We start from the raw sequence: 72,089 nt of genomic DNA, 5'->3' as shown, positions 1-72,089 counted from the left end.
TTCCCCTGGAGAGGAGGCTGGAGAGCTCTGCTCTGTGCATCTGTGGGTTTGGTTTGAGCCACCTCTTGGTACTTTGGGGATGGGTTGTTACACAAGTGGCTAGCAAGATGTCCCAAAACAGTCTAGTGTCTGCTTCTCTCCACCTGGGTCTCTGGGAGCAAATGAGTTACCAAATCACGGTCCCAGCCCACTATGACACTCTGACAGCCTGCTGGAGCACAGAAACACCACTCACACATGATACAGCACATCCCAATTCTGCAGTGCCAACAGGCGATGGCTGCATCTTGCCCAGAGGGATGGGTTCAGAAGGAAAAAGGGCTCCAGTGCATCTTCAGCCACAGTATTTCGGACCACCAGGATGAGATGTCCTCTTTAAGATGTGATGCCAAGGATGCAAAATGGATTTTAAAAAATGCAAGGCTAATCAAGGCTGCGGCACATAAATATGCATCACTTAAGAACAAAGCGTGGACCACAGCCTTCATAAGGGTTCTCTCTAAGTTGTCGGCTGATGTCTCTCCAGTCCCATTACTTCTTATTTCTCCACCAACACTACCCCATTCTCTCTCTCCTCCTTCCTAATCTAGCTTTTCTTCATGAATAAAACATTACAAGAAGCCCTTTACATCCTAAAGCATTTTGTGCTGTCTGCCTACACAAGATATTCCAGTTTCTGCAACAACAACTGCAGTTTGTAGTATTCAGCCTTCCAGGATGACTCAAAAGGCACTCTGAAAAAGATGGCAGAAGATATCTTCCTCACAACAGAAGTAAATGGTTAAGAGAGAGCTCGCTGCCCTGTCTTGGAGAAAAGTCATGTACTCTCAGTACCCGCATACCAGTCTGAAACCAGTGCTAACTGGAATTGAAATATTTTGCCTTGTAAATTACACTTCATCGTGCACATTTTTACAGAGTTGATTTAGTCTGTAGTTGCAATATGAGGCTACTGGGCATATGAAGATTCAAGGCTCTGCTGCACAGCACAGAGGTTTTCCATTCCTTTATAGCACACGGAAGAGAGCTGCAAATTCATAGCCAAGCACTGCAGGGCCTGATTTCCTGATGACCTCCCCAAAGGACAACAACAGCACAAATTGGGCAGAACCAGGGCAGAGGGAAAGCAATTCACACTAGTTGTTTTGCTGCTACATCAAACACGAGAGGTTTGGAACAAGAGGCTCTCTAACTCTACTCATAACACTTTGGTGTCGTACAGCACCATTTGAGAAACTCACGTTGACTTTCCGACATTTCAAGTTATTGCATAATCACATTTGGGGGGTTGTGAGCTCCCATAGACATTCATATGGCCTGGAAGGTTTCACGCAGCAGAAGAAACAAATGAAAATGCAGAAAGAGAGAAAGAGGCAGAACACAGAAGCTGTGTTGTTCTCAGCAGTCACATCACAGAAGTGCTAATTATCATAATTTGATGTTGTCCAGATTGTAGCACTCTGACAAGTTAATGAATATTAGCATAGTGACAAATTGGTTTTGTTTTTAATTAGGCCACACAGCGTTCTTCTTTTCAGTGGAATAATTTTAGAGTATTTCAGAATGTTTGGTTGCTTTTGCTGTGGATTTTGTTTTGTTGTTTTCTTTTTTTCATTTGAGGCAAATGAGTACTTTGAGAGAACTTTCCCATTTTTCATCTGTCTATTTAAAAGCACACGCAGTTAATTTTTGCTAACCAGTCCTGCTGTTCACAATCATGCCTAAATCACTCAAATCACATTATTCTTTGCATGTCTCCATTCTCCATAGCTCCAGATTGTGCAAAATGTGGTTTTAAGAGTCAAGGAGGTGCTCAGACATGAAAGCGTAATTTCTGTATTTCCAGACTGCAAAAACATGCTGATGAATGAACAGCCTCACAGCTGCAGGAATAGATGGTGTTTTTCTCCCTGATTGCCTCTGCTAGCATCCTCACAGAGGACTTAGGCAGTCTTTTTTTTGGAATTACTGAAACGCTTTGCATCTAGAGCCGTACGAGCATTGATGCTCTGTTGTTACCAGATGCTTACACAGTGGAAATTCTAATTACAGGATTGAATGTAGTCTAGATGATGATAATCTGTGAAATCAATAAATTATAACTATTGTAACCCAGTCATTGCTGGCACCACAAAGTTTTTAAAATGATTTTGATTCAGAGCAGAAAGTTAACTCCTGCCTCGCAGAAACAACAAGTAATATTACGTCAGAAAAGGACATATAGACAGATTTATAATATATTCAAAGGCTAACATATAATGTTCTTCATTTAGACATAGTTCAAGCATTTTTTCTTTCCATGTTGGCCTTCTCCAAGAAGAAATGACAAAAAAAAACAGTAGGAGACAAACAGCTAAAAATGTTGGAGAACAGACCCAACTCATTAATTACAACCGTTTTGATCAAGGTGCATAAGGTGCTGAGTGCTCCTTATAGCAGGAGTGAAGGAAAGCTAGAAGTCATCCAGAACTCAACTCTGCTGGATAGTTTCTACTCAAAGCAGTGACTGGTGTAGAATCATTGAACCAGTAAGGTTGGAAAAGGCCTTTAAGATTATCAAATCTAACCACCAAAGTGACCTACCAACTCCCATCATTAAACCACATCTTTCAGTGTCGTGTTCACGTGGCCCTTAAACAATTCCAGAGATGCCACTACTTTCCTGGGCGGCTCATTCCATTCTTTGACCAACCTTTCTCTGAAGAACGTTTTCTTAACATCCAGTCTAAGTTTTCTTTAATGAAACTCAACACTACGATCTCTGCTGACTGGAAATGATTGTATACTATGGCTGTGTTCGAGGGAAATAAAATTAATGCAGTCCAAATTCTAACATACATGAAGTTCTTTCATCTTCTCATAGCAAACGAAAACACGAATCCTCTCCCCCATTAGTGAGGAAAAGATTTTATATTTGATCTCATTAGATTTTTCCACTGTAGCTGATAAGTACTTTTTATTAAACTTCTGAATTAATTACCTTGAAAGAAATAATTGCACCACCATCATCTGTGTTTAATATTAGCAAATAAGGGGAAGTAAGAGGGAGGAAAAAAATCACCTAGATCACAGAGATTAGATGGATGGATTGGTCTTCAAATTAACAAGCTGGGAGCTAACAGTCATTAAATACAAGACCAAATAATTCTCCTGCATTTTTTTTATATGATGATGGTGGATCCATGTACCAAAATCTCAATGGACATTTGGATTCCCACAGGCACAGGCAAGAGCTTGTCACTGCCCCACGCTGATGCCCTGAATGCCTGCCTTTGCCTCTAAGAACTGACACCAGCACAAGCTTTATAACATTCTGATTCTCTCTCAGGCTTTCTATCTATTGCTTGGAGCAGCAAAACATAGGACAATTATCCCTCTGATGTGTTGCTGAATCGATTTTTCCACATGGGTATTTAATTCCTGATCATGAACATGAACTAGAAGAACATAGTATATCTAGAAGCATCAGCATTAAACTCCATTCAATTCCATTGGCTCACAATTTTATAAATAGATGAGTGCTTAGAACTACTGTCAATATCATAAATATTTAATTTACATATTGCCAACAGCTAGAAGAAACAAATTAAGATGAGATTTAACACATTAACAATAATCAGATACAACTGAATCTTCCCAGTATAAAACAATAATTTAGTTTAGCAGAGCAAGCCTGCATATCTGATGTGCCTTGTTGCTGTAGGAGCTGGAGCACTTCTTCAGAGCCTTGCAGAGCTGCAGTGTCACAGCCAGAGAATCCATTGCTGCATTCAGCCCTAATTGCACAATTTTGCTCCTGGACCCTGGTTTTAATTTAAGCCACTGGGGCACTTACCCAGAATTGCTCCTGGACCTCACAGTGATGGAGAAAACAGTGCAAAGGGAGATTACTAAATGCCTTGAGAGCTTTTCCTAAAACAAGATCATTACCATTCTTTTGGAACATTTTTTTTGTAATTGTCTATGAAAGGTAGATGGAAGATGGAAAGATCACCATGCTTTTTAATTCCTGTAATACAAAATTAGACTTTGCCCTATGGGTTTTAGTTGCAGCATTGTCTATATTCTCCAGGATTCCACATTTTAAAAAAAACACAGTTCAGAAAGGTGTATGTAATCTATGTTTTCCTTCAGTGTCTATGACCTTTAAAAATATTCAGGTGAGTGTTTGACTTAACATTTCAACAGCAAATATTTTAATGTGCTGAGGACTGCTATCAAAGTTCACAAAACTGTTTGCATAACTGAAAGAAGCAGCTAAAAAAAATGTAAAAGAAAAAAAAAAGCCATAGACTCCTTCCAGATATAGAATAACCTGAAGCCAGCAAGTTTTATCATATACTCTGACACTGTATGCATCTGAATACACTCAGCTCCAGACCAGCATTTGTCAACAGTTCAGCCCAAAATTCACATATATAACCAGGAAAACTTCCACTATTTTAGTGGAATTGGAACAAGTCTTTCCCACTTATTTTGGTATTTTCCTGAAAACGTTGCAAAGCAGAATCAGATTTTACAGAAAGAACAGACCTCTCACAAGAAAAGTACTTGAAGACACCAAAAGAAAATAGAGGTTACACCACCACCATCCCTGGCTCTTGCCCTCAGACTAGAGTACATTTATCATGCTGACCCTAGTTGTCAAAATGCAAGTGGGAGATTACACAAGATTAACAGAGAAGGTGTCTGGTGGTCTATCTATCCACAAGTGAACATCAAGATACTAGATTTATTTTCAGAGTTCATGGGTCTTTGGTATTCACGGACATGGGAAAACAAGCTGGTGTGCTAGCAAGGCAGTTCTCCTTCCCCATGGGATGCTCTGAATTTACCCAAGTATTTTCTTTACAATGACATAATCTTTGTAGTTACAGCTAGGCAGAGGAGGCTTTCTTCCTTGCAGGCAGCAGTATTTTCAAGCCCATAACATCCAGCTGGCATATACATATTCACTGAATATTTAACTCTGTGGGGTTTTAGTTTTTTCAGGTTTTTCAGGAGCAGAGGAGGGGAATTTGCTTTTTTGTTATTGTTATTTTGTTTTTCAATTCCTATATCACTATTATTTTTCTGTAGAGTGCACAGATTATTATTAAGACAAACTGCTTTAAAAATGCAGTCAGCACAGAGTGCTTTTTTCCATTTCATTTCCACTTCCTTTAGCCACCATCCTTACCAGTGGGGTTCTTGCTGATACAAGCAATCCTTTACATGCACTGAAGCTGTACTTGTGGCAAAGCTCCAAGATGAATCTATCAACTTTAACTTTAGAAAAGAAAAATAAAAATCTGTGCTTACAAGATGTTCACAGAATACAAATTCTTCTTGATGTACAATGTGATGGGTTTGCTTGTATATTAGACACTGCCAAGCCTGTGGATGCTCAGTCCAAACACCCCACATCTCCAGTCTATTCAGGCTCACACAGGGCCTGTGAGCTGCTTGCTGAGGCATGTGCAGCATGCCAACACTGAACGTGTCTGCCTCAAGTGTCAGATGGCCGCACCTGCATCTTCAGTGCTGCTGGCCATAGGACCTGAGAAAGCTCCAGGTCTCAGACAGACCCAGAGAGAATGAACTCTTTTCAGTCACCCACACAATGAAAACCAAGACCATTCATTCAGAAAAAAGAATGACAGAATCATAGAATATCCCAAGTTGGAAGGGACCCATAAGGATCATTGAGTCCAACTCCTGGTTCCATATAACTACCCAAAATTCAAACCCTGTGTTTGAGAGAGTTGTTCAAACACTCCTGGACCTCCAGCAGTTCAGGGCCGTGCCCACTGCCCTGGGCAGCCTGTTCCATGCCCACTACCCTCTGGTGCAGACCCCTTCCCTAACACCAGCTGCCCTCCCCTGATGCAGCTCCATGCCGTTCCCTCGGCCCTGTTGCTGTCACACAGAGCAGAGCTCAACTCTGCTCCTCCACTCCCTGTGAGGAGCTGCAGCCACCATGAAGGCTCCCCTCAGCTCCTCTGCTCTGTGCTGAGCAAACCCAGGGACCGCAGCCTGTCCTCATACACACTGCCCTTCAGACCCTTCACCATCTTCCTTGGACACTCTCTAATAGTTTCATGCCCTTGTACTGTGGTGCCCAAAAAGCACCCAAGATGAGGTCTACTCAGTGCAGAGAAGAGCAAGACAGTCACTTCCATCACTTGACTAGCAAAGCTAAAAGTGTATGAAGAGAATGGTCTATACTAAATCATCTCCACTTGGGGATTTGTTTCTCCCTTTGCCTAGAATAATATATATATATTATTAAACAAAATCACAAGATTCTTCCTGTTTACCACTTCTTTTGAGCGAAAAAGTTGATCTTTTTCCCTAGGTATAGTGGCAAAACACTGCTTTTATTTCTCTAGATGGGCAACTGCTGTTTTTATGACTGTTGTTTGTCTTTTTCTGATGTTACGTTATTTAAAAGTTCAGTTACAGACAGTGGCACTCAGGCTTCATATTTTAAAAATCAATAAAACAAAAGGCCTTCAAAATATTACTTGGCATTGGGCAGGATTGTTTTACCATGACTGTACTGGATTTCACTTTTATAGCAGCCAACACTACTGACACAGTTTATGCTCATAGACATTTGCAGTTAAGAGTGAGCTTCAAGAACATAATGCTAATGAAATATTGGCAATTATAGTGCAAATCATTCAGTGTCCTGTTCTGCTTTGAATATATATTTTGGAAAATTCAGAAGCAACAACACAGAATGCAAGGAAAATGAGATAGAATCCAATTCATCCTTGGACAGATGCTCCCCTAACCTGCTCTCTAGGAAAACCAACAGACAACTTAAGACCAGTTTTTGTTGAAGGACTGAATGAAGCTCTCCTTCTTTACATGAAATACTGCCATTCTAGTTAGAGATTTCAACTAGTAGTATCTCTGAAGACCTAAAAACCAGTAAACTTATATGTTTTGAAAGATGTTATGGTTCTTCACAAAGATTTACTCAATGAACAACACAGCTGTGTTTTCACTCAGTTCAGGAAGAAGATTTCTGAGCTACAAGGGAAAATACCTCACATCTCTGCTTTCATCCTCACAAAAGGGTAGCAAATGTGTAATTTCTTTCCAACTGAACGCTAACAGGTCAAAGATAAAACAGCAAAAATTGTTCTCTGGAAGACTGGTTGGAATGACCGTAGTTTTTCACACTCTGAGAAATAATATTGTCTCCTCGCCATGCTTATTTGGCTTTGTGGAGCCTCCATGTCAATGTCTGTCCTGAATACAATGCTGCGAATATAAAGATGGTCTCCTAAGGGGAACAAAAGGTCTGTGTTTACATGGCACTAACAATTCTGGAGATAAACAAAAATAAACCCTTCTACAGTTACAATTTCTTAGTGCAAAAGGTGGTTAGACTGGAGTACCCTGGCATGGTATGCTACAAATGTGAAGAGTTGGGTTCAAAAGGGCACTGAATGAATCTGTGCAAAATAAATTAAATCTGGAAATTACTAGAGAAAGATTTTGTCCTAAACAAAATAAAACACCCTCAGGTTCCAGAGGTCCATGAACTTTGCTGGATTCCACCACCACATTTCAAGAAATTATCAGGACTATATTGCGCTCCCATTGTGCCTGCTATTCTGGAGCTGCCTGCTCTTTCTGTACCAAATGAACTTTTGACCTCAGCAAGTACAGAGCTTCTCCTGGTGCCACAGACAATCTCCCTGTGTTGCTATTCCAGTAACCTGCTACTACACTGGGAAGGCTACTCAATATGGAAAGAGCATTATGGGAGTAAAATGAGTCACTAAGGGAGCCATAAGCCCACAGTTTAGTTATTACACCATAAATTGTCCAAGCAGGCGAGTCAAGTTCCACTGATAAAAAGCTTCACTTCCCAGAAAATACAAAACAACTCCTGCAACATATTTTTCCAAGGTATGCTACTACGAGGAGCCCCCAGATAAATTATACCCCAAATTATTCACAGCACAGTAATTTTCCAACAGCTATTTCCCAAAAGAATGGGCTTGAAATACCCACAGAGCTATTCAGCGAGTTACAAACATTTATTGATTTAGCTTTTCAACAGACTAAAGTGTTATCTAGGTTGTTATCTAGCTTGAAGGTTCATATTCCCTCCTCAAGTCCTGACAGAGAAGTAAAGGATTGCTGCCAAACTAGTTTATTGTTATGCTCTTTCCTGCATGGCCATCGATACCACAAAGCCTCATATGTCATCGTTCTGCTCAGAGATTGATTTTACCCCATGCTTTGCCACAGACGTGGTGAATTTGGCAGGTACCTTTCTGATGGAAACAGTTTTCCTTCAGATTAGTATTAAAACACTCTCTTCATCCTAATCCAATATATATATATATATATATATATATATATTTGTAACCAGTGTTCTTCCTGCAAACTGCATACTTAAGATTTTTATGTGACAGAGGCAATCATGATATCGAGAGGTACAATCCATTGATGCACCAGATCATTTCCCATACAATTCATCCTATCAACTCCAGCTGATCAGCTCCTTGTGTTTTGGAAGTCTCAGTAACAAGAAATTATCTTCATAACAAAAGCTATTTTCATGTACATCTGCTCTACATGACATAAGTCAGACATGAACAGATCTCAATGGCAATATATTACTTCCTCTGTACATGGACAGTTCCAAAATGAGCAGATAGTGGGAAAACTTTCTCTGAAACAATTACATATTTACCAAGATGATTTTGACATGCTTGCTGCCCATTGTACTCGAGTAGGCATTGCACAGTGCATATACAAAAAGCTGTTATCCAAGTCTGGTGTTTACCCACTATCTATTTATTAAGCAAAATAATTATGATGCAATCATTACTGTATTTATTTCACCTTGAACCTTTTACCAACCACTGATATATTGTTGAGCTGAGAAAACTGAAATCTCTTCAAATCTCAATTTTCCTTTTTTCTTTAAAAAAAAAAAAAAAAAAAAAAGTCAGTTTTTTTAGCATGCCTTCTTTTCATCTTTTAAATAATTGGCACTGGCTCAATCACAAGCACACCTTTCATCATTTAAAAAGCCTGCAAGTATCACTGTACTCTCTTACTACTGCATAGATGAAGAGCAGCCCTGCAAGCATTCGTTAAACCTATCCTTTGAAGTACTGTATTTCTGATGTCATGGACATTTCTTCTAACCTGACCACATGAAAGAGATTATATGCTTTTCACTCTCTCTCATTTGCACCTAACTTGGAGCCTGAGTGAAACAAGGAAAAGAGAAATTATGCCTCTAAATTTTAAAATACATGGGTTTGGATTGTTGTCCTCTCTGTAAAACCGGCTTCTTGCTGCTTCTTGATCAGAGCCAGTAACTGCACGCATTAAGAGAGAACCTTATTTTATCTAAGCAACAAGAAGGCACAGGCAGCACACAACTAATTCGCATGCCACTACCAGACCCCAGGAATCTACTTTGCTCTCACTTCACTCCTAACCACCACTCCTTTGGCACAGCATGCCCTATACAAACATCTGAGTATTTGTACATATATTTTTCAGGTCCCTGAATCTCTAAGTGAGAGTTAAGGGTGCAAAGAAAGAGAGAAAGGAAAACCCACAGAACTATAGGATCAGTGAGCCTAAGCTCTACGCCTGGGAAGATCATAAAACAGATCCTCCTGGAAGCTACATTAAGTGCACAATAAGGTGATCCAAAACAGTCATCATAGCTTCATCAAAGACAGATCATATCTGACCAATCTGGTGGCTTTCTATAGTAGAGAAACTGCTTCAATCAACAAGGGAGGACTTATCAATGTCATCTACATAAATTTCTGTTAGGTCTTTGATATGGTTCCACAAACATCCTTATCGCTGATTTGGAAAGATATGGATTTGAAGGATGGATAATTCAGTGGATAAGGAAAAGGCTGTATGAACACAGCAAGAAAGTTGTGGTCAGTGTCTCTATGCCCAAGTGGAGGCCAGTCACGATTGGTGTCTTCCAGACATCCATACTGAGACCAATGCTCTTCAACACCTTTATCAGTATGATCAAGCATACTCTCAGCAAGTTTGCAGACACCTTGATACAATGGAAAGGACTTGAAAAGTAGGTCTATGAGAACACATTGAGGTTTAACAAAGCCAAGTGCAAGGTCAGGACAATCCCAGAATCCCAGATACTTGTAGAGACTAGGAGAAGAATTAATTGAGTGCAGCCCTGCAGAGAAGTATCTGGGAGTTCTGGTGGAGTAAAAGCTTGGCATAAGCCAGCCAACAGTAGAAGGCTAGAAGGCCAACAGTATCCTGATCCGCATCTAAAGAGAGTGAGGGAACAGACTGTCCCCCTCTGTTCTGTCCTCATAGTACTTCAGATGAGGCAGTGTGTCCAGACCTGGGGCCCCCAGCACAAGAAAGATGCAGAGCTGTTGAAGCTGGTCCAGAGGAGGCCACAAGAATGATCAGAGGACTGGAGCATCTATCTTAAAATGAAAGTCTGAGGGAGCTGGGCTCATTCAGTCTGAAGAAGAGAAGGCTCCAGGGGAACATTATAGCTGCCTTCCAGTACTTAAAGAGGGATTATAAAGACGACTGAGAATAACTTTTTAAAAAGACAGATAATGATAGGCCAAATGAACACGGTTTTAAACTAAAAGAGAAAAAATTTGAAACAGATGTTTAGAGGAAATTCTTCCGAGGACTGTGAGGCAGTGGTACAGGAAACCCAAAGAAGCTGTGGATGTCCCATCCCTGGAGGCGTTTAAGACCATGTTGAATAGGACTTTGGGCAGCCTGATATAGTGGATGGCATCCCTTTGCTCTCCATTTTTAAGGTTTCTTCAGACACAAGCCATACTATAGTTTCAGGGCTAAGTGCAATCTTCATGCAAACAGGGGATGTATCATTAAATGCTGCATTGCTACAGACATGCACAAAAGTATGAGATGCATTTCCTATTACTCCCCTTTGATGAGCTGTTGGTCAAGCAGATGAGGATATGCTCTGGAAACACTTTTTGCACACGTTCTGTTGTCCATTCAGTCATCAAGCCTTTATCCAAGCATTTCTGGCAGGCTTGCCATTGGCCAAGACTCAAGGTTTACAGCACTGACCCCCCTATCAGGCACTGCTTTGTGCTGACACAGAAAGAGCTCATGCTGTAATACAGAGCATCATGTAAGTATTTCTGCTATAACAACTTAAAACGGTTACAGATTCCTAGTGTATCTTGCTTCTCACCTTTGAGAACTCTTCTGTATTCTTAGAGTTTCACTATGCCTTCATTATTACAGTCTTTATATAAATGTCTCAGTTGATTTTTTAATCAAAATAACTCTGTTGACTTCAATCTGTTTTGACCTCCATGCTTTTTGCTGAATGCTACATATCAAGAACACATGCCTTCTGTACACAGCAGTCCATAGCCAGCAAGTGAAGAACATGTACTCTCAAATGGAGAATCAGAATCATCAAGGTTGGAAAAGACCTTCAAGACCATCCAGTCCAACCATCTACCTATCACCAATAGTACTCACTAAACCATGTCCCTCAGCACAAGAGAGAACAGTAGAGAGCTGCGCTTTGGGCAACTATAATCTGAAGGTGTCTTTCATGACAGGAATGAAAATATAGCAAAGGATTGGAAACCTGTGCTCTTGCTTTAAATAAACTTTAAATCACACTAAGTATGTGTGAGTATTGCACAAAGTATTGCACAAAGCATGGATGGTAAAATACTAGTTTGGTGGTGGTTTTTTTTCTTGTGCTTTTTCTTTTTTGCCAAATAATCTTAATAGTGATGTTTGTTCCTTCCATGGTTGCATTCACACATCAACATACTTCATTTTTAAAAGTCATATTGCAAACCACCTTTCAAAATTTACATGCTGGATACTTAAATTTTCCATTAAATGCTTTTTGTTTCTACCTTTAAATAGAAAAACAAAACAAAGAGAGAGGAAACAATAGACTAAAGTAATTAGTTTGGATAAGCAGTTTATTCACTGTTTTTTCTCTATCCTTTATGGATATGGATTTAATCCTATCATGATTAAATCAAGAAAAAGAGCCATTGTTATTCTTTCATTTCAAAAAATGAAATGCATGCAAGCCAAGTAGGTAGAGTGCATATCAGCACCCTTTTCTGTTTTATTTGAAGACGACTACTAAAGCAGTAGTCTTCCATCAAATCTCTGCCACCTTGCAACTATTTCCAGACATCTTTAATCCAGGGCATCTTTAATATCTAAATGCTATAGACTGATTGTCAATTACAAGTTTTTATTTCAACTAACTCCATAGGAAAACCAAGCTTGAGAAGAACATAATTCAGGAAATAAAATTATGGAGCCTATTACAATAAAAGATTGCTTTCTCATAAATAACTGATCCACTTTCTTCTCTTATTTCAGTCAACCTTTACAGAAAGGGAAGCACCAGGCTTACAGCACCCATTCATATTAACAAATGATTTTATAAAAAAAAAAAAAAAAGGAGCAATAAAACATGAATACACGTGTTTCAAAAGGATTGAAACGCCAACAAATAACAAAGCACTTGAAATCAATATTGTGCTGTAATAGTGATTATAGGGGAAGACACTTCAACAGAGACCCATAGGAAACCTCTGGGTTCGGGTTTTGTTTGTTTGTTTTTATAAAGGACCTAGATAAAAAGAATTAAAAATAAGCAGATTGTATGGCTCAGTATACATATATGTATACGGGGGCAAATGCAAATGAAGATACCACTACAGATATGGCAGAGCATTCAATTCCTCTTCTGACCTGAGCTCTTACATGCAATTGTCTGCCTCTGAATGGCTGTTCCTCAGACAGTGAAAAACACCTGCTGTTTCCATAGATGTTAATTTTTCTATGGCCTAACAGCAGCTCTGCTCCAGCAGCTCTTGCAGAAGATCAGAGGATTTAAGATGTACAGCTACTCATTTTCCTGGGCAGCCATAACTTTTTGTTTTTTGAAAGCCTGTTGCAAATATACCCCAGAAGGATGGTTTAAACCAGGCATAGTGAAGCTGGCAGAAATATATATATGTTTTTTTCTCTTATCTATGCAATTCAGCTCATGAAATGATAGAAATTCCTGAATCAGAAATACAACTAAGAAGCCAAGACAATGTAACCTACAGAGTCAGTTTATAGGCCCAAGACCTCCTCCTCTATAGAGGAGTAGCATTTGGCACCTCTGGCCTTTTTTACATTCCCTGTTGGGTTTGCCTCAGGTCATGAAGGTTCCCAGCAAAGCTCACAAATTAAGCATCGGGTCCTTCTGCCAGAATAGGGCAGTATTTGCTGTTTCTTAACATAATATATGAAAAGAGCTTGCAGATCTGCAAAGAATGCTTGTCAAGGACCTCTCATAACGGATTATCATCTTGTAACCAGAAGGGCTGCAGAGCTGATGCCTCATCCCAGAAGGAGCTGTCAGCTATTCACAGGTAAAAGTGTGACATAAGAAAAATTATTGTGCTTTTCCCTCCTGATGCTGAGATCTGCCTCCCGCCTACCAAATCCTTGCAACTTCTGGCAGTTCTGTTTATGCTGCAGTTTAAGAATTAGGTTGTGTAATAAATTACTGTCTTGGATGTAATCACATTTATTTTGTTTGCTTCCAAGAATAAGAAAACAATACTGCACATATTCAAGATATAATTATATGTAAAAGTACTTAGCATTTAAACTACCAAGGCTCTGCAGCTAGTACAGCACATACAGGATGATGGGCCCTATTTCAGGCCAACAAGTGCAATGTTGCTAGCATGCAAGCAGCATAGCAAAAAGGGCAACAGCCCTCACTGGGGCAGGGAGAAACTACTGTGATCTAAATAATTTGCAAAAGATTGCATTTCATATCTGCACTCAAAGTAGAGATAAAAATAGGCCATTGTGTCTGGAGCTGACATTTCAGATAATGCTTAGGTTAAGATAAGTTTCCCAGTCCTCTTCATTTATTACTGCAACCCAAGAGTCAAATCCTTCTCTCCATCCACTGGTCTACAGTTCTTCCCCCAGTTATATATCTTGTGGAGCGTAACAGCTCTACAATAGAAACATTTTGACTTATATAATTACAACAGCTCATCAAGCTCACTAATGGCATCAGTTAATCACATAACTGCTGCCAATAACAACACAGAAAGGAACAAAACCCAGTTCTAAACAGAAAATTAAGTCAAATTAAAGAACAAAAAACTACCAATGGAATCATAATGTGCTCATGGGCATTTTTATGAGCAAACTTCATCTCAAATTCAATAACTTCTGTATCTATCCACTGAATACCACTTCTATTCAAGTGGATGAAATGTTACAGTAAAGTTCAGAGAGAAAAATAAACCACAACATTAAAAATCAAGACAATATTATATTAGCTCTTCTGTGTGCACAAGAGCTATTTCCTATCCAGGTGTTAAGTGGATTAACTTATATTGCCCTATAAGATGAAATCAGGTTTGCCTGGTGGGATTAAATTTCCATTCTATTTACTATATTTCAGAGTTCCCATTAACTCTGAAGCATTTAAGCTATTTGAGAAACTTAGGTCTAAATAGAAAAATCAGCAAGCCTTAAAATAGTGGTTTGATTGCTCAGGTTGTGAATGTTGATGTTCAAACATTTCAGCTGCTTAATTAGAAAGACTAGTTTGAAACCAAGTATCCGTAACCACAAGGGTACTGGGACCACCAGCCTGGCCTTCTTAGAAAACTACCCCATCTCCTTTGCTACAGGAGCTTTAATTTGTACGGATAATTCACTGAGATAGATATAACCCCCACTTTCTGTTCCTCAAGCAAGTATTCAGACTACCCTGACTTCTAGTCTCTGCCTCAATATTTAGTGCCCTGTATATGGTAGAGAGCAATGCATCAAGAGATGATGTGTTTGCAATATCAGCTCCTCTGATCTAAAAGCTTTCAAAGACGGTGACTATAGTTTCTGACCTTCTTCTGATCTCTTCAGCCTTCTGTTAATTTTCCTGGAGGAACTCACGTTGGCATTGTTATTTCAACAGTTATTATTTTAAGATAAGCATACAGGAAAGTCGGTATCATGCTCAGAGTAGTTACCTATACCATTATATTTAAGCAATTTAGTTATGGCAAACAAATTAATCTCATGATCCAAACACATTCCAGTAAATATTTTATACTACATTAACAGTCAACTTATTAAACTTCAGAAACATTTCAGGGCAGTTCAGCTCAGGAAGAAGACAGCAAAGCTTCTGGGTCAGGTCTTGCTACATAGCTGTGTGCATGCAAGAAAAATCCTTCATGTCAGGAAAACATATTGCCATACTTTTAAGTCTCGCCAAGCACAAACAGGAATTAACCTCTTAGCTCCAGTACCAGAAAAAAATCAGAACTTCATTCTCTCTGCTAGCAAAACTAGCAGTACAAACACGTACAAAATATATCCTACTCTTGCATTCAGTAACCTTCTGAAGCATGACAAGCTTTTGCAGGATTATACCAGTTTTTCTCATCAGGAACACAGATGGTGCTCATTTACTGTAATCAAGAATTGAGTTACAGAGGACTGTGTTCTGTGCTGTCAGGCTGCAAAGACCAAACAGAAGGAACAACTGAGATGGGGGAGGGCAAACAGAACTCACTGTTGCACAGCTGTTATACTTAATGTGAAATGAGTCAGCATAGGAAAGGCAGTGACATCAAGGGCTGTATGATTAATAAGTAAGGTAGCACAAAACTATCTCAACTTTAAGCCTACTTAGTGCTATCTACAACTTTGTATGCATTGAATAAGTTGTGAGACCACTGCAAAGGTACCAATGAAACAAGAATACCTGTGTGATGTCAGCAAAACATCACAGGAGTTGCACCAGAAACAAACTATTCAAAGAAGGAAAATAAATTTGGTGGGAAAAAACTGAGACTGCAGAAATGACTTTTCTCTTCAAGAAGAGAGCATTACCATAGAAATAGAATTTTGCAATCATAAATAACCATCCTAAGTCACTTAGGTAAGAGTGAAGTGAGAACTAACATATTTGACATTTTCCTTCAAATACAAGACAAAAACAAATTCAGGTATTTACATATGGAAAGTATATTGTCATACTTTGGGGCGGTTCATTCTGTGTGAAATACAAGTCCAAACAGAAGACTCAGTCATAAGATAATGATGAAGTGCCACATTTACAAAAGCTATTTTGCTCCTCTACAAAAGAATGCAAAAGGTAGTTGTGTGTAACAGCCTAACTCTTTTTTTCCTTTTTTATTCTTGTGTCACAGAACTGCAGCCTTCCCCAGAAAGCTACAAATCTGACCCAAAAACAAACACAGTGCACCAGTTGGTAACTAAGGCTCTGGTTACTCACCCACTTAGTAGTTGCATGCATGCTTCTCAATCACAGGCTTATTATTTGTGTGAGGAGGTATCAGCTCCATTACAGATAACACATACAGCCTATGTGTCTTTAAAAACCTCCCCATAATACACGAGTTTCATGCCAGTGCTTTCTGAAGTCTCTCATACATCAGATTTATGGTGCGTTTAAGTGGGTTTTTTTTTGGTTGGTTTTTGGTTTATTGTTGGTTGGTTTTTTGTTTTTTTTTTCTATTGTGACTTGAGGAAGAAAACAGACTTGACAATACATTTAAGTCCCACTGGAAAGAGAAGCTCTTGGTGTTTCTAGGTGATTTTGCTTGAAATGATCTTAAGAGCTGACTAGTGGGAGCAGTTACTGTTAAAGAAGGGTAAGCAGGTATACAAAAATATCATCACAAAAATAAATTACAGTATCCTTGCTGCTACTATCTGCATCTACAAATTCAAAGACTCATAGCTCTTCATGGAAACCCATTAAGCCCTGGGAAAAATACATGAGGAAACTCAGGAATGTCTTTGTCTCACAGAGCTGCATCATCATTGCAGACACAAAGGTCTAGCCTTAATCTCACATCTCAGGAGAAATCACTACAAGGATCTGCCCTTGGGAACAAGAGATCACGGAATTATGCTTTATAAGGGATGAAATCAGGAGTAGTTCTTACGCTGTGGGCAGTGCAGCAAGACACAGCTGGTGCCTCAGAGGCCCAAGGTGCACTGGCATAGTGCTCACTGTGGTAAGCCTGGGGATCCCTAGCAGTGCCACACACTGCTCATGGTGCCCCATCAAAGAGCTGGGCCCTACTGATGAGCTCTCTGCTATTGAACAGAAAGTAGTCACTGCTTGATACCTTGTCCAAGAGTGGTGGCTTGATGACCCGCTAACTAGGAACCTGCCTCCACTAACTGGATTAAAACCAGCTATTTTCATAACAGAAAATGACATGTTCATGTTCATTCAAACATGTTCATGTCAGAACACAAATTAATTTTGTATGGCCTTTTTGGCTTATTTTTAAATCCTATTCTGCAACAGCGGTTATTCCATAACTTTTCTAAGCATTGGATTAATTAAGAAGTGTCATTAAGTTACACTAGACAGGAGGTCCCAATAATACTGTAACCTTCATCTTTTCTTCCTTGTGCAAAACAAATCTACGCTGAGAAAAACATCATCTGTCCCCTTAGTATTTACCAGACACATTCCCGTTCTGCCATTTCAACATTTTTGGGAAAAGGACACATTTTTTTCCATTGTAATGTTTGCTGTAAGCAAATTCCCAAATGCCTAGAGAAGTTTAATAATGACAGTGAGGGTGGTGAGGCACTGGAACAGGTTATCTGGTGTTGTATCTGACACCCTGTCCCTAGAAACTTTCAAGGCAAGATTTGATAAGGCCCTGGGCAACTTGATCCAGCTGTGGATGTTCCTGTTCATTGCAGGGGAGCTAGACTAGATGGCTCTCAGTGGTCCCTTTCAACTCTAAGAATTCTATGATTCTTTGATCCCACTGTAAATGCCTAAACTTTCTTTGGCAGTTACTGAATCCAAAGTATCATAGCTAGGAGATACTGAAATACACAGATTGCTACACAGTTGGGCAGTGTAGTTCACAAAATACCCAGAAGGAGAAAAGTCAGTGCAAAAGGCTTTAACCTTTGATCATCAGTAAGAAGTCTCTCTGAAAGTGAAACAAATTGTTATACTTGGCGTTTCAAGTATATAAGGTGTCAGTTAAATTAGTTGAAGTCTGATACCAGGAATTCAACCAGCACGTCAGGGCCTCAGAAAGATGGTTTTGTACCTACAGAGCCCATCCAGTACATCCTGCCCCACAGGATATGTATATGAGATGATGTTCTCTCAGTGCACAGGCAAAAAGACAGGAGTACTATTATCAAGTCATGAGCAAGCCTCAGAGATCTGGTTCTATTCCTGCCCCAGGCAATTCAGATAGGAAATAACTTGTCATTTTATGAAGAGACAGGCATGTTTCATCTGCAATTTCTAACAGCTTCTCAAAATAGGAAAAGATGAAAAATAGTTCTGAAGGAAGAAGAAACAACTCTCACCCCCAGAAAAGTTGTATGAAACTACAACAGAAAAAAACATGACTTCTGGCTTGACTGGTGTTTTTGCTTTGGGGAGGGAACAGGTCATGCAGTCATGTGGAAAAAAAGAAAAAGGAGGCTGTATATCTAAGTACAGAAGGAAGTAAATTGGCAGAAATTAGGTATACTCAGAACAGACCATGTAAACCCCTCTATTTCTTTTCCAGCCTCCTAGAAAACAAAAAGCCTAAGTGGGACAGCAAGCAATTCTTCAACATCTTAGGAGTCAGCGTTTGCCTCAAGACAGGGTACAGAAGTATGGTGAAATGCCTTTAGAAGAACATGAGCACTACAGTGATGCCTCAGCATATATTCTCAAGGGAGCTTGTTGGTTGTACTCTTTCCAAAGGAAAGCAAGAAGCAATTTTATCTACAGAGGTGGGAAAAAAGTCACTGATATAAATTCTTTACAACTTATGCCAAACAATTTGTAAATAGTTGCAGTGCAGCTTCAGCAGTCATCCTCAATATACTGATCTCTTCTGGAATCTACTAACCTGATGAATATTCCCAGTTCAATTATTACTGTAGGATCCAGGTCAGGCACAAAGCAGAAGCAAATAGCTTGAGATGGCACACCATAGGAATTTCAAATGAAATTCAGCCTGAGACACTGAGCAAAATAGATGGCACAGAACAGTTTATTTTAACTAAGATTTAACTTTTTTTTCATATGTTATTAATAGCCCCTACATAAGCGGTAGCAGAGGTCATTTCAGAATGTTACTTGAGAGCTGGTTTACATTTCACTGTTACCAACATATGACCGAAAGGAAACTGATGAGAAACAAAACACAAGGAATATTTTTAATAACTTCATTTCATAATTGTTTCATAATTTGAGAATACATTACATAATTCTACTTGGCTGTGGAACCCAACACACATCAATTAGTTTTCAAGTACCATGCTGGTTATGCCATGGATTCTGCACCTTGTAAGCCACAACCACAAAGAACACAAAATACTTCTTTTACAAGCACTGCATGAAAAAAGATCTTCAAGAACACAGTCTTCAGAAACAAATGTCATAAAATGATGATTACCATGCCATCTTGGGGCAGGAAAGAGAGAGAAATGTATTAAAAACCTACTGGTTTCAAGTATCTTATGTATTTATCATAACTGGTGGTGTAGGATTAGACCATAAGAACAAATTAGCTTTTTTAGCCCAAATCATGATTTGTTGTATCTGCCTAGACTGCAACACTTAGCAATAAAAGAGCTAAAATTCAAGCTACTCTACTCCATTACTGTAAAAAAAAAAAAATAAAAACAGTTCTTTATATCTTCAAAATGCACAATAGAAATGAAATTGCTTTGCTATTTCCTATTAAACAAGCTGCCAACTTTAAATGTTTTTGCTTTCTTGCCAGGTTGACACGAAAAATGTTACTTTAGACAGAAAGAGTAATTTTCCAAATGAGAAATGAGCAGGCCTTACACTTCAAAAATAAAGGGAAAGAGAGAAGGATAGTGATGGCATCTGAGGCTGCACTGAAGATGATCCAGTAAAGATGACTGTAGACAGCAGGTCTACCTAATTGTTTTAAACAGCCTCTCAATTAAGAGCTTTTCTGTACAAAGCACTGGGTGGCTGGGAACTGTAGCTGCATTTGGAAACAGAATTCACAGAATCACAGAATCACAGAACTGTAGGGGTTGGAAGGGACCTCCTGAGATCATCGAGTCCAACCCCCCTGCCAAAGCAGGTTCCCTACACCAGGTCGCGCAGGTAGGCATCCAGGCAGGTCTTGAACATCTCCAGAGAAGGAGACTCCACCACCTCCCTGGGCAGCCTGTTCCAGTGCTCCGTCACCCTCACTGTAAAGAAGTTCTTGCGCATGTTTGTGCGGAACTTCCTATGCTCCAGTTTCTGTCCATTTCCTCTTGTCCTGTCTCCTCTCACCACTGAAAACAGTCCGGCCTCGCCATTCTGCCCCCCACACCTTAGATATTTATAGACCTGGATCAGGTCCCCTCTCAGTCTCCTTTTCTCAAGGCTGAACAGACCCAGTTCACTCAGCCTTTCCTCATAGGAGAGATGCTCCAGGCCCTTCACCATCTTTGTGGCCCTCCGCTGGACTCTTTCCAAGAGATCCCTGTCTTTTTCGTACTGGGGAGCCCAGAACTGGACGCAGTACTCCAGATGAGGTCTTACCAGGGCAGAGTAGAGGGGGAGGATCACCTCCCTCGACCTGCTGGACACGCTCTTTTTAATGCACCCCAGTAAGCCATTGGCTTTTTTGGCTACAAGGGCACACTGCTGGCTCATGGCCAACCTGTCGTCCACCAGGACACCCAGGTCCCTTTCCGCAGAGCTCCCCTCCAGCAGCTCATCCCCCAACCTGTACTGGTGCATGGAATTATTCCTCCCCAGATGCAAGACTCTACACTTGCTTTTGTTAAACCTCATCTGGTTTTTTTCTGCCCAGCTCTCCAGCCTATCCAGGTCTTGCTGAATGGCAACACAGCCTTCAGGCGTGTCAGCCAATCCTCCCAACTTCGTATCATCGGCAAACTTGCTGAGGGTGGCCATTATCCCCTCATCAAGGTCATTGATGAAGATGTTGAACAAGACCGGACCCAGCACAGACCCCTGAGGAACACCGCTAGTTACAGGCCTCCAACCGGACTCTGCACCACCAACAACGACCCTCTGTGCTCTGCCAGTCAGCCAGTTCTCAACCCACCTCACTGTCCACTCATCTATCCCACACTTCCTCAGCTTTGTTATAAGGACATCATGGGGGACAGTATCAAATGCCTTGCTGAAATCAAGGTAGACTACATCCACTGCTCTCCCCCTATCCACCCAGCCAGAGACAACATCATAGAAGGCTACCAGGTTGGTCAAGCATGACCTCCCCCTTGTGAACCCATGCTGACTACTCCTGATAACCTCCTCTTCTTCCAGTTGTCTGGAGATGACATCCAGTACAAGCTGTTCCATCACCTTTCCAGGGACAGAGGTGAGGCTGACTGGCCTATAATTGCCTGGGTCTTCCTTCTTGCCTTTTTTGAAGACTGGGGTGACGTTGGCTATCTTCCAGTCTTCAGGCACCTTCCCCGTCTTCCAAGACTTCTCAAAGATGACCGAAAGCGGTTCAGCAATCACCTCTGCCAGCTCCTTCAGCACCCGTGGATGAATCCCATCGGGTTCCATGGATTTCTGAACATTGATGTTGCCTAGGCGCTCCCGGACCACCTCTTCCCTGACAGAAGGGTGGTCTTCCATTCCCCAGATCCTCTCACTAATCTCCAGGGTCTCAGATTCCCGAGGGGGAGCTTTTTCACTGAAGACAGAAGCAAAGAAGGCATTCAGTATCTCCGCCTTCTCAGCATCCCCCGGTTTCATACACTTTATGTATTAATTATACACTTAATTCATACACTAATTTGATAGAACAGCCAACTTAGCATTTGCAAGTTAAATAAAAGTGAGAAAAAAAAAGTCTTTATATGACCAAAAAGACATCAGATAAAGTAACAACCTTGCCATGCTTCCAGAACAAGGAAGAAAGAGGCAGAAAGAAAAGATAATGGCTAAAACAAAAATCCAAATGAAGACTACATAAGATAAAGGCAAGGCAGAAGATCAGCTCCATTCCATTCTAAGAGACTGGGATGTCTGTCATGCAACTGTATATAACTGATGCATGATTTCTCATGCAATGAACCAGGTAATAGAAAATTTAGACTGTGTGTTGATGACATGGACACAAGATGGTGAACAGAGTATGAAAAGGATCTCAGGGCTTTGATGATCCACCACTTATCCTCGATACAGAGCTGCACCTCACAACTCTTATCAAAGCTGGCAACTACTATATCCAGCTAGGAAACAATAAAAAGGAAGATTCAAGTAATCTTCAGCCAAGCTCCTTCCATCTCCAGGAAGGGCACAGAGGCATAACAGGACCCACAGGCTGTTATCAACAAGTTACAACACCTAGTCAACACAAGACCGCCAAAGTTTGCTCCAGCTCAGCTTTGGCCCAAGATAAAGGCTATTCAGATGGACTAATTAAGGCAGGGAAATGGAAATCTCCACAGAAATGGAATACAAAGAATTTATCCTATAAAAGGAATTCATCACTTTAAGACATCAGTATTTCAGCTTCTTAATTATCAGCTAATGTTGATTATGATGTAAAGCTTTGTGATTAGACATCCTACTTATTCCTTTTTTAACCTTCCTCACATGGCCTTTTGAAATGCCTCCAATCATTTTTTGGTAATTATTTAAAGTATTGAAGAAAAATTTAGAAATAGTAAATTAACCAACCTGTTAACCTACTCTGTAATTCTCCATCAAGTGTTAAAGCTTGAATTGAAAGCAGTTCAAAGATCAAACAGACAAAAAAAAAAATCAAACAGCAGTGGATTCATACATGCGTATCTGGATAGGAAAGAAACATTTGATTCACACGTGCTAGCTGGAGAAGTCAAATCCAAAGCAGCTCTCTGAGATTAAAGCATCGTATGATCTCTTAGGCAAAAAAAAAAATGTTGCAACATTGAAACATCTTAAAAGTGAAAAGAACGTTTTCAGAAAATTATTTTTGCATTTAGTATTCAAGTCAGATATTTTTTACCTATCTAACCAATCACTAAAGTATCTTGCCCTGCATTTGTGTACAACCACAATCAAACTATTAGCTGTGAACCCCATGCAGGCAAACTACATGAATTGTATATTAGCCATCTAAACAAAACAGGAACGTCATATTTTGCACCACTTTCTTAAAGCACACTGACTTCAGTTCTGCATCTTTAGTACCTTCTCCTGCAAGAAAAGATTCTAAAAACGTAACAGTTCTGTAGTATTTGAATCAATATGCTTTAACTTGCATTGCCACAACCACCAATGAGGCTTCTTCAACAATGTGATGGTTGAGCCAGTTGTGCAGGGCTTTATTAAAATAGCTGATGACTGCATTAAAAAAGTTTTGTAGTTTTTAAGCTTTGTCTCTACACAGAATCCAGCCAAGGAAAAGTAGCTGAAGAGCCTTTAAAAAAAAAAAAAAAAAAAAAAAAAACCAAACACTTATCGCAGAATCACAAAATGGCCAGGGTCGGAAGGGACCTCAAGAACCATGAATCTCCAACCCCCCTGCCACAGGCAGGGCCAACAACCTCCCCATTTAATACCAGACCAGGCTGCCCAGGGCCCCATCCAACCTGCCCTTGAACACCTCCAGGGACGGGGCATCCACAGCCTCTCTGGGCAGCCTGTTCCAGCACCTCACCACTCTCACTGTAAAGAACTTCCCCCTGACATCCAGCCTAAATCTTACCTCCCTCAACTTAAAACCATTTCCCCTTGTCTTGCAATTATCAACCCTTTCAAAAAGGTGATTCCCCTCCTGTTTGTCAAGGACACCAAGATGACTCATGAAAAATGGAATAGCTCTTTGATACAGATTTAGTTTTCCCTCAAAGAGACTAATTGTGCTCATCTAGGAAAATCTGTGATATTACCAGGTTAGAAAAATGTGGTGCCAGTGCCAACATTTATATGAAGAGCTTTTAAAAGCGCTCTTCAATAAAGAGTAAGTTCCCAGAGCACTGAAATTTTCTTGGATACAACCAAAGAACAGAAACAACTAACCATTATTCTATTTCTACTGTTGTGCTCCTTATCATAGAGTAACTTAGCTTTCAAGCAACAGTAAGGCTAAGCAGCAGGTCACAAAAAACATCCTTAAATAAAGATACTAACTGTTTCTAGCACCTTCAGTATAGTTTTACAGATGCAATATTCATACCTTAAGGAAAGAAGCTGTAGATCTATTAGATCACAACTCAAACTGGTGATTGAGCACCTGGTGAAGGTGAACTAAGCATAGGCAAATTGCTTGGAACTGTGTTCCTCAGGTGACCAGAAAGGGTAGACCCAGGATGGAACCACCCTGGGTTCATATAGGCTCATTTAAGGGACAGCCACTAGAAAGAGGATGTTTCCTGGACCTAAGTTGCTTCCTGAGAAGGAGTGCTGTGCAACCAGAGGGCCCCTTCACTGGTTGGGTGAGTTTGACACTTATTTCTGCAAATGACTATTGGCCTACCTGTAAACACTTTGTCAGGTATTGCCAATTCAGTGTTTGAAGGTTTTCCGGTGTTTGTTTTGTTGTTTTGTTTTTGTTTTGTTTTTTTTTTTTAATATTGATTTTGGAATTTAAGGGGAAGTGAAAATGATTAATGATCATCCTTGTTTCTAGCCCAAAATCTGTCTGCCTCATCCAGGCTACATATCTAACAGCTTGCAGGAGCAATAAACATGTACTAAGCATAGTAAGGCATTTTCCATGGCTCAGCCCCAGATGTCAATAATGTTCTTCCACCTTTCCCTTCTCTCTTCTGCTTTGAATGGTGCCAGGTTCAAGTTCTTTGTATTGTTGTTGCATACTGTAAATCTGGACCAAAAGTTTAGAGACAATCTTCTGAGAAGATGTAACATAAACAGCAGAAATTTTAACACCTTGCTTTAGGAGTAAGCTAGCCATCTGGTCCATTAAAGCTCAGCTTTGGCAATCTCTAAGTCTCCACTCACCAGAGCAAGAGAAGGAAGCTGCTGGCATCTCATTCTCTTCCCAAAACCAAGCTGTACCCACACTGTCACCACAGGGCCCTGAAGCACTATATCTGCCACTACAGCATCTACCTGCAAGTCTGTGCTAGATTTTGGGAGCAACTGAGTAAGTTAAGTGAGCTTCTAATAGGTGAACAGTACTGAACAGTCTATCTCATAGCAGTAAAAGCTAAAGCTAATCAGAACTTTTCAGATTAAAAACTGACACAGTATAAAGTTTTATAACTTAGTTGAAATTTAAAGGCTTCTAAAGTTTAAAAGCTACAGGACAACTCTGCTTTCTGACTGTGAATCCAAGGCCTTCCAGTGCCTACAGGAATAAGGCCTGTCATAGGATGGAAGGTGGAGAACCTTACACATGGGTAGGTTCTTGTACCTACAAATTTCTGCTATGCCAAGGCTCTCCAGGACCCGCAAGATGCAGTAGGTGCTCTTGACTCCTGCAGAAATCCCAACTCTGGCATAAGAATTTCACAGTCCTGGTTCAGATTAGCTAGCTAGTCAAGCTTCTAGGCTTCCTACTGTACAATTGACCCCACAGACTCAGTGAAATCACAACTCTTGGGCCAAGCAAGTCAGGGCTGGAAGCGTCAGAGCTCACACGTTTCACAGGTACTAGAGTATCCATACTTCACCAGGCTGTAAATGAAACACCACTTTTTAAATTATTATCTGCCGACAACAAATTTCTCAGGAAAATGAGGGAAAGCACCAAGCATTGCATGGCCTGGAAACTGTGACTGCGTAATTAAGATAAAGTCATAGAATGGCTTTGGTTGGAGAGCATGTTAAAGATTGTCTAGTTCCTGTCTCCTGCCACAAGTAGGGTTGCCAACCACTGGATCAGGCTGCCCAGGATCCCATCAAACCTGGCCCTGAACAACTCCAGAGATAAGGATTCCACCTCCTCTCCAGGCACCTTGTGCCAGTGAGTAAAAAATTTCTTCCTAGTATCTAAACCTGCAATGAGGTCTCCCAAGAGCTCTCTTCTCCAAAATAAACAAGCCCAACTCCCTCAACTTTCCTTTATAGGAGAGAAAGGAGCCCAGCCTCCAGCCCTCTTTGTGGCCCTCCTCTGGAGTTGTTCCAACAGCCTGCATCCTCCCTGTACTTTGGGAGCATACCATACTCCAGATGAGGTCATGAGGGCAGAGTAGAGAGGGACAATCACCTCTCTCCTTGCTGGCCACCATTTTTTTTGAAGCAGCCCAGGATTCTGTTGGCCTTCCAGGCTGCAGGATCACACTGCTGGCTCATATTGAGCTTTCTGTCCACCAGAACCCCCAAAGCCCTTCTCTGCAGGGTTGTTTTCAAGATCTTTGGAGTCTGTACTCATATCTAGGACTGTCTCAACCCACATACAATACTTTGCACTTGGCCTCGTTAAACTACATTAGAGTTTCATGTGCTCATTCACTTTTTGAGGGCATCCAGGTCCCTCTGGATGGCATCCGTCCCTTCTATTGTCTCGACTACACCACTCATTTTTATATATGTAGTAACATTAGCAAAGCAAAAGAATAGGCTTTTATAATAGACAAACTATAGTTAGTTGCTTGATGACAACCACATACTCCACAAACTCCTGCTTTTGCAGGCGTGGGTATATACCATCCCCATCCACACTCCACTACTTTGTGCCCAATGTTACAACTGTAACCACAGAACTTCTACAGCACCTTCAAAAGAAGTCTAGGGTTCTACTTGTATCAGCAAGAAGTGTGACACAAGGATCTTGTTTATGGAGTGAGAGTTGGCACTAAGAAACCACAGTCCTTCACCCAGCATGCATTCCAAGAGCCTCATTTCAAACCAACTCTTACCTGGTCCAGATGACTGAAAACTTGCCAAGTAGTCAGTGCACACACAACATACATTCTGCAGGTTAGCTTTATCAGAGAGCCACATTCATGCCTCAAACACTCCTGTGTGGTGCCAACTGAAGTGTAAAATCAGGGAAGACTGATTTTCAAGAGCACTGACCCATACTATTCCAGCAGCTTTCTGGACAACCAGTATTCCTCATCACTGTGGGAACATGCAGCACTGAAATAAGATCCATCCAGATAACCCTCAAACTGAAATCAGTTAATTCTGTTCAGACCTTATCTATCCTCATGATGCTAACTTCAGTTTCCAATGCCTGTTTCTTACATACATAAGCAATCATTAATCATAATGGGAAATCATTAATCTATATAATTCACTTTTAATCCAAGAAATCATTACAAATTGTTATCTCTCTCACCCTTGGTTGGTGGTCAAATTTTAGTTACCTACAATGAAAATCCAGACTGAGAAATTTGTTTTCCATTTAAGTATCCTATGCTTCTTCAGAAACCTGTACCACACAGATTTAAGTCACATTCTCTTATATCTTACCATTTTAAAAGTGAATCATGAAATACTAAGCAGTTAATACTCACAAGTGCCTGCAGCCAAGTTCCTGCATAAGCAACACCATTTTTGCATTTCAAATCAATAATCTTTAATTCTCTGATGCTTGTATCATTTGCACTACATGCTAGAAAATTAAAAAACTTGGCAGGCAAATAATTTTACATAATGTCAAATGAAATATGATGGATTTTAGAATGACACCAAAATTCTAGTTATTGCAAATATTTGTAAATGCTAACAAAAACACTCCCATGAAATTCCAAGTTCAACTGTTACTGAACATTTTTATTAAAGAGCAAAAATCACTTGATCTTCAATCTATAATTTAAACATTGATTGTTTATACGGCTCCACTAATTTTTACTGCATCAATTTTCATTAGATTTCTTCTTCTCATCTCCCAGCCCATCTTGTACACTTTTGTCTCAGAAAAGGATAAAAACCCCACTCAAAACTGCCCCCACATATTTGCATTTATTTACGATATTAAAACTGTTTTGAGACTCAGTATTTATTTTAGTACTGTTAATCATCAGTTTTCATGCTGTCACATTCTCTACAGAACACCAAATCAAAACTCTTAATTTCTCTGGATATAATATACAGGGACTTATGTTCACTTTTCCCAGAAAGTCAAAACACTGATAAGCCACTCAAAGAACAGAACATTTTTTCTAGGTTAATTGACATGGAATGAAAATAATATTCTTTATTATGAGAATAAATACATAAAATAAATGCAATATATTAGCCATATTTACTCAGATATATTCAGAACAAGATAGACATATTCATCAGAACTAGCTGAACAAGTTTTTACTAAGCCAACAACACTGGAGGAAAGCTGGAAAGCTTACACACTAGCAGAAGGCAAAGAACACGGACTTCACTATTTTCTTGATATTAGAAGACAAACATTTTAGATAGAAGCACAATCTGTTATGCACTGATGGAAGTGTTTAGCTCCGTGCAGTGGCCGTTTGAGGTTGTTCTGACTGCAATTGCTTCCCAAGGTACTCCCTGAAATAATAAAGAAAAGTAGTTTGAGAAATATTCTGGAAAGAATGGAGTAATATGGTAGTAGGAATTACAAAGAGAAGTAGTTTTTACATATAGTGTTATTTACATTTAGAGATTCAAATACATTTCACACTATATTTTGAGCTGCAAAACAAGTCTACTAAGAGTAGCTTCAGTTAACTATTTAATATATGGGTACCTAAGCTTTAGGTAGCTATCATCTAACCCTCTGAAAATAAGGCATGAGTTGAACATCACAAAAACTCTCAAGAAAAAGCAAAGACTCCATGTTCACACTTAGGCCTGGCAACAGCTGCAAAGCACCCACTAAGCCCACAGATTTTTCTTGCTAAATATGCATATTAAAGGTCATTGCAAAGTATTTTAAAAGGATCTCTTCATGCTGCATAAGCGCATGTAATACTGGTAGAAATATTGAGAATTTAACCCATAGGTGAGCAAAATCTTCACACAGCTGAAGAGACGCTGTGGAGCTTCATATTCAAGCTGGAAGAAAGAAGAGATCCAAGCCAGGCCTGCTGCAGACAGGCACTTCATTTACAATGTTTTCTTTGCCTTGTTTTGAAACCATTAAATCAGTTATTTTGTATCTGTAATCTCAACAATTGAACAAACTCCGACCACTCCTCTCAGCAACAATATATAAATCCTATGGAAAACACTGAACATTCCATTTGAGTCTTCCCATCTTTCACTGTTTAACCTAGGATAAGCAATAGAAGCAGTTCAGAGAACTGTTATTCAAAAATCAAGTTCACAAAACATTTAAATCCAGAAGAAAAAAAAAAAAAAAAAGATCAGTTCCTACTGAACATTCTAAAAACTACTTTTCAGTCTAATGTCTTCTCAAACTGCTATTCCCTATGCATAGTAATTTCTACTGCACAATAGAGTTCGGCAGTTTTAAGACTAAATGGCCAGAAAAGCAAAATTCCAATGGTACAATCCTAACTTCAAATTCAGCTAGTAATAAAAGAATAACAATTTGTATGCTAGAGCCGTGAATTATGATTTAGCACTTTCTCTTCAAAGTTTTATCAGGTGTTTCCGCAGAATCACAGTATTTTAATATGACTTTTTATTGTACTATGTAGTTTTCCATCCTTGAAATAGACTCCTGATGACAAAGAAGGAAATCATGATAGAATGGTTCAGGTTGGAAGGGATCACTGTGCTCAAAACTGTAATACTGAAGTAAATGAAATTTGACAGCCAACAAAAACTACAACCAGCAACTATGGAAGGGCTTCAAAAATCAAATGTCCACCTGCTCTCTCTTCTTGCCCCCCCTTCCCCATAACTGTGTGCACATACAAGTTCTAGTACATCTTTGCTCACACTCAAGCCCTGAAAGCAATGATGCACAGACCACCTCACAGCACAAACCTGCCAAATTACTTATTCTCAAAATACACATGGACCACTTAGAACATGAATTTCCTATGAAATTATTCTGAAGCATAAAAAAAGCTAACAGTCCTTCACAACACAAATTGCATGGTTTATACTGTCTCAAAATTATAGTTGATGCATACTAAAACCCAACCACACCACACTGTATTCAGCAATAATATCTCTGCTGAAAAGGCAGAGAAGCATGGTTTAAGTATTCAGAAGTATTACCTTCCACATGCTGTTACAAACACCAGTTACTCTTCAGGTTATCATTTATGAAATGTGTTTTACTGGGTAACATAGGAAAAGTTTTTGAATGGGCTACACCTGGTAATATGTAGACTGATAAGACACTCAGTAAAGATTTAGGCAGCTGTGACACTTTCCTGTGAAGCCCTAGAAGGCTGCCCTGTTACTCTGCCAGGCCTTTGATCACCTTCCACACACCCTCCACTAAAACTCAAGCTACTCTAGCTTCAGCAACCACCTGTTTTCCCTGTTAAAATAAATACTAAAATACATGAATATTCAAGGTGTTTTTTTAAGCATTCATATTTGATCGCATCATGAAATCAAACACTATTGCAAGCTTCAGTCTTCATCCAAGTTGAGCATGGGTATCCATCATCATGCTGTTACCTACAAAGCACCTAAGATCTGATTTATCTCACACTGTTATTCATCCAAATTTTAAAATACGGGCTGAGGTTTCAGAATTAATCTTTACACCACAGAACTGTAGTTATCCTTAATAATGCAAGCATTCCACACACTGTAAGATCATGCAGGATGAAAGATGAATAGATCACCAGCCAAGTAACAAATAGCTTCACAAAATACTTAAAAGAAACACCTGGCACAGACTAGAGGTACATACTACAGTGGAAAGCAACTAGGAATAGAAGTGCTTTCTAAAATAAGCTGTAAATTCACAAATAGGACCACTTCTTATTTTAAACACAGTTTGTTATTTCTTGTTTCCTAATTGCAGAAAAAGACCAACTTTACAGAAGCATAACAGTCAGTCTTCGAGATGGTTCAACTCAGAAGCAAAAGTAGAAACAGTATGACATACAAACATGGCTACCACAGGTTCACGCATGCCTGATCAGCTCAGTTATATAGACTAAGGCAAAACACATTCTGCTAACATTTGACACAGACAAGTTTTGGGACTTCCGTACTTATTGTCTTTCACTACACAAATTTTACAATAGTTTTTCCTTTCTAATCAGGCCAAGCTGATCTTTCTTAACCAATATATATTGAGTGACACACTGAAGGTATACAGAAGTATACTTTATATACACAGTATTCCAGTTGACACAAATTCAATGAATAATTCTTCTCATTTCAAAGCCACCTTTCATCTCGAGTAGGCATCATATTATTGTAGAGAATACTTCAAGCTAGGCAGAAGTAGAAAAGATTTTCTGATTACATGTACAGCACCTGTCCAGCCATTATGTAACATTGATGAGCCCTTCAAATCATTTAAAGGGATGAAAGAAAATGAAATTTTGCATACCAGTAACATCGAACATGCTTTGATAGTATGTAATGCTTTACTGTTTAACTGCTGTCCAGAAAGGGAAGGAAAATAACCACACACCTACTGGTGCTTCTTCAGGATAGTATCCAGAAAATTTTGCATTCTTAGGAAAAGGCACAAGGTTTTGATCCAACCATCAAATTCATTAAGTACAAGGTAAGGAGATCCTGCTTCAAAATTTTATGCTGGTTTTCAGATTTAGTAAAGGACTTGTCAATAACAACCCATGACAGATGGAAAATTTTTAAGGTACATAACATCTGATTTCTAGAGCTTGTGTGCTAAAGAAATAAGCTTTGTAGTTCAATGGGTACTTCTTATAGAGTTATACTTCTATTTCTAGTCTGGTTAGATCTACCTTTTCCTTAAGGAACAAAGTGACCTGGAGACTCTTTGTTTCAGCAGGCACAGAAAGAGGAGTAAATGAAATATAGCAAAAATGAAGGGTGAGGTTTTCTATCATGTACGCCAATATTTGTTTTACATCTTACCTCCAATTAATTAGAATTAAAAACAAGGTTATCTTAAAAAACTAAACATTTACAGACTCGATACAATGGCAAGAGATGGAACAAAGCCAAACTGTTAAGCAGACAAGTTATAAATTTTAAGTCATTTTTTTTTCCTGCCCCAAATGGAGACTAATGTAATACACGTAACGTAACAATATGAGTGGGCAACTTAAACGTATCACCTGATTATGGAAAACAATTCACTGTATGGATGACAGCCTTCCTTATGATGTGAAATTCAAGATTAACATGCATTTTCAGATTGTATTAAATTATTTCAAGAGCTTTGCAGGAAGCTCACTTTGACTCAGCAGTCTCCTTTCAGAGAGGTTTTTCCCGTTTTTTTCAGAAGCTGCCAGAGTTTCACAACTTACATACAGGCCACAATGAAACAGAAAATCAATGAGTCTCTATTACTCAAAAATTTTTAGATTTCCTGAGGAATTCAATTCAACAATATTCCTTCCTATTAGGGAAACAAGATGAAGTCATTTTTTCATTTATGTGATTTGTTATGAGCTAACACTCACTCAGAGACATTCGATGAATTAAAAAGAACTAGACTAAATCATACAATGTGGTTCAGAAGTGGCTCTGTATTGCGGTTCACTTGGCACAATGAGCTATAAGCAAAATGCTTTCAGTATTTAAGAGCTTCAACCTCGTACATAACACTTTGAAACTGCTGTAAATCACTTAACTGCATTTTACAATCAAAACTTATGAGGACATCACATCTTTAAGTTAACACTAATTAGAAGTGAAACTATCAGAAATTTCTTTGGTGACATGGTTTCTCTTGTTATTGAGGATAGTGCTTAGAAGTGTTTGAAACTCTAGAAATAAAGTGTGTTTTACAAATGATGCAGATCTCCCCCCCCAAAAAAATAAATAAGTAAAAATTATATAGTGTGAAATCCCAGAGAGCACAAGCACAGCACAAACAACAGCCCCTGGAGATACTGAATGAGACTGTACAAGGACACATTCACTTCCACATAAAAGGATGAAGCACTAATGCTACGTATCAGATGTGCCTATGATTAACTGGATTTTTGCTCAATTTGTCTCATATCTAGGAACTGTGCTCTTCAAAAAAAATTTAATTAGACTATTTTCTCAAGTTTTTGAATTAGTCAAGTTCTAGTTAGTAAATAACTGAGAAGAAATAGTATTGATAATGAAGACCAAGAAACCGGGTAAATGTTAGATTTAAGCCCGATGTGTTAAGCATTACATGTGCCAGTTTACTATCATTACACTCTGCGCTTGGTAAAAGAGCCAGTAAGGTCCAGAAGCTCAGGAGATGCACAGGCTTAGGATAACGTTCAACCGAAAAAAAGGAATAAAAAATGTTGACTGTTCAATATTAACCCTAGAACAACAGCTTCCAGATAGATCACATCACAAATTCTAGGCTGTTCGGTTTTTTGTTGTTGTTGCTTTAAATGTCTCTCAGCATAACTAGTCATTTTAAAAGATGAAGAGCAAGTAATTGTGTCTGGTAAACACTCTCTGAAAAAAGCTCATTTGAAGCTTATCTGAAATCATTGCTTTGTTCAACAATTTATTAATTTTATTTCCAATAAATATGCATCAATCATGCATCCTAATTCCCATTGTTAATATCCTCCAGCTCATTCATACTCTGCACTTTGATGCCTATTCACTGAATCACTTTTTATTCTAAAAGCCTACTCATTTGAAGGAGGTCTCTAGCTCTCAGCCCACACAGGTGAAAGGATGCGGCAGAAATTAGGCATCACACCTGAGCCCAGAGGTAACATTTGCAATCCCTCACTAACAGTAACTCACTACTAAGACTTAAGCAGAAAGATGCAACACCACAGTCTAGTACTTTAGTCAGTGTGAACAACAAGTGTGGTTGGACTAGATGATCTTGCAGGTCGTTTCCAACCTTGTGATTCTGTGTGATTCTGTGTGTGTGAATAATCAAAGATGCTGCAAGTTCAGTCATTATCCCAACTCAGAGGAAAAATGAACTTGTGGCCAGATCCTCCATGGTTTTAGTACTCTAATGAAAACTGAAAACCTATCTATAGAGGGTGAGCCACCATATTTTATGATACACTTCAATGGAGAAAAAATAGCACAAATAATATAACTCCGCACATCTCAGCCAACAATAATTCCAAAAGAAAGTTATTCCCTTGACATAAGGAGCACAACCACATTACCATAATTTGTCACCCCTCCACCTTTCCTTCTGCAGAGGTAGAGAACAATTCAGCACAAACCTGCACAGGTTCCTTAAAACAATATACTTCAGGTCTGTCATTTTAGAACTTAATATTTGATACTTTTCAATTGTGCAAAGACATAGCTCCAACTAGCATTAGATTATCAAAATCAGTTCACATTAGTAAAATAGTCATGTTGGGCACTGCTCTCTGAATTCTGTCAAAGCCAAGGATGCTTCTCACATATATGCAAAAGGCACAGCAGAAAAAAGAGACAGTAGAAAAGAAATCCTACACCATTATTTCCATGCCAAACTTTCTCATCTGCCAATAACAGATTTTTAATTGTCATTAGTGCCAGGACTAACATGCTCTTAGTTCAAGTGAAATTAAAGCACAGGATAAGTTACCATTTAAAGACATTAAGTGATGCTAAAAAAGATATGTTCTCTTTCTGCTTCATCAAACGCGTGATCATTTAACGTGCAAATATAAATGGAATATTTCACTTAAATTACCTCACCTGAAAGAAAAAAAAAAAAAAAACTGTCAGCAGTTGCTGCCTTTGCCAAGCTAGTTTTGCCATTGAACAGAATGTCTGACAGTCTGATTTCCTCCCCATTTATCCCTGACTTAAAATCCCCTACAGAAAAGACAGCTGAGCAGCCTGTAATGAACTACTCAAATTACTTAGAAATTAATTGTATCCAAGTTGACTTAATAGCAGTCTAAGGATACAGGGCTGTTTTAAACCGATCGTCACTTCAGCTGCTCCATGGCAGTCCCTCACTCCAGTTACAGTTCTCCTCACCTTTATGCTCCAAAGGCACACTACTCACACTGAGCCTCAGCCTGGCAGAGAAAGCCTTTATTTGCTTGTCCTCTGCTAGGCTCCAGGATGTAGGAAGAGCCTCATTGCCTCTGTTATGCACGTACAACAGACAGTAATGGAGGGTTTCACCACACTAATTAAAGTCAAGGAAAAACACTTGCCTCAGTTGAAAAAGATGGAATTCCGAAGTACATGGAAGCAAGGGAAAAACACTTATTTCTCCATCTCTGAAAATCGAGGTAGGGGAAATGTTGACTTTGCCCAGTAATTCATATTATGGCAAAACAATGCTAAACAAGTAGGCTTTCAACTGCACTATGCAGCACCTAAAGGGACTGGTTTCTCTTCTCTCCACAAGCTATGAAACTGAAGAGCTCATACTTATCAAAAGCCAGATCTATACAAAGACAGATTTAGCTTCTTACATGTAGCTTGTGCTAAAGAAATGATACATCACTTATCTATTACAAGTGAACACTTCTGCAATTACCAGTACTGACAAGGACAATGGGTCCCGAAGACTCTCCTTTCAATAAGTATTAATGGAAAAATCCCTACAGAGGTGACAATACAAGTCTGAAAAATGCACTAACTTTTTGACACCTCTGTAGGTCTGAAACTAGATTTAACTGCAATTTCTCTCTCCATTCTCAAGTCTAAAAGTTCAGAAGCTGTGAAAGAAAAGCAGGGGCTGATATGTTCACACTATAGAAAGAACCAAGACAAACCCAGAAGAGCAGATTTGATATATTTAAAATTAGTAGACCTAAGCTGGAAATGAGAAAAGCCAGGCTAAGCACCCAGGAAAACTACTGCCAGTGAGGAACGTGCTGGAGAAAGGAAGATTACTATTTTTATTAACAGACTTTCAAGACATTAGAACACAAGCAAATAAGACCTTTCCCCTTATTTAAGAAAAATTCAGTATCTAGGCCTCTATTATAACTCTATATATGTAAGAGAATTTATAACACCAAGAACATTTAATGGTTTTTTTTCCTTTGTGTTGTTTTGATATCACCAAACTGAGAAGCAAGGTGGAAAGCAATACAAAATCCTGTCCCTTAATTAGGTTGTGCCTCACCATACATTTAGTCTCTAACTCACACATACAGAAAATGAATATTATTTATCAAAGTCTTCCTTACAGGTAGAGAACATTCAGTCTGTATAATTTAAATTTATGTTTCACTGTTAGATAAGGCTACCATGGTATGAAAGAGGAAGAAAGACCATGTGAATGTAATAATAAGTACGCAAATTAGAAAACCAAGTACTTTAGAAAGAAAGGGGTAAAGTTACCATTATTTAATAAGAAAATATGTATTGTGGGAAAGGGAATCAGGAGGCTTTTGTCACCCTTCATAGCCTGTTTTCTACAGAGAATAGATCACTTAAAGAATCTGCCAGAATATGCTTGGTAAACCTTCTTCCCGTACCACTTTCACACTCTTTGAACCATCACTAATCAGCCTTCTGAGAACCAATCTGTATAAGCAGCAAAAGCAAACAAACAAAAAAAACACGGCAGAAATTGCAGGTACTTCAAAGAACCAACATTTTAATTTTAAACATAAAAAAAATAGGTACAGTTAACATACCTAATCTATGTGACAGGTTATACTGAAGCTATGTGAACACTAAAGTTTTTCACAATGCCAGCCCTTCAGAACTTTATCTATAAAAGTCCCATTCTCTCCCTATTGCAAAGGCAGTATGACCTACCAGCCATTTCTATGGCAGAGTTCAAGATTTTTGAAGCTTTATTAGAGAACTAGTCAAAAACCAATGAAAGGAAAGGCCTCATTTCAAACACCATTCTAGGCAAGTGATGAAAGAGAAAGGAGTGAGCAATTTTCGACTTCACCTAAATAAGCAACCCACAAGCTTTTGCTGCTCCAGAAGACTCAAGAAAAATTTAAAGAATACTCCTCAAAATGGAAACAGGAAAATACTAGTGTAGTGTGGTGGAAAACAGAGTAATGAACAGTGCAACAGGCTAGTCAGAAATGCAGATCGCAAAATAACTGCTACTATAGTATTTGATATTATAGTACTCATAACTACCTCAAGCTACCATTTCATTCAGCTAGGACTAATAAGTTTGTTAGGACATTTATACTTCTTGTTACCACTTTCATGACTTCACACTTTTGCAAATCTGAATTGCAGCTCATAACAAGTACTAAACAGTTCAAGGAAGTATGCTACTGAATTACTTCAATTCCGTAAGGTCAAGCTATTCAATTCAACTACCATAATAGCATAGCGAATGTAGCTGCAATCTTAGACATTAGCATTAGCATCATAGAACCACAGAATACCCTGAGCTGGAATGGACCCATAAAGATTAAGTCCTTTCCTTAGCTCCACATTAGATGTAGATTTTTGGGTTGTCCTTTGTCAAAGAGCATCATCCCAACACTTCCTAAAATCAGGCAACCTGGGGCTGTGACCTGCCTGGAAAGCCTGTTCCAGTGTCCAACCACGCTCTCAATGAAGAACATATTACTCTACTATTTAATGAATGCAGCTTTACCACATGAAAATTTGATTCTGACTCTATACAAGCACACTAAGAAATTGGTACCCCTTTCTAGCCCAACATTTCTTACTGTTAAAAGAAGCTTTACATACCAGTTGTGAACCATCAGCTTCTGCACAGCCAGCAGTGCATTATAACGAACTTGTTGATCTTCATGATGCATATGGTTCATCACTAGCTGTTTACCACCAAGTTGTTCAATCACTCTGAAAGAGAGAAAAGTAAGTTTTTTCCCCATGTTACTTCAGCTTCTGGGTAACTAGCCCATCCAACTATTTGATAATTCAAGGCATCCAAATTTAATCAGCTATCATAGATATTTTATTGAAGTACTTATTTCCTAGCACAACGTAGCAATCAGACAGATCGATACAATGAGAAAGGTGTTACAACAAGGGTGTGATGACAACAGGACAGCACAATAGAAGAGTGCTATAAAGGAAGGGAAGAAGATTGAACATGGAATCTTCTGATACAGGTGAGCACAGGGGAAAGTGCCACCAAAGAGGGATCTCCAGAAAGAGATCTTTCCCCAGTGGCAGTCAGACCTTAAATGGAGTCTAGGAGAGCTGCAACCAGGCTCCACTCCTTCTGGTCACACAGTTAAATTGCCTTCATCTGTGCTCCCAGAGCGGACCGAGTCCTTTCCTCAGGTGCTCAATCAGTGGTTCAGGCCATGACACAACAGTTCCCATACACACATACTTCTTATTTGACATGTTACTAATACAAATTTCTCATACTACCTCCTGAACAAGTTGCTTTTTAGAATTTATTAAAGAATTCACAACATTAGAAGAAAGCTTGCTATCCACTACATACTTCCCTAGTTTTTAACCATCAAGCAATGACCCTTTTCACAAAAAGAGTAATTTACCCAACTTGCTAAAGAACTCAATATTGCCTTGAAAAGACAGTATTTTTTATTTCACATTATCACATGAAGTGGAAGGCTAGAGAGAACTTGAACTCTGAGTCTGTGCTATATGCAGAATTAGAACTTGACATTTCATGAGTTTATCTTAACTCCTGAAACCTTCAAAAGCTGAAGGATGATCCACTTAAGAGATGAGGAACAAAAGATGCGGAAGACATCTGAATTTTTCTAAACCAAAGAAGTGCATCCCTTCTCAGAGCAAGTCATACAAGTGAAAAAAAGAAGTGTGGAACACCAGCCAAGCACGAGAGTAGTAAAGAGCTGAAGATGAAAAACTATAGCCATTAAGTTTTTTTAATCCATTAGTCCTATAATTTCTTATGTCATACTTAAGAATAAACCAGATTACAATGAATTTCCTTAAAAGAAATATATTGAGGAATTTTAGCTTGTCCTTCAAAACAGAAAACTTAATTTAAACAGGGCTGTGCTCAAAAAAAAAAAAAAAACAAACCCCAACAAATGATGTATTAGAAATCATAAAAAGAAATAATGCAGGTTAGAATTGAAGACACTTGTTACTCAACAGCAATCATTCCCTTTAAACAACAACACACTTCTAAAAAGGTTTAACAGCTAAGGAGGACCAGGTATAGCAACTTAGCAGAGGTGCAGTCCCACCAGTATTTTTTCCCAGCTAGAGACAGAGAAAATAACAGCAATCACAGAAGGGCTTGGGTTGGAAAGGACATTAAAGGTCATCCAGTTCCAGCCCCTGTGGGCATGGTTACCATGGCCAGATCAGGCTGTCCAGTACTCCATCCAACTTGGCCTTGAACACTATGAGGGATGAGGCACAACTTCTCCAGGCAACCTATTCCATTGTCTGAGTAAATAATTTATTGTAGCCCTCAATTGTGTTATTCCAGTTGTGTGATTCATCCCTATGAATCCCTAACTATGTGTCCATGACAGCAATTAGTCATAGTTTTCTTGTACCACAGTTTCCAACTCCTCCTACTCATTTCCCATAGTACATGCATTGGTGTAGAGGCACTTAAGCTGGGCTATCAGTTATGTTACCTTCTTGGAGGAGCCCTCCCAGATTCCCCTGGAATCAATACAAAGATTTCTCCTGCTGTTCTCTTAAGTGTCAGCATTCCCTCGCTTTACTCTGTCACTCAGAAATACATCTCCATACCTCATCAAATCCAGCTAAAGCTCAGCTAATCAGTTCAGACAGCTTGCTGCCCAGAACATTCTTGTCCCTTCTGGTCAGTTGTGTTTCATCCAATGTCAACATGTGTATAATCAATGAATGTACAGACGTTATAGTTATGAAATATACCAGAGAGTTTGGCTATGCAGTTATTATACTAAAACAGAATAGATAGAATGCTTACCCATATACTGGGCTCACTATGAAACTCCAGGGGAGGGGGATCTCCAGAAGAGATCCTTTCCCACTAGTAGTCAGCTCTTAAATGGGTCTACCAGCATGGAGGTAAAAGGTGGAGCCAGGCTCTACCCCTCCTGGCAGCACAGGTGAATTGCCTTCACCTTGTCTATCAAAGATGCATCCAGATCATAGTACCAAACCCTGATTGCAACACCATTCATACAACCATTCATTCAGCTGGTCCATTCCTCCTCCTGCTCAGGTCCTAGTCACCAACCAGGAGAATACCACCCTAAAATACCACCCTATTCACCCGTACAGGTTGGGGGATGAGCTGCTGGAGGGGAGCTCTGCAGAGAGGGACCTGGGTGTCCCGGTAGAAGACAGGTTGGCCATGAGCCAGCAGTGTGCCCTTGTGGCCAAAAAGGCCAATGGCTTACTGGGGTGCATTAAAAAGAGCGTGGCCAGCAGGTCGAGGGAGGTGATCCTCCCCCTCTACTCTGCCCTGGCAAGACCTCATCTGGAGCACTGCGTCCAGTTCTGGGCTCCCCAGTACGAAAAAGACAGGGATCTCTTGGAAAGAGTCCAGCGGAGGGCCACAAAGATGGTGAAGGGCCTGGAGCATCTCTCCTATGAAGAAAGGCTGAGTGAACTGGGTCTGTTCAGCCTTGAGAAAAGAAGACTGAGAGAGGACCTGATCCAGGTCTATAAATATCTAAGGTGTGGGGGGCAGAATGGCGAGGCCGGACTTTTTTCAGTGGTGAGTGGAGACAGGACAAGGGGAAACGGCCAGAAACTGCAGCATAGGAAGTTCCGCACAAATGTGCGCAGGAACTTCTTTACAGTGAGGGTGATGGAGCACTGGAACAGGCTGCCCAGGGAGGTGGTGGAGTCTCCTTCTCTGGAGATGTTCAAGACCTGCCTGGATGCCTACCTGCGCGACCTGGTGTAGGGAACCTGCTTTGGCAGGGGGGTTAGACTCTATGATCTCTGGAGGTCCCTTCCAACCCCTACAATTCTGTGATTAGTGATGTGCCATACCCTGTTTGCCCATCCTAGTCACTCACACTTCGTGTGTGTGGGGGGGGGGGGGGAATGTTGTGCCACTGCCCTGTCCCCACCTACACCTCCTCATAAACTGTTGTAAGGACTGGGGGCTCCTGACAGTTGTCTCCATGTTCTCGAGTTTCCTCGATTTCAGGACTTCCCCCGTTGCACACATTAATGTCTCCCCAGTCCACTGCAGAACACACCTAAAGAAGAGGTAATTGCCTTAGACACAGATTCTGTTTGTCCATTCATTTGACTTCATAATTTCAGTGCAGCAACTGCACAGCCATATTAGACCAATCGTAATACCACATTTGAGTGGATATGGGCAAGCTGTTTAAGGATTACAGTAACCATCTAATACAACTCATTCAAAGGGCAGCTTGAAGCAGAAGTATTGTCTATTAATCCTTCAGCTTTGCTTCCTTGAAGGCAGCAGCATGAGTTTCCAGATGAGAAGATGCATCGCCTCCACTTGAAATACTACTTGTCATAAATCTCTTTGGAAAATACAGGAGCTATTTGGAAAATATATAGCACTGCTAAGTACAAGCAGTATACTGAACACCTCTGATCTTTCGTAATAGACCTGTCAGAGACAGTCAATTTGCTCCAATAATCTAAAAACACCTTCAGTTCAAATTGCTTACAAGATTTATGAGGCCTGGGAGTCTTTCTAGAGTGCACAAGTCTTTCAAGCAAACAAAGTTATGATCCGCTATCTTGACATTAGTAGAATCATGTCCAGCAGTACACAAAAGACATTCATGACATTTCTAGACACACCCAACTTCCAGTCAAACTCTGTACAGAAGCCAGAAAAACTGTTTCCTTGCTGCAGAAATTGTCACATGTCCCTTTGTGTGACTGACTGACAAGCATGATTCCTACAAAATCGAAAGGCCCTTTTTTGCTTCAGTAGTCTTTTCCTTATAGATACAGTTATTCAGCTAGTAACTTATTTGCTTGTAGTTTCTAACACAACACAAAGTAAAAATAAATGTCTGTATTTTGATATGTTTAAAATACCATTTTCAATTACAATTTGTATTTGAGTAGCAAAAGGAAAACATGAGTGATAACTGAATCTGTACTAACACTACTGAAATTACAATATGAACTGTGACAAAAGTTTTAAACAAAAATACTTAATCATTGAAATAGCTTATCACCACTTTAAGTTAAATAGTTATAAATGGCAAAAAATGATACAGTGATTGAATTATTACTAGCTATTTTTTTTTTTTTATTTCCTATGCACGTCTTCTGCTTTAGACTGAAAAAAGTATTAAGAGTGCTTTAAACGTAGGTTCCTTTCAATTAGTAAGGGACACTAGAATATACTGAGGCAGATATCTAGTTTGGATTTTCCAATCTGCAACACCTTCTCAGTAAATTACCCTTAATCAACACCTGTGATCCCAAAGTAGCATATTTTAATGTAAGAGAAAAAGAAATGCAGTCAAGTGTGCACTGTGGCCCAGTGTCAAGAAACACACTGCCAAACACACCAATGCATACCAGCGTTTTGCTTACCGTTTCCCGCGGGGATAGTGCCGCACATATTCTCCCACATCATGAGCAGCTACAGCAAGCACTTGTGGGTCATCAGAAACCTCCAGAAGTTTTGTCAGGATTCTAGGAAAGGATAAGAAACAAAGAAGTCCTAGGTTTCGGTTGTTGCTATTTTGTGTGTTTGTATAGCTTCCCTTGGTCTTTATTTTTGTTAAGTTATCAGCTTAGTTCTAAGTTTGCAACCATACAAACAATAGACATTCTAAAAGCCACACAAACACCAATTCTTTTTTCCAAATATGCAGCTGCATTTAAAAGAAAGATGACCCTGCCTTCTTCAGCTCAGCACAGAAATTTCCACAGAATACTGTCATGCAATGGCATTTAAAAATTAAAAAGCATCCCAGCATTGAGAGGAAAGCAGCCGGCAATAAGAGTTATGCAGTGTATACAGTTGTGAACTCACAGTTCAAGATCAACAAATTTATCTCAAGAACATTCATTACTTATTGAACTGTTATGGTCTAAAAAGTAGTTCTGTGAAGATAAAAATAATACTTTGTAATCAATTCCCTTTTCATATATCAGTTATTTTGTTAATATGAACAGAAACAAAGGGCCAGAAGAATTAAACAATTTCTCAATTTATTCTATTGTTTTCATTTGCTAAGAGGTAGCTCAATTACTTTTAGTGGTAGATAGCCAGCAATAAGACACTGTTCCCTGCTCTGTAATGAGGAGGGGAAAAAAAAGACAGATATGAAGGCTAGGCAATGATAATAAGTTTTAAAATGTTAAACATACAGAACATTGGAAAATTAGACTCATCTCTGCTTAATGAGATGACAAATGTGTTAATAACTTTCCATAATTAGAACAAGTTGAAATAAAAAATTTCAATTGGAGTAATTTTACCTCTTTTCTTTAAATGCTACAGACACTTCCTAAAGACTGGAAAGTGACAGATGAAGAACTTTGTCCAAATTGTTTAAAGTACAAGATGAATGAGCAGAAGCTTGAAGCATTACACTAATCAGAGTACTACACTAATCAAAGATGATAAAGGATCTACACAAAGTTGTTAAGCAAAAAAGTCCATCACTTGCATAAGTAGTCAATCTTGATGGAAGACAGAAAGAACAGCATGTTCAACAATAAAGTATATTAGAGCTAGAAGACAAACAGAGTGACAGATACAGGAAAATAAAACGATAAGGCTTGAAGTGAAGAAAGGGTTATTTGTCAAATTTGTCAAACACTCAAATTCTTAGGTACAAGAATCTCTTTGCCATGCATTTTGTGGGGGTGGTGGTGTTTGTTGAGGTTATTTTTTGGTTTGGTTTTAAGGAACTACTGTAGATCATTGTCCTTCTGGCAGTACAAGCACAACACATTTGCCAAGCTGTCCCAAAACCTGGAGAGATAAACACAGCAAAATACTGCCGTCGCTACAGGAAATTAGTCTCAACATCATCATCTTCACATTGCAGCTGGCAGCATCTAATTTTTTTGTGTGTGTAATATTTAGCATCTAGAAACGTGCTCTTGGAGAGGAGCTTATCAGACTGATTTCAGGACAGACTGAAGTGCATCTAAAGCTCAGACCCAGCCTGCTCATCATGCCTTCCAATGTAACATACACTTCAATTATCTCCTGCTTTCTGTTAGGTCCTGCACTTACTAGTAAATACTAAATAGGAAGACCACCACATATTATCAGTTAATGACAACACAATTAGATAACCAACAACTCCCATATCAATTTAAAACCCAGATTTCTTTTGAGCGCACACTTCCAGAAGTCAGCAATTACTTGACTCCAACAGGAAAGATAAGCTTAAGATTCAACTTTATCTAACATTTTTCTATAAGACTGACTCAAGACAAAATGAACTGGAATGTAATCATAGAATTAATAAGGTTGGAAAAGAGCAATAAGATCATCTAGTCTAACCGTCAGCCCATTAGCACTATGCCCACTAATCTAGTACATCATACAATAAGTTTAATTTTCCTTGAAATAGTATCACAGCTTTGAACACCTAGTTTATTCAGGTGAAGTGTTCACTCAAACCAGTGACAACACACAAAAAAATTAAGGTATATAGCTGCTTTCCAAATGAAAGCATTACATGATTCAGCTGTACGTGTTTAAACTTCAGAGAAAATATTTCTAGCTTAACTATTATCAAAACATTTTGATAAGTAAAAACAAATACACAATTCAGCATTTGAAGATAAGTTTTTAAAAGTACCATACAGTATATATATTAAAAAAAAAAGGACCAAAAATGACCATCCATTCCAATGACAGCTCTGACTTGCACTCGTTTTAGACACATGTTGAAATAAAGTGGATAAAAGTTCACTTAACTACTGAATTAAAGAATTACATGATTAAAGAACTGAAAACTTACTTGAGTAGTTCATAATTCTTCTCATTTAATCTTACAGCATTCTCCCGCCAGAACTTCTCAGACTTATGTACAGGACTCCACTCCAACCTTCCTGACTTGAGCTCAGAACTGTACTCATCGAAGGAGCTGCAGCACAAAAGACCTGAATGAAATATTGGCTATGCTTCCATGGAGTCTGAATTATGCGCCAAAGCCCGCCTCCTGAAAGTTGGAGCACAATTTGTTATAACACATTTGACTCATCTAGAAGACTGCTTTGTGCAGAGCGTTAGAACTACTCCTTGATTCAGAGTTCAGCATGGCCACAAAAAAAAAAAAAAAAAAAAAACCATGAAATGTGAGAAAAAATAGTCTTCAAACATACCCATCCACCCATCTCAAAGCAGAATTCCTGGGGAGGAGAAAAAAAATCTCACACAACCCTATGCTCTTTGGGAATTCTCGTATTTTGCAATTCTACATTTAATTTCTCCAATCAAGGATCCCCGTCTTTGCCTTTCATACAATAAAACCTTTGACATGAACTACAGTACAATTCAATTTATACAAAGGAACAGGAACTACACCAGCATTATCAAAATCTTGAGTTGATGTGGATAGCAAAACTATGCTAAGTAAGCAGTCTTTAGCATAAACTGGGAACTCCTATAAACTCCTCATGGAGCTGTTTCTGCAAGGTTTACCAGTTATGAAGATTACATATCCAGAAATGAAGATTGTGTTCAACCAATAAATACTTATTTGAATAGGAAACTTATATAACCAGAATACCTGTACATACCTTATCAGCCATCATTTAAAAGCTGTAATTACCATATATTACTATACAGCTTTAAAAAAAGAAAATAAAGGTTTTTAACCAACATTTGTTGGATTGTGCGTTTGAAAAATCTTCATACTTAAAAACATACCTAAGGTCCTGCACACTCTCACCAAGCTTGTCCAGTAGAAACTTGATATCTTCACTTATGTCTTCATCATCATATTTCTGTTGATCCAAGTTCTCCAGCTGCTTTAAAACTTTACACTGAATCATGGCAAGAGCATATTCTTGGCGAGTTTCTCTCTCAGTAGATTTCTCCAGCAAGTTCTAGAGAAATAAAATGTTTTTATTTCTTGATTTTAAGAAAAGACTATTTTGGAAGACTAATATCACTAAGAAATTCTTATTGGCAGGATTGAGCACTTTCTGAAATACTGTCTCCAAAGAAGTACAACTACCAAATAATGGCTGCTCTACATCTGTATTTAGCAGTGCAGGCTGTCTAGGACCAACCATGCTATATGGGAGTATTCATATTTGTTACTATCGCAAATCAAGAGGAATGTAAATGATAAATAAAATCAGGGCTCTTGCTTGCAAGGTAAAAGTAATGCAAACATGCATGCTGAACAGCACAAACAAGACTGCATTCAATCTTGGGTCACTTTGACCCCTCTCCTTCTAGATTGTATGCTACCTTAAACGTAGAGAAGCATTAATTTTCTTGCTTTGATCATTTGCTATGTCAAATAGGATCAACTAGAAGACCAGTCAAAGGAAAAGGACACAATGAAACACCCCAAATTCTGGAGTCTCTGCTGTAAACAGCTGCTTCCATCTGGGATTGTCATTTTAACTTTCCATATAGCAACAGTATAAAGCAAGAAAGCCATCAAAAAATTGTAGCCATCTAACTCAAGAGCTAGTATCTAGATTAAATAGCTTCTTTCGAATTTGGGAACATTCCAACTAGCTATCTTTTATATAAAGATAAACTTATTGCAGGAATTACAACCACAGAATGTAATAGTCAAGTTCCAATGTTATTTATTCATTACATTTCTAACCAACCAGCTTCAGATTATATTGTTCTGAGTTAGCCACCTACAGTTTCTGGTGCAACATGAAGTCCATAGAAAAAAAATAAGTCCTTATGACAAGGACACGCATTCATATAAATAAGTCTCAATATCAACCTGAAATAAGTCATGCAATCACGCAGAAGAAACTGGACTGCACTCCTGTTCATGTCACAGAACCTCTACACTTATGGTATTACTAAATAAGATAGAACACTGCAAATGGATGTTAAAAAATTCCTATTTAAAATAAGTCAAATCACAGCTTTTAAAGTGAATTCTACGCAGCCATTAGTGTAGGAAAAAAAAAACCCACATTCCTATTTCAGTAAGTGAAGATAATTTACAGAAAAAAATGCTGAACTACTGACTTCAAGTTGTAAGTGCTGACAAAAGAACAAATAACAGATCTCAAAAGACCACAAATCCTAAGAAGCTCAAGGAACAGGTAGGAAAAAGTGTCCCAAAAAAACCTCCTAGTTATTTATGAGACAGACATACATAGAAAGCTACTCAAAATACTATAACATAAGTCATACCAAAGAGAGGTTTACAAGCTTTTCGTAAGTGAAATTTAAGTTAATTTGGAGTAACTAAGCAGTGAGGGAGAAAGGATGACCCAGGGAACTACAGGCCAGTGAGCATCACCTCTGTGCCAGGGAAGATCATGGAGCAGATCCTCCCGGTTACCATGTTAAAGCACATACGAGATGAAGAGGTGATCAGAGACAGACAGCATGGCTTCACCAATGGCAGATCTTGCCTGACTAATCTGGTGGCCTTCTATGATGGAGCAATAGCACCAGTGGACAGGGGAAGGGCAACAGATGTTATCTATGTTTGACATGGTCCCTTACCACAACCTTCTCTTTAAATTGGAGAGGTACAGATCTGAAAGACAGACTGTTTGATGGATTAACAACTAGTTGACTGATCATAACCAAAGGGTTGTGATCACTGCTTCTGTCTTGGTGGAGGCTGGTCACAGGTAGTGTCCCCCAAAGGTCTTGGGACCAGTGCTCTTCAGCATCTTTATCAGTGATGCAGACAATAGAATAGAGTACGCCCTCAGCAAGTTCGCAGACAACACCAAGCTAAGCAGTGCAGTCAATACACTGGAGAGAAGGAAAGCTACCCAGAGAGACCCGGACAGGCTGGAGAAGTGGACCCATGAAAAAAATCTAATGAGGTTCGACAAGGCCAAGTGCAGGGTGATGTACTTGGGTTGGGGCAATCCCAGGCATTTATACAGACTAAGAGAAGAACCTCCTGAGAGCAGCCCTGCAAAGAACTTGGGGATTCCTGGTGGACAAGAAGCTGGACATGAGCCAGCAGTTTGCACTTGCAGCTCGGAAGGCCAACTGTGTTCTGGGCTACATTAAAAGAATAGTGGCCAGCAGGGAGAGGGAGATTATTGTCCCCCTCTACTTGGCTCTTGTGAGGCCCCATCTGCAGTACTGCGTCCAGGCCTGGGGTCCCCAGCACATCAAGGACGTGGAGCTCTTGGAACCAGTCCCAAGGAGGGCCACTAAGGTGGTCAGTGGGCTGGAGCATTCCTATAAGGAAAGGTTGAGGGAACTGGGCTTGTTTAGCTTGAAGAAGAGAAGACTCTGGGGAGACTTCATTGTGGCCTTCCAGTACTTGAAGGGAGCATATAAACAGGAAGAAAATGACTGTTTACGAGGGTGGATAGTGATAAGACAAGAGGGAATGGTTTTAAACTGAGACAGGGAAAGTTTAGGTTAGATATTAGGAGGAAGTTTTTCCACACAGAGGATGGTGATGCACTGGAACAGGTTGCCCAATGAGGTTGTGGATGCCCCAGCCATGGAAATATTCAAGGTCAGGCTGGATGTGGCTCTGGGCAGCCTGGTCTGGTGGTTGGTGACCCTGCACATAGCAGGGGGGCTGAAACTAGATGATCATTATGGTCCTTTTCAGCCCAGCCCATTCCATGATCATGAGTTACTGTTGCGAAGCAAGTCAGTAAGCAACAACTGATCTCTCCCCATCCAAATTTGCTTTCAACACCTACTACTGTAACTCAACTAGCATCCAGAGAAATTAACAGTGTCCAAGATCTACATCTCCAATTTAGGGCACAAGGATTAAAAGTTTTTATAAGTAGTCCAGTATCACAAACAATACAATTGAGAAACATGAACATAAAACCATGTGTACATCACAGTTAGCAGCTATAAACACAAACTTGTTTTCATTGTGAGAATACATTAAGCCTCAATGCTTAGTTACTCTAAATTACCTTAATTAAGACCTAAGAACTTCAGGTAGTATAGACACAATAACGAAGCACTCTTAAACAGATACCCTCATCCATATTAACAGAATGACCATGAAAAGATTTCTGGACTAGCAGATAAAATCCAAGTTGGTCAGCTAGCCAAAGAGATGCCTGGTTAAAATAATATTTCAATTTGTGTTTTACTTTCAATATTCTCATTACATTTAATGTGCAATTGCAGTCCGACACTCACCCGAAATGCTGCAAGGATGATTCTAGTTACTTTCTCTTTGACTGATTCCTGAAGAATATCTGACAGCACTGGAACAATATTATACCGACGTAGATATTCACACATTTGAGGGCTAAATGCCAGCAGCCACACACAGAAAATCATCTGATACTGAAGCTGGAAGCCACATTTGTTGCTCAGGACGCCCATGATACTGAAAAATTAACAGCATACATTTGATCTTTTAATAATGATTACATACACTGAGCTCTTATACCTAGAGACGTGTAATGTTTTAGAGGAACTTTTTGAAAAGAGCAGAGTATACAACACTTCACAGCATCCTGCACCAGCGTTTAACATTGTAAAAGCAGCTCACTCAGAAACCACTCTTTTGAAAATACAATTATTTCTTCCTCTGCCATAAGGAATCTTTTCCAATGTGAACTGCTGCGGAACTGCATTTATCTTAAGTTCACTGCAATTCTTTTACCAGCAGCAAGTTTAGAGCATCATTTGTGATTTTAGGAGAAACAGAGGAATATAAGAGGAATATAAAGGCAGAACAAAATCTACACAGATTCAAATTGTTCCCATAATTGTATTTATCCATGCAAGCATCTGAAATGAGCTTAAGTTAACTAGTGACTATATGCGAGTTTTCAAGAGATATTTTACAGGTATAGCATATATGAGATGGGATACACATACAAAGTACAATTGGAGAAGAAAAAGTGTCACAAGACTTACAAGAAAAAGAAGTTCCGCAGAAATTTTGTTCAGCTGAGCTTTTAAAACAAGCAGTTTACAAGCTGTTGTGGTTTAACCCAGCAGGCAGTCATTCACTCACTCGACCCCAGTAGTATGGGGGAACAAGATTAAGTAAACTCACAGGTAAGGTAAAACTCACAGGCTGACATAAAGACAGTTTAGTAGTTCAGAAAGTGAAGGGAAAATAATTATAATAGATAAAGGTACATAAAAAGCAAGCAGTGTACAATGTGATTGTTCAAAATCCTCTGACTGAAGCCCAGTCAGTCCCCAAGCATCAGCAGCTCCCCCAGCCAACTCAGTTTTACTCTTCAGCATGATGCCTTTTGGCCTGGGATATAGCCCTTTGAGCAGTTTGGCTCAACTGGCTCATTCTGATCCCTCCCAGCTCCTCACTGGTAGGGCAGCATGAGAGGCAGGAAAATCTGACTTAGTGCAAGAAATGCTCAACAAAAGCTACAATATCTGTGTTATCAGCATTACCCCCCTCCCAAATCCAAAACAATGAACTATATCAAATAGTAGGAATAATTTTAACTCTCTCCCAGTTATATCTAGGATACAAGCCAATTCCAAATAAAGGCTAATCACGTTAAGAAGCGTATATGCACAAGCTGTCATCAAAATTGAGACAAATTCAAATTTGTTGAAATACAGACTTATTGTAACACTTAAACAGTTTATTGCTGTACCAGTTTCCTTTGAGAAAAAGTTTGCTCCAATGGAGCTATCTTGACACACACAAGCATCCTTTGAATTTTCATTTTAGAATAGCTCAGTTACAAAGTAGCTACAAAGCCATCTAATTCAGCTGTCTGACCTTGAAGGTTAATCAAAAGTTAAAGCACATCATTAAGGTCATTGTCCAAACACCTCTGGAACACTTACAGACATGGTGAATCAACCACCCCTATAGGAAGACTGTTCCCATGTTTCACCACCCTCACAGCACAGAAACATTTCTTAATGCCCAGTCCGACTCCCCCCTGGTGCAGCCTTGTGCCATTCCCATGCTGACACTGGTACCCAGGAGCCTGGCACCTCACTCTGCTTCCCCTCCTCTGAAAACTGCACAGAGCAGTGAGGTTACCTCTTGGTCTCCTCCTCTACAGCCTGGACAGCACAATGTTCTCAGCCTCTCCTCTCACAGAATACACCTTCCAGCCCTGTTACCAGCTTTGGTGCCTTCTTCTGGATGCTTTCATGGACATTAACGTCCTGACTGTACTATGGAACCAAGAACTACAAACAATATTTAAGGTGAGGATGTACCAGCACTAAACACAGTGGGAAAATCACCTCTTTTGACCACCTGGTTGAGCTTTACTGAACCCCAAAATGCAGTTTGCCCTCCAATCTGCCTGGGAACACTGCTGGTTCAGGCTGAGCTGCTGTCAGCCAGCACCTCTACGTTCCTTTGCACTGAGCTGCTTTCCAGCCACTTGCTTCCCAGTCCATGCCTGTGTCTGGCATTATTCCATCTCAGGTGCAGAACCCTTGAGATATTCCTGAATTCAACTGCTACTTTGAATATTCTCTAATTCAGAGTACAAGATTATTTTTGTTAAAACATAAATTGTACAGCCACTATCTCCAAAAGACATACACATGGTATAAAAGTCGTGTAGACAGCTTTAAAAGATGAGTGACATCTTAGACTCATGCAGATCTTTATGAAGAGAATTTGTATTAAAAGATCTAGCTGAAGCCATGTTAATTATTTTCTCCTTTCACTAATATTTTGAGATCAAACGACCCTAAAATGAACAGCAAAAATGAGCAGAAATTCACTTCTTCAGTCCTTGTTCTATCAAGTAAAAAATGAAGAATCAAAGTTGAAGGCAAACAGCTATAATCTGCTTCAGATACTGATCTGAACAGTTCTTCATGAAAAGTAAAGTAGCATCAAGGACTCACATTGGTACCTATATCTGCAAGTTTCATTACTGTCAATCAGAAAAATGAATGTTCATTTTCAAATAAATTTTGTACTCAAACAGAGGAGCTGTCCCTTTGTATAAGAGTTCCATTCCAAAACAGGTCATTGGAGAATATACTATCATAAGGTCAAGTATATCCATATTAAGTGAAAAAAATGCTCACCAGTTTACCCCATCTGCTTCTACCCAGGCAAAGCGATATTCATTAACTCTAAGCATCAGCTGCAGGCATCCAGCAACACACTGTACATACTGGGAACTCTAAGGGAAAAGAAGAGCACATCACTTTTTACAGGAGAGGCTTAGTTTTCCAAACTAGGCTCTGCTAGCATACATCAATGCACTTTTCTTCAGCAACATTTCAAAGTTAAGACGACTCACTCTTACAACATTTTACAAGCTTCTATTTAAAAATAAAATAAAATGAAAACAAAAGTTGAGAAGCAAAATACAAACAGAAAAGACTTTTGAGCAGGAAAAAGTTGTTACATAAACAATACCAGTTTATCATTACAGAAAGAGACTGTAATAGCCTATCTGAGCATGCGTTCTTTTAGCACGTATGTAGGCAACATTCTGTTTGACTATAGTGCCAAAGCTATTTGATCCACAGAATCAATTGCTACTCTATTGAGTAAACTGTGGAAAACACAACAAAATTTTTAATCAAGTCTGGTTTTTAATCAAGTCTTTGTAGCCAAGTGAATCCAGATTGGTTTCTTTCCACATTCAGTTCCTAACCATATTCATCATAATGAGATGTATATTGATACAGAAGAATACCATTAGGAAGATGACTATGCAAAATCATCGTCAAACTTCAGACTTACATTTTAATTTTTTCTCTATTCATTAAAATCTTAGCACATTATACTGTGCTAAGAAGAACAAGACTAAAACTTTCCCATCAGGAAAAAGTTGAGAGATGCATCACTGAACTCTACTTTCAGCAAGGTTCCTATACAAATTATCGCAGACCAAATGTTTAAACAGATTTTCATCACTAAAAGCATGCATTTTTTGTGCGGTAAGATAAGATCAACTGAAGTTCAGAAATAGGTTTTGGTCAACATAAAGGCAGCTCCCAAGGTACAGAATTGGCATTTTATTCTCTCTGTGCTCAGTTTCTGGTATTACCTTTACTAATACTCAGACATGCTACAAATAAAATACTTTTTCCTATAAGCCCCCTTCTTTACTAAGTGCCTCCAAAGCCTCACGGTAGATCAGTTACACAACAGAAGGTCAAACCTTTCCAATGTTTATTGGAGAAAAAAAAATTAGGCAATCCCACATGAAAAGAAAAGAAGCAAAAAAGAAAATTTGACATCTGATGAGTATCACAGAATGAGTTCATCCCTATCAAAATCTTTGTGTAAAAACTGAGTCTGGACATCTAGATTTAAAAAAAAAAACCCACATTTATTTCACTGGATCAGTATGTATTCGCTTATGTAAATAAAGCAAATATAAACACACAAACATTCTGTCCTCCTGAAATAATCTATTAATTTATTTGCATTACCAACCTACATATTACCAAACTTTGTAAGGTGATTATTACAAAAGCATTCTCTTCCAACACTTATAATTGAAATTTCACAATAAATCCCAGACAGCATTCCCTATCTAAAATGTTACAACAGCATCCCTATTTTATTTAGAAATAAATTTGAATCTGCTTGAAAATCTTGCACAAGCTATATCTGAAATCAGAAACACTGTAATGAAGTCAATAGCAAATTTGTCCAACTTAATTAACCTAGGGTTCTGCTGCTTTGAGACCTTACAGTCTATTCAGTGCCAGAGCACAACCAGTATAGATTTCTAGCCAAGGGAATAGCTTACATTTCTATAATGAATGGTATGGCATGCAATAGAGCTATTCACTGTCATACAGCCACATGACAGAAACTAACACAGCTTAGCAGTATGGAACATGGAGCTACACACAAACACTGACATACTTCAACTTCCATGCTCAGGCTGTAATTTCCCCAACACCCACGGTGATATATAACAGTCTTTCATCTTTACTATTTTCAATTCTGGTCAGGTAATTGAAAAGGCTTTTCTCTATAGGAGGCTAACACTTCAAAGCTATAACTACTTTTCTAAAAGAAACAAATTCCAGGTTCATATTTAAGTCTTCTGAAAGACAAGGAACAATTTCAGGCTGAAAGAGGGAAGAAAAAGACCACTCTGAATTCCACTTCACATTCAAGAGCCACAATAAACTGTCTGTATCACAACAAAGTCAAAAATCAAGTGTTACGATCTTTTGCATTTGCTATATTGCCGAAGTTTATCTCTAAGCCCAACACTCATTATAGCTACGTGCAATTCAGTATAAATGAATACTGATGAGAAAACGATGATCTACTCTCCCCTGAATTCAGGCTATTCAAATATAACGGCATTATAGCTTCAAAAGCACTCTTAGTAATTTCATGCTACAGAGATTTGAGGGACAATGTTTGCTATAATATTTGATATGCCTTTTCAAGTTCTGCACATTGTAAGAGTCATAAGCTTCATACTTTGTCTTCTTCTAGTGAGACAGTTCATTGCTAAACAGTGTTGTGCAAATGTTAAATTAATTGCCCATCTCTTCTTCAAGTTATAACAGTGAGGTTAGACACATCTGCAGTTTTTAACAACCCAATCCAACTTGTAAAATATACATTTCCAGTGCCAGTATTTTCTGTGAAAACAATGTTTTCCAAAATAATTTAATTCCTTGGCGCCATCACCTGGCACTCTGTAATACAGTTCCAATTCCATTTTTTGTTGTTGACTCCAGAACACTTCTGCACCTTAATCTGAGGAGCGGATATCGTTCACCTGAAATATCAAATTAACAAATCTTCAAGATATACTCACATCACTTGTGGAGACTGCTCCTGCTTCCACAGAACCCCCTGTACCACGTAGCTTCTAGCAAAAAAATACAGAAGTTGAAAATAAGAGCTATCCTTCATCCTCACAAAAGGGTTGTTCCCAGCACTGTTTTGATTCTCCCATCCCTATAGTTATAAAAAGCTAAGACCATTAGATATTTTTTCTGCTCGATATATTACAATAGTATAAGGCAGTTATTTCACAAACACCCCATCATGACTTGTTTTTTGGTTTAAGTGTAGATTTACAGAATACTGTGTTCCATCTTCATTCCAGGGCTTAAAGGCTGTTTCCTTGAATCTTTCTAGCAAAATTCCAACTTTATCTGGAAGATTTTTCTAGAACTCTTAATAAGCCTACATAGAACTCTTAATAAACCTACAATTTGAAAAATACACTTAAAAATATACTTATGTTTTCTATTCTCTGTACACCACTTCTGTTACAAAACTACCTTAGAGAATGACAAATCACTAGGCTTTGATAAGGTGAAGAACCAGGTAAATTTCAAAAAAAAAAAAAAAAAAAAAAAAGACTTCAAAAGAGAAAAATTCATATCTGAAGGACAAGCCAGCAGTAAGCAGTTCACACTAAGCTAAGTACATACAAATACTGCCTAAACAAATTAAAATTTATTTAGCTTCAAGTGGAAAATAAAAATTTAAGACGACTCAGTATAGTAAACTGGAAAAATGCTTCCATGTTCACCTCCTGCTGCCATGGGATTATTCATCCTAGTAACAAGCTATGAGAAGCAAAACAACATAAAGAGACAAAGAAAAAAATCTCATGCTTTCTTCTTAGTGTCCAGAAGAGAATGAGCATTAACCAATCAAAAAAAAGTTTATTTTTAATTCAAAATCTTAAGTTGAAGTTTCAAGAACTGGTGTTTCCAAAGTTGTTCTAACATTCAAGCAGAAGTAGGTTTTTACCTGTGAACTGAGCTGAGTTTTAATCCAGTTAAAGTAGTAATTCAAGTCACTGCCTTCCATAAGTTCTCTCCCCCAAGCAGCCAGTTTGGCAATAATTCTTGCTGCCTGAAAGAGAATACAATAAAAAAAATTCCCAGACACAACAGTTTCAGGATTTAGTGTTAGAGAGCATCTTGAAATCAAGTTTAAACAAAAGATGACCCCCTAGAGAAATCTGTTTCCTATATAAGAGCAGATATATATATCTGCTTATATAGCAGATATTTTGTATCTGCTTTGTAGTAAGTGGTATATTTTCAGAATGTTATCAGATAGCTGTAGCTGATAAAGCTCACAAAAAGCTACAAAAAATGGGTTTATCAACAGGCTAATGTTGTAGGATACTATTACAGTCAGATATCCATCAGCCCTATGACACAATGGTCTAAAACATGCATGAGTGTTTTTATTTCTGCACTAGCACATGCCATAATTACTTAACAGCTGCAAGCTATTCAAGCTAGCTTTTTTCCCCTTAAGCTGAAGTGAGTCATTTTCAAGATGGAAGAAACTTCCAGCCCAGAAAAAGAAGAGCAGAACATCAAAAGGAAACACAAAAATTAATAATGAACTTGAGGAAAAAACGTTGCCAAGCTCAGTGTTTTCATGAAATCTTCAGTGCAAGAACACATGCAATGAACCAGAAGAAAAATCAAAAACAGCATTTTACTGTACCAGCTACCAAGATTTATTGAAAGCTTACCATATGAACAGTGAAAAGATCCTGTCGATTCAACATTGGCAGAAAGTAGGACCATGCAGTGTTTTTACCACGTTTAGCATAATCAAAGAAGATACAAACACGCTGATGATTTTCCTGTAGAAATTAAGAGTCAGAAAAGGAATTGAGAGACATTTAATGTAAGACAAGTATTTATGTTCCTCATTATATTGATAAGTCAATATACATTACCAGAGCACATTCTGGACTGTAATAGCCCATGGAAAATTTTCAGTTCAATAGTTACTTGCAGATACAGTCTATTTCAGCACTAACAAAGTTCAAAATTTAGGGAGTATGGAAATGAACTTGGAAACCCCAATTGTTTCTCAGTGCTCCAATACTTGATTCAGTAAAAAATATACCAGAATAAGAGAGTGAGAGACCAGTTTCATAGAGGAACACCACTCCTCTTCAATAAAGTTTATACAAAGTTTTCCACCTGTTTTTACTTCCATACTAAAGCTGGTTCAGCTGTCACAGCAGGCAACCTGAGCACCAAGACAACAAACACTACAAGTCTGTTCTGGAGAGCTTCTAAGCTAAACCACAAGACGAAATAGAACATTGTGCACAGCTGCTTCCAGCATTTTGTCTAATAACAGCTGTGCAAAGCACCTACAACTTTAAAGAAGAACAGAGAAGACGTGAAAATCTAAAGGAGAAAGGGGAGCTGTATTTCCTAATTGTTTTAAACATTCTTTCAGAAAATGCAATATTTGGATTTCTGCTCTTCCTCGGCATTTCCACAAGCTTTCTAGTTTGTGGATAAGATGCTGTTATTCTAAAGAGATGCTTAGTCTTTGACGTCAAGCTACTACGAACAAGTATAAAACTCTCTATCAAGATAGACAAACCTGCTCAAAACACTATAACAAGGCAACTTGCATGAGCACAGTATCTCAGTCTCCACTACCCCATGAAATTTATCAAACTCCACTAACTGAAGGTCTTTCCTCCACGGATACAGCACCCTAGTAACAACACTACAGATGAAAAATTAGCTAGGCAAGCCCATTTATTGAAGTGTCATGCATACAGCACAACATGACCTGAATGCATGCATCATCCAAATGCTGGCATCTCACCAAATGTCAGAGTTGCAGCCAACTCTTCCTTGAACGTAGCAAAGTTACTGCACTGGACTGCATATTTCCATCTTCCTCACTTACTGGGTAGGACTAGGTATCCCTGGTTATCTGATGCTCATAACTCTTACAACAGCACGTTATTCAAGTGCCTAACATTCTATCGGGCACATATCAAAAGCCACACAAAAATATCTTACTGTCTGCTGTACAAACTACAGAATGAAAAAAAAAAAAACCCTAAACCCCAAGGTCTCACGAATAGCGTCTTAATGAACAGCCTCAGCTCCATGATGACCAGTTTAATGAAAAAATGAGTTTAATCAAATAAATCACTTAACATTCGCACTTATGCTACACGAAGTCCAGCTAAAATGATCAAAAATAAGTTAATTTTACAACAGCTATGAAGGAGACAGGATTGAAAGAAAGAAAGCACAACAACTTCAACATGTTCTCAGTCAAAAAATAAGTCTCCAGTTTTAACTATGCAAAATTTCAGACATACTGTTCTAGTGTATAACATATGTTGGAAAAGCTGCAAGAACTACATCTTCTTGAAAAGGGTGGCCAAAATGATACCTTCATAGGAAAAGCTTCAACAACTTCATGTTCATTGTCATGTTGTATCTAAACACTGGGAAATGACTGAGATCACAAATTGCTCCTGAGTATCCAAGTTTTGTAACAAATAGGATTGAGAACTGACAGATAAACATATAGGCATATTTATTTTTTAGAATATGAACACGTATACGCAAGACTAAATCACCCATGCAACTTTAGCTCTGACACTTAACTTCTTTCCGAAGACAGAACCTGCAAGTTTCATAGAATGTGAAATCTATATAGTCTTGAAGACTTCAGTAAGCATTCTAACATTCATTTAAAGAGAGATAAATAAGACAGATTATTGACCTACTTGTAGCATATCATCAACCATAGTCAGAATGTACTGAACTGTCTGTTCCTTGGAGATATGAGTCATCAAGTTTATAAATGTTTTAGCACACTAGAAAATAAGAGACATTCATATTAGTAATATCATCATCATTCCTTTTGATAATGTAAAATTGTGAACTAATGAGATCCCATAAAGTCTTACGTAGGCACTGAGCATCCCAACATCTTGATTGCAATAGAGATACCATTTGGTACCACATTACAAGAAAATTTTCTGTCACATGGAACACAGAACTCTGAACTGCTGCACTGTAATTAGAGTGGCATATGACATTCACTATATATGTTTCTATCACTATGCAAATTATTACCTATTACATAGTTGTAGCGTTTGACAACGTGGGAAAAAAAAACACACAGAATACTCTAAAACTAAGGTAGAAAAAAAGCCAGAAAGCTGTATGTCTTCAGCCCATCTCCTCTCTCTTGCTTTCTATTTAATAATAATATACCAGGTGATTAAATGAATGTTGAGGTGTACATCTAGCAAAAAAAAAAAAAAAGTATATTTTTATACAGGTTTTATACTTCTTCCATAACATCTTAACTGTACTGTCAACTTTACTTTAAAGTTTCCTTCCATCCACCTCCCCTAAAAAGGTATTATTAAAAGAAAGGAAAATTACTTGATTGCCTTCTGTTTGCAACAGTTCTTGTTTCTCTTCTGGATTTCTTTTCTGTTCAAATCTTTGAATAAATTCACAGTCTTCACCTGAGATCATTTGCCCTCTGAAAAGCAAAATACAGAACCATTAGTATCACATAAGCAGATTATTTCAAAACATCCTTCTTTCAACTTTGGTATCTCAATAGTGCTGCTTTACCAACCCTACATTCTACAGCAGAAAATAAAGATGTCCTTTCTGCAACTAGTATCGCATACAATGAACAGCCTCTCCAAATCTTTCCCTGTGCATTGTCTCTGTTCAATGGCATTCTCTAAATCATTTTCAAGTTTTCAGAGGAGAAATGCAGTGTTCACTGAAAATAGTTAAAAGAACTGAAATACACAACATTATAATACAGAATATGAATAACAGTAACCCAAGCTGAAATAAGTGCTGAAAAATGAAGTAATTGCTATTTTAAGTTTGCCATAAGCACTGAAGAGAACTTTAAGAAGCAGAGAGAAGTTAATTTATAACAATTTAAAAATACACTAGGAATCAAGACATTTCAGCTTTTCATAGCTATTTAAAAGTTTATCTTTGTTCAAGTTCATCCAAACACGTAGTAAGAGGGCTTGAAATAGACAACTGCTGTGGGGCTACTATAGGCTAACTGCTCTGTCTGATCTTTTCTTTAACCAAAAGAAATAATGAGAAATAAGTTTGCACTGATGATGGCACTAGCCCCTTGAATAATATCACAGTAAACCGTTGACTCAGCTGTAGAGCTAGCATAATATCGTGCCTTTTGTTGTTTGCTACAATGCAAAACTCACCATCACACCAAACAGAACACTACAGACTGGTATTCTTCAGGTACAAAGTTTGATTTTTAAATCAAGTAGTCCTGGAATTTTTATATTATTACTTATTTTTTAAATTGACTAGTAGCTGACTAACTTGACTAGTTAATAGCAGGACCGATTCAGGAAAGAAGAAAATTGTACATGTTACCATCATCTGCATAAAAATCAGAGGGTATGTTAAGTATTAGACGTTGCTTTGTTCCAGTATTTCCAAGATTCATCTCTTCACATTTCCACTGACTCAGCTGCCTCTTCCACTTTTCAAAGCCACACAGCATAGATTCTTTTAATTCATCTTTTCCATATTCCCGATTGGTTTCCAGATGCTCCTCAACTAAAAGTTCCACTAAAATCTTGGTAAACTCGCAGAAAATTATCACTTTTTTGTTTCATCTGAATTTATAAGCTACAGAAACATAAATAAGACCTACAACATGTTCTCAATTTTATTTTTCCTTTAATGACGATAGCCTCATTACAAAAAAAAACCTTCTACCTACTTAATTTTCAAGCAAAGAACATAAGCAAGCTCAGTACATCACCTGCTATTCTTGCATTTCATCACTATTTTAAGGAATATTCTAATTTACACTGAGCAAAGGCAATTATCTTACTAGATGGAAGACTCACAGTAGTTTCTACTAAAATTGAAGTAATTATAGAGAGAAAAATAATTACAGTAATGAGCATTCTGCCTTTTAGATTATTTCTTTTCTCTCCTATTAAAAATAGTTGGAGCAGTTGAAAAAGGACCAACACTTTGCCATAAATATTGGCCATAACTACAACAAACTAGCAGCCACTAATGTTTCAATCAATGCGGGCCAATCTAGGGACACCTAGATAATAATGACATGAAGTAACCAGATGAACTATCTATCTTTTCGTAAGAATATTGCCACTTAAGAAGCACTTCAGAGATAAGTCGAGGTGAATTCTTTATTTTTTACTTTAATGATTGAAAAAGCCTTACCATGAGAAGTATTGTTGTTTACAGGCAGGTTGTTAGAAAAGGTCTGCCAAACTTCAAGGAAGAAAGCTTTCAAATTTTTGCTTTCATCTCACATTAGACTGCAAGGTTGGGGGGAAGTAGATATGGTGACAAGTAAGAGAGAGAAGCAATATTTGCAAGACCACTGCTTTTAGAAGCTCTTGGTCAAGATGATTCAGAAACTTATGATTCCTTTTTTTTTTTTTCTTCCCCCTAATTATTACAGATTCTCTCCAGCAGCTTTTCTTCCTTTTTTGTTTGAATGATGCTGGACTCTTGTCCATCTGCTACAAATGGCTCATTTTCTTAACTATCCACCACAGTGTCAAGGCATGGTCCCTCATCCGGTTATCTACACTACGTCACATGCACCAAAAGGGCACTCACTGGATTCAATTGTTGGACAATAATATAGAGACACAGAAAACCTACAGTGCAGCAAGATGCAATTTCCAAAGAGTTCACTTCTCCAAGAAATCATTTACTACCTTTAATAAGCAGAACTGCATTTCCTTCAAGACAAGGTACCCTATAAAGGCAGTATTACCCTGAGGCAAATGCTGACGACATCCATACAGGATGTAACAGTGGCGTATCGTATTTTCAATCAGACAACAGCATCAACATCTCTAACCTCCTTAGAGTTTCAAAACAAAAAAAAAAAAAAAAAAAACACACCACACAAACACAAAAGGCACAGAACTAATTGCCCTGAACCACATTTAGTTTCCAAAACAATTCATCTTCAATTGTTCTAAGATTTGTTTAGTTCTTCTCCCAAAGATGCCTGATTTGTGTTGACTTCCAGCTTGGGTTTCTGAGTTTCAGTAACAAAATTAAAATGAAAAAAACTCCTCAGCCTAATTTCAGAAAATTCAGCAGCAGCAAACATAAGTACAATATTTAGGTATGATGACTGTACATATCATGTGTGATAACAGTATACATAGAAAACATCAAAAATCAGCAGCTATGTTAGTGTAGTTTGACATCTAGTTTACAGTTATAACCTTCAGATGAAATGAACAATATGCTGGTTAATCTTTAGCTTGAGTTGACTCCAAAAAAGAAATCAGACTAGTGCAGCCTAGCTATTAGCAAGCCATATTACTTCTGCACTGAGGTAATTTCTGCACTGCAGGAAAGATCTTCAGAAGCCCTTCATTCATGACCCAGGCTCCATTGCTATTGTGAGTGGTGCTGCCCTTAAATCATCTTTACAGAACTGACACAGCCAGATTTGAAAACAAAAACAAGCAAACATTTCTTGTGAGGTTCTTTACTTCCAGCTACATAAATGCTGTCCACACTTCACGGAACACAAATCAGGTCATGCTTAAGTTGATGTTTTAACTTAAGAAAAACCATACATTTACACGGACACTTAAACCACTAACTGCACGGACCATCAGAACAGCAGCTCAGAAGCAAACAAAGAAAAGCGTCCTTGAGAACCACCAGCACACCAGCTTCCTTCTACTCTACAGGACAGCACAAACTACTTTGACCTGCTTCTAGCAGGTCATCAGAAGCCAGCAGATTCCAGTCAAAGTGCGCTTTGCTCTAGAAATACCAGCCAATACTGCTGCAACATCTGACTTCTCAAAAAATCCCTTAAAGCATCAGCCAGCCTCAAAGACACTATCATGCCCAAACCTCGCTAAAGTAGAAGGGACGAGTTCAAAACCAGAAATAATTTTTTCCTCTTTAGAAGCTCCAAAACTTTATATAACATTTCCATTAACTAATGATAAGGAAACTCCTCAGCCAAAGAACTAGCTACCCCCACAATGCTCTTTAGTCCCTCTAGTGTCACTCATGCTCATCCCTGAACCTACCTTAGCGAGCCAGCAGGCTGTTATCAGTAAATATAAAGCACAAAGATTATATTTATATCTAAGAGTAATAATAAACAAGACACAACCTCATTGACATCAAGAGGACATCAAGCACTGAGCAGTCTCACAATACAATCACTAGCCAGATAACCAGATGCAGTACATTACTCTCCCAGTACATCAGAAACGAAATAGTTAGCACATTCTTCTTTTGTAGAGTCCATAGCAAAACAAAAATCAAATTCTACATTTAGGATCTGAAAAAGAATCATCAGCTCTACCTACTGGTCAAAAGAAGTTATACAGGAAATCGCTGATAAATAAACAAAACCGCCCAATCTATATACATAATCACAGAAAAGAGGATACCAAGAACGAAGGCAAGTTATAAATGGCAGACAACATTAACCACAGTCAAGCAATTAATACTATATGTATTCAAAAATGCAACTTCATACCACACAGTACAAACTCCTGTATGACAAAAGCAACAGCTCAATCTTAACAGCTCAATAACACGAGCCACCAGAGACTCCATGAAAAATACTATCCCACAGTCAACAGAACAACTGTATTCCCACTGTTATCCTGAGTAACTGCAAATTAGCCAACAGAACAAAACAGTTGCCAAGCTTTCTCAGAGAACATTTTCTGTCAGATAAACAGTAACAGCAAAAGCCATTTAGACTTGTTAGCAAGTGCTTGGTAGCTGCCACTGTCAAGTTACAACACCAAACTTGCTCTTTCGCCTGCACAGTCACTGTAATATCACACCGTGAGCTAAACCAGGAACAAATCCATCTGAAAAAATAACTCAGAAAAAGTCAGTTTCCACTATAGATCAGTTCCTTAATCTAGTTTACCATACAGACGTACAAAGAAGAAAAAAGCAACAACAACACGAATGAAAGGCAAGACTGGGCTACCCAGCACAGTACTCAAGTCACCTGTCATTCATCAGTTTCTACTGCACAAGCATTTCTTAGCTTGCACATGTACAGTTTTACAGGGAAAATTACCTGCCTTTCTCTGAAGTGATGAAGTGATAATCAGAAAGCACTAGCAGCATGGTCTGTACCTCTGTAACTCAAGTGGCAGAAATCTTGCTGATTCCAAAGCAGCTAACACTGAAGTAATTTGCTACCATACCTGGACACTCAAGAGATGATATCGCTTCACACTTCACTAATATTCCTCACAGTCAAGAATATCAGTCAATAACAATGCAGAGATACAAGAATTCTTCATTTTCCTTCAGGTTACAGAGATGAGAGAATAAACAAAATTCTATTTCTTTACCTCATTCTCTACCTCACACACAAATCCGTTTCCACCCCCTTGATCCTTTGTCCTTTTTATTTCTCTCAGTTTCCACTGCTGTTACTTATTTCCACCGCTATTACTTCCAAAGTAAATTTTGACCTAACATGAAATGGCAGCAGAGCTCTCTCCACAAAGAAGTACTTGCTTCCAACCATTCCTTGATATACTTGCTTGTTTTCCTGGATTTTTTCCAGTTGTTTCATTTGTTTTCCAACTTCTTTAATGGCAGCATGACAGACTGTCCTGCATTGTAATGTTTCAGTATATCCCAAAAATCTCAAGAATCATAGAACTACAAGGTTGGAAACAACCTATAAGATCATCTAGTCCAGCTGTCACCTCAACACCACTGTCACCACAAGCACTAAACCATATCTCGCAGCTCCTCATCCAGACACCTCTTGAACACTGCCAGGGATGGCGATTCCATCAGCTCCCTGGGCAGCCATTCCAGTGCCTGACCACTCTCTGACAGAAAAAGTTCTTCCTTATGTCCAACCTAAACCTCCTCTGATACAACTTGTGGCCATTTCCCCATGTGCTGCTCATTGCCTGGGAGAAGAGGCCAAATCACTCTTCACCACAACCTCCCTTCAGGAAGTTGTAGAGTGCAATGAGGTCTCCCCTGAGCCTCCTCTTCTCCAGACTAAACAATCCCAGCTCCCTCAGCTGCTCCTCATAAGACTTGTGCTCCAGACCCCTCACCAGTTTCATTGCCCTTCTCTGGACACACTCCAGGACCTCAACGTCTTTCCTGTAGTGAGGGGCCCAAAACTGAACACAATACTCAAGGTGTGGCCTCACCAGTGCTGAGTAGAGGGGGACGATTACCTCCCTGCACCTGATGGCCACACTATTTCTAATGCAGGCCAGGATGCGTTGGCCCTCTTGGCCAGTTGGGCACACTGTTGGCTCATGTTCAGCCAAGATCAGCCAAAGTCTAACGCATAAGTAATAAATCAATCAATGATTTGTGAAAAAACTTTACTTACTGGAGGTAGGACTGCCAGTTTACTTTGTTTGCCCGAACTTCCGCAGCTTTGGCAGCAATGATATTTGTTGGGACAGCAGCATCTACAGCACCTCGGATATCCATCTTAACTGATATTTAGAACGCACCTAGAAATAAAAGTTACATTTGAGACCTTTTGTTAAACTATTAGTGAGCTGAGTACCTGTCCAATGCTTTTAAGTAAAAAAATAAAGTAACAAAACAATATCTATTTTCAAGTGCCCCATTTCCTAAAATCATATTCAGTATTTTCTAAGAAACCAAAGCAACTACCACGACGCCTTACCTGAAGCAAACAATACATGCCTGAACTCTACTGAACTCTAACCACAACCAAGGTTGTTAGGATACAATCATTATTAAATTACTTTCGGCCTTGTTAATTCTCAAACAACCAAATGAAACCATCTTTTCTACATGGCTCAAGTAGCCCTACATACAACACAAGCCTCCTACAAATCAGGACTGATGATAAGGCTGACAATCCCATGCACACACACACACCAGCCTCCCCACTGTACTTTAGGACCTATCTAGTTCAGCTGCTTACAATTATTAGACTAGTTAAATAAAAAAGCATACAAGCAAATAAACTATACTAGCAGAAAAAACAAAGCCTATATCAAGTAAGAACCACCTCACATAGGCTAAGATAGTGACCTTCACCACTTCTGCTTTCTCCTTCCCGTATGATTTAATCTCCAGCTGACTGTGATGCCAAAACAAGAAGCATGCTTGCAGAGGCTCCAGGCCCGGCTGGAGCAGGAATCTGTTACAGCCCAAACCGGACCAGGCCTCCCACCCACCCTGTCTGTGGGCATTTTCATTTCCCATTACAGAAGTTATTAAGAGCAAACTGGCACACCCTTAACAAACACCCACCCTTAACAGGCACAGCACCTTCACATCACTGAGCAAAGAAAATATGACGCTAACAAGAATGAAATAAAATAAAATAAGCAATGAAATCGATTCCCCTCTGAAACTACCTCTGTGATCAGACACCTACAAAGACGGTAACGTTCTCTGCGTCCCCTCAGCGACCACCAGAGGTGTTTCAACACCACGAGGCCCAGCCAGAGCCGCTCCTCGTGCCACCAAAAGGACGGGGCTGCCACGAGCAGACTCGGTTCGGCTGGGAGGCCGTGGGGAAGAGCAAGAAGGGGCTGCCGCCCGCCGAACTGACCGGGGCGCTCACAGCGCCACAAAAGAATCCGTGTCCCGGCAACCGTCACCCGGGAGCCCCGCACACGCACCCCGGTGAGCGGCACAGCCCGGGCAGCGCCCACTTACCACCGGCAAGCCGACAGCACTGCTGACCGCTAGAAAAACGCCGGTGAGCGCCGCTCCGCAAAGCGCCCGCCGCCACGTGACGCCGCTCAGCTGACGGCGACGGCGGCCGCCGAGGGCCAACTTAGCCCAGTTTGCGCACGACCAGCTGGGCACACTGCTGGCTCACGTGCTGCCGACCGTCCGTCAGTACACCAAGGTCCCTATCCATCAGGCAGCTTTCCAGTCACTCTTCCCCAAGCCTGTAGGGTTGTTGTGACCAAAATGCAGGACCCGACACTTGGCCCTACTGAAACTCATGCAGTTAATCTTGGCTCATCGACTCAGTCTATCTAGGTCCTTCTGTAGATATGATTCTATCCGTTTTTCAAAGGATTCACTAGGCAATCAGAACAACACTTCAGGCTTTGAAAATGGGACTTGCAGAATGAAGGGTCTGGAGGGCAAGGTCTCAGTGGCGCAGCTGAGCTCCCTGGGTTCGTTCAGTGCAGAGCAGAGGAGCTGATGGGGGGGCTGATGGCGCCTGCAGCTCCTCACAGAGGCAGCTGCTCTCTGTGACAGCGACAGGGCCCGAGGGAACGGCGTGGAGCCGTGTCAGGGGAGGGGCAATGGGGCTTAAGGGTAGGGTCAGCACCAGAGGGCAGTGGGCATGGAGCAGGCTGCCCAGGCAGTGGGCAAAGATGGAAGCTGATGGAGTTCCAGGACTGTTTGAACAGCGCGCTCAGACATAGAGTTTGAATTTGGGATGGTCCTTTGTGGAGCCAGCTGTTGAATTCGAGGATCCTTGTGGATCCCTCCCAACTGGATATTCTACCATCCTCTGAAAGCATCAAAGGCCTATAGGGTGATCCTACAAACTACCAGTCAGCCCACATCTTACCTGGGTCTACTTCAGATTTTCTTCCTTGAAACTTCCTCAATCAACCACAATGATACTTCTGCCCAAACCCTTGATTTCTCACCTCCTCTTGAGCACCCTTCTGCCTTTAACTCAAATACCAGTATCTGAGTACTCTGAGTACTGTGTACACATATGCATAGGACTATGATTCTCAGCTCTAGTCCCTACTAATATTATTGCTTCAAATGCTTTGTAGAAAAGTGTTCATGTCAGAAGAACAAATTCATGGCTTCAATTTGATGCCCAATGTGATCTCTTATTTAGAATGTAGGCTGTCATTGGTCCTTTTCATAGCAGACTTTTTCTCCTAATTGCACCATCTGCAAGATTTATTGCCATCCACTCAGTCTGGCTGAAAGAAGAGAGTTTGCAGTTGGAAGTTAAAATTTTGTACTGCAGAAACATGATCATTTTCTACAGTGAAGAACTTTGAAAGGATGTTATTTGACATGCCAATTTTGTCATAAGTGGCAGATTCTAGCTTTATTGTTCATTTCACTAGCTGTTGAGAGGCTGCAGTAAAGAAATATTTTCCTATAGCTTTTCTGTAGCCTTGGAATGAGTCATAATGTCTGGAAGTATAAATCTACTGAATTAGCAAAAAGCGAAATGCAAAAAGAGGAGAAGAAATTGTAGTATTAATTAATAACAATAATTTTGTAATAGGAATTCCAGAGCATTTTTAAGGAGCTACCAAATAGTAAACATGACATTTAGACCAGGCAAGTTAATAGACTCTATCAGAGGAGTCAAATTATGGAACACAGTGCACCCTATTAGTGAACATCAACAGTGAATTATTCTTTCATATACCAGTGAAGTAATAGACTTTATGCACATATTTTTCTCCACTTGGAAAAAAGGAAATAATTAACAAAAAGTCACAACAGCTCTGTAAAGGACAGTCAGATCTCATGTTTCTGTTGGAGTTGTTTGTAGGCCTGGAGAACATTGTCACAGTGGATTCCATCTGGCTGATACGTTTCGCTTGAATTTCTGAGAGGCATTCAGTAAGATTCCTGAATTTCAGGTAATTTTAAAAGGGTAAAAAAAAAAAAAAAAAAAAAAAAAAAAGCCCTCTGCTTTGTTGAAAGGAAAGATTTCTGAAGATTTCTGTATTGATTACTAACTCTTCAATGGTGTGTATACAGCAGAAGGTAAGAATAAACAAGCAGTTTTCAGCGTCCAACAGAGTGCAAAAAGCATCTGGCTGGAGTCTGCTCAGAAATATTTGAGAAAGGAGGTAGGCAGTGAATCGAAAACCTTTCAGATGATAGTGTTTCTCCTTTGGCAGGTGCCTTGCCACAGGATACTGCATTACAACAGATTTACATGCATTCATCCCTCATCTGCCAAAGGCCTTTGCATGTCTGAAAATTTCACCCAGTGTAAGTCTAATGAGGCATTTTGTGTAAAGGAACTTCACTGCACTGCCAGAGTGGGCTTTGAGAAATAAAAACATTATATAATAATTACAGGAACATGTCTCAAGCATTTCTCAGTTACTATGATCCTTACAGACAGCAAGGTGCTATCTGAACTAACAATGAAGCCCCACTCCACAGCATCAGCTTCAGAGAGCACCCCATTTTGCTTTATTCATGCTGCTTGATTTTCTGAACTGGATGCTGCTAAAGCTTATGATTGAAAAAGTGCTATGTTACACCTTGTTCATAAGCATCCAGCTTTAGGACTCTGGTACTGTGAAACTAATCTCACTTAACTAATTTTTATCATATCCATTAAAAGCTAATATTGCTATATTTAGGTGACCTTATTGATGTGTGAAACACATAGAGAAGAATTAAGTATGACCATTCAGGAATAAAAGTCACCAGTTGCTTGGATCACAGAGAATATATATATATATAAAATGTTAAATAGTTTAGTACTATCAAAATGGATGCAGGTGAGTCATCCTCACAGTAAGACTGCAAACAGTTGAATCGTGAGGGTATTTTTCTGTTCCCCTTCTTGTATAAGAACGGTGTATCATCATCTCTCATGTATTCTGCAAATTACAGAAGTGTTTTACACATCTGCCATTTAACCTCTCAGCATTCACTGCATTACCAGGCTGTCTTTTGTACGTCTGTACAAGTTTCCAGCATGTGTAGAAGTGGCTTGGAAAGCTCATTCAGCTAAAACAGAAGTAGAAAGTAATGAGAAGCGAACATACTTCTTTGATCCACAAAATATTTTTGACAAAACATAGAGGATGGCAAGAATTGTAACGGAGTACATTTTTGAAGTGGTACCTATACACTTGAAAAGCATAGGGAGCAGTCTCACTGTTTTCCTAACACAAGCAACTCATTTGACCTTAAGGTCATCCAGGGCTTCAGATCAGATCTGAGTGCTCACATTCCCACTTTCCCAATGCTTAAAACCCACCCCCTAGGGCAGGTGGAAAGAAAACAGTACATGCATTGCATGACAGGGAAGGGAGGAAAGCCACAGGCATGGGCTTCTTAGCAGAGTTCTTCAAGCATGAATCATCCATGGCTGCACTGGAGGACATCCTTTTTCTATCACATCTCAGTGCCAGGTGCACTTAGTCAGTGGACTGTATATTAAGCCTGTTATTTTTGGTGAAGGGGATTCTACAGAAGGAGAGAGGGAACAGCAGAGAAGAAGTAACTAAGATTCAGGTATGCTTATGAATCGGAAGAGGAAAATGTTAGAGGGAATCTAAGTTTCCTAAGGTATGAAACATGAAGGCATTTTAAGCATCAATAGCTAAGTCTATACTAACACTAATGTAAAAGAAGAGTCTTAGTTTTCTAAACAAACTGAGACACAGGCAAATATGAAAAAATTAGCTCAAGATCACATGAATGGTGAGTACAAAAGCAAGACTAAAGCAAATAGTACGTAAATGTAAAATACTCCTTTCCCCAAAGCATTTCTGTACCCCACTGTATGGATGAAGAAAAAGTTTCAAAAAAGAAATGAACTTAGAATAATTTGTCTTTACTACAGGAAGAGAAGGATATCAGAATGTGTCCATCTTTGTGTCTTCTGGCGCATTACCTGGTACATTATGCCTTGACTCCTGAAGAATAGGATTGCTAGTTGTCTCCCATAAGATATGACGTGTTCTTTTCCACAGGTGAATGTGCTCAAGAATTTTGTTGTCTAAATTTCAGGATAGAATAAGTAGAACTAATCATTTAAATTTTTTAAATAATATTTAGATAATATACTTTACAACTTTTATTTAATTATTTATAATTTTAAAACATACATAATGTGGGCATATATTTAGGTGGCTCTGAAATTAATACTTCCTATTTATTTCCCTGGAAACTGCAACATAGACAAAGAGCACAGTAATTATTTGATAGAGCAAATTTTCAGCTAAAAAACACTATTTTTCTATGTAGTCACCACCATTTTCACCAGCAGTGAATGAGAGCCTGCATGTTGCACTTGTAAAAATCTGCATGGCTGTCTGGAACGTGGCTTGTCTTTCATGTTGCTGTCATCACTGCTGAAACATGCCACCCACTGCCTCACGGTGTTCACGTTCACTGTTTGGTGTCCAGAAACGTTCAGCAAGCATCAATGAATGACAACAGGTGCATTTTTTCCTCATGGAGGAATTCAGTGACACACTTTTGCTTAACACACACTTCCATATCAGACACCATTGTGTCAGGCTGCCCCTTTGCTGCCATCTGTTGCACAGAAACAACATGTAATGGAATACTGGTGGGAAAGTTCAGCCTCTACTGCCATATAACCAACATCCACCTCTGACATTGTGGGCTTGCAGAATAAAATAGGAGGCATTACTTTTGGAGCAGCCCCGGTATTTCAGCTACGGATAAGTAGAAGATAAAGTCGTTTATTTTCTTAGTTCTTTTAATGTGTTTTTGCCAAGAAAATTCACATCTGAGGTGCTCCTTTAGACTTTCCAGGGTATGAAACAAAAGAGCACAACACATTTTGAAAAATCATAGAATCATAGAACCATAGAATCACCAAGGTTGGAAAAGACCTAAAAGATCATCCAGTCCAACCGTTCACCTATTCCCAATAGCTCCCACTAAACCATGTCCCTCAACACAACATCCAGCCTTTCCTTGAACACCCCCAGGCTCGGTGACTCCACCACCTCCCTGGGCAGTCCATTCCAGTGCCTGACCACCCTTTCTGAAAAGTAATACTTCCTCATGTCCAGCCTGAATCTCCCCTGCCGTAGCTTGAAGCCATTCCCTCTGGTCCTGTCACTAATGACACGAGAGAAGAGGCCGACCTCCAGCTCACTACAAGCTCCCTTCAGGAAGTTATAGAGAGCAATGAGGTCTCCCCTGAACCTCCTCTTCTCCAGGCTGAACATTCCCAGCTCCTTCAGCCTCTCCTCATATGGCCTGTACTCCAGACCCCTCACCAGCTTTGTTGCCCTCCTTTGAACACGTTCCAGGGCCTCAACGTCTTTCTTGCAGTGAGGGGCCATCAAAATATGTCTTTAGATACCCATATTGCCTATAAAAAATCTAGCATGATTTGAAAGTGCAGTGAACCGTAAATATTCCTCCCATTCTGGAGCAAATCCCAGCAATTTCTGGTGACCCACTGATACACACCGGACTTCTTTTCCTGGAGAGAAAATGCTGCAACATTTGCACTTACAAGTGACCCTGACTTACTCTGCAATTCTGGTTTCTCCCTATGTTCTTCTCATGGTTTTCCCATTCAGTCCACCCCCTCCAGCAGAATTTGTGTTTGCCTTACAGTAACATGCCTCATGCATCAGGGAGGACCTGTGGAGCAGAACAGTGGGGGCTCAAGATGCCTGT

The 72,089-nt window shown here is 39.2% G+C and overlaps 1 protein-coding gene across 2 annotated transcripts; it reads right to left on the bottom strand.

The window, feature by feature from the left end:
• Positions 1-28,407: 28,407 nt before the first annotated feature.
• Positions 28,408-65,177, bottom strand: ATP6V1H (ATPase H+ transporting V1 subunit H; the record flags this gene model as incomplete). 2 transcript variants are annotated; one of them, XM_079533324.1, is made up of 13 exons in its annotated part: positions 28,408-28,468; positions 37,619-37,732; positions 42,389-42,490; positions 44,785-44,910; positions 45,696-45,874; positions 49,122-49,314; positions 51,975-52,072; positions 54,695-54,748; positions 55,645-55,749; positions 56,387-56,500; positions 58,415-58,504; positions 59,082-59,184; positions 65,074-65,177. In XM_079533324.1, 13 exons carry the CDS (start codon positions 65,175-65,177, stop codon positions 28,408-28,410), a joined length of 1,443 nt encoding a protein of 480 aa, XP_079389450.1. The 2 variants fall into 2 exon arrangements, with proteins under 2 accessions (XP_079389450.1, XP_079389451.1); XM_079533325.1 differs by lacking the exon at positions 54,695-54,748.
• Between the last annotated feature and the right edge of the window lie 6,912 nt (positions 65,178-72,089).

This window comes from Tetrao urogallus (assembly GCF_951394365.1).
Source record: "Tetrao urogallus genome assembly, chromosome: 3".
In the NCBI taxonomy this organism is placed as follows: Eukaryota; Metazoa; Chordata; class Aves; order Galliformes; family Phasianidae; genus Tetrao; species Tetrao urogallus.
Note: the sequence above shows the minus strand (reverse complement) of the source record. Positions and strands in the feature narration are given on the sequence as shown.